General features: G+C 34.0%; 2 protein-coding genes across 2 annotated transcripts; one reads left to right on the top strand and one right to left on the bottom strand.

Moving 5' to 3' along the window:
• Nucleotides 1-33,963: 33,963 nt before the first annotated feature.
• On the top strand, nt 33,964-35,112 carry LOC137835006 (nicotianamine synthase-like). Its single transcript, XM_068643300.1, has one exon. It carries the CDS (start codon nt 34,067-34,069, stop codon nt 34,919-34,921), a length of 855 nt encoding a protein of 284 aa, XP_068499401.1. The 5' UTR covers nt 33,964-34,066; the 3' UTR covers nt 34,922-35,112.
• Nucleotides 35,113-42,834: 7,722 nt separating this feature from the next.
• Nucleotides 42,835-54,878, bottom strand: LOC137835005 (ubiquitin carboxyl-terminal hydrolase 25). The gene is given in 11 exon segments (XM_068643299.1): nt 42,835-43,016; nt 43,101-43,219; nt 43,994-44,039; nt 44,042-44,136; nt 48,054-48,179; nt 49,192-49,967; nt 50,071-50,157; nt 53,272-53,364; nt 53,462-53,537; nt 53,838-54,306; nt 54,403-54,878. Coding segments are annotated over 11 exon segments (2,229 nt in total). The 5' UTR covers nt 54,578-54,878; the 3' UTR covers nt 42,835-42,849.
• Nucleotides 54,879-72,089: the final 17,211 nt, after the last annotated feature.

Here is a 72,089-nt window from a genome sequence, read left to right as displayed (position 1 = left end):
AAAAACACTTTTCTTTTAAAAAGAATGAGAATGCCTATGCTTTGGATTCAATCAAGAGTGGATTACATAACTAATCAACCCCAGATCCTATCAACCAAGCCTTCGACATCCTTCAAAGGGTTTGGATTCTTCAAAGCTTGAACACCACTTGGTTTAACAATCATAGTCAACACAACCACTGTTAACACACTATTTATTGTTCTATATTATATTTAACGAGTATTGTACTTGATAATTCAATTGTTCCTTATGTGATCGATATCCGTCGTTAGGAACAAATTATTACTTCTGACAACGCGGTGCATTTGCCGTAAAAACACATATTTTTATTTCTTCTTTGGATGGAAGATGAAGAAGAGTTGAGGAGTGGAAGCATTCTTAGAAACTCAAGAGGAGTTTCAATTGTTTAAAGCATAGTTAAGAATTTGTGAAAGTGACAAATGAGATCAACTCACTAGGAAATAGTTTATGTTAAGTCTTGAGGCCAACCTAGGAAAAACTTATGAACAAGTAGAATGGTAAAAAATGGACAACATTTCATTACTAATTCCAAGTTGAAAATTACAAGAGAGGTGCACTACTATTTATAGGAGACTTGTCCTAAAAACTCTCCATTAGTAAGATGACACGTGACAACACATATTCCATGCTCATGATCCTCACAAATGAGAGGGTTGACAAATGTCTTTCTCTCATTTGAGAATCTCAAATGAGAGGTTAACAAATGTCACCTCTTAATTGGTGCAAATCATCTCCATTAAGGAAGAGTCATGTGGACATTCATGTTTCTCATGTCATGCCCATACTTCTCATGCCAAGTGATGAGTCACTTTACAATACACATCCAGTCTATTACTATACGCACCCACTCTTTTATTAGTCCAAATACAAGGCCTAAAATTAAACCAAGGCCCAACACATGGCCCAAATAAACTTATAAACTACTTTATACAATTATTTAAACTAAGGTCTGGTCCAAAAAGATATTGACTTGGTCTTGTTGAAGCCAATTGAGTTCTAGTCTTCTTGTAGTCCTCTAATTAAGGCTCGGGTTATGGTTGGATGGGTTTTCATCATGGTAAATTTCTTTGACATACAAAGAGTTAAATTAGTCTACAGTGAAGTTATTTCCATTAACATTTCATTTAGCATTTGCATATAGAACATTGAAAAAGGAATTTTAAAAATGCATGCAAGGAAATTGAGTTTACGCAAAAGGAGAATTTGAATATTTCTAATAAAAATGCAGAACATGTAAAATCTAATCAAAGATTAAGTAAAGGGAACCAAGATCTGAAAAAGAGTCTTGAAACTCAAAATACTGATCTATAGGAAAGATGAACAAAGATTTATGTTTAGTCAAAGAAAAATTATGGAAAAGACCCATTGAACCATCTAATAATCAATATTAGACATTTTAATAGAAGATAATACTGCTCTTAGGAAGATCTTATCAAACTCGAATGAAAATGAGAAATCTCTAAACATGTTGATAAAAAACATTCCAGGAGTTCTCATGATAGGACATTATTAAGATATGAAAACAAAAATCCTAAAATTAAATGCAAATTTATTGCTTCTTCTATACTATTTATAGGTAAAGTCTCTAATGGTGCCCTAAAGATGAAACCATGGAGAAAAATTAACTAGAAAGGGTCCAAACAAATATGGGTACCAAAAGATAACATTCTTTCTCTTTTAGATACTCTAAACCCTATTCTGTTTCAAAGTATGTAAAAATGACAACTTAAGACAATTTATACTCAACTAACAAGCTCAATCCGCTAAGCAAATCTCAAACCACTGAACGGATTGCTCAAAATTACATTGCCATCGCCTTAAATCCCTTAGGCACAACCAAAGTGCGTTGAGCATATTCATTCCCGAAAGAAAGGTTAGGAAAAGAGTATTCATCAGGAAGATTTAGCTAAACATGACCCTTGTACATTAAGCAAATTTGGTGCAGTGCTGAAAAATTCGTTGAACCAAATTGAAAATGGTTTAGCCAAGCAGGCCTGAGCTTAGCGAATTTGGATTGAAAATGACTGAGCGAATTTGGAAATGATTGAACGAAATTTTGCAAAAAAAACTTTCAAAAATCTGTTCTACATTTTTTTACCGATAATAAAATATATAATATATGAAAGTAGTTATGAGTTCAACTCATACAAAAAGAAAACTGTACTGGTACGATCGGACGACTCAGTGATTCGGCCAGCACTCAGCCCATGCCGCCACCCAAGTAATGAAGAGACGGCCGCGTTGCACATGTGGCCGACCGATCCACAACGTTCAAGTCAAAGGTTGACCAGATTAGTAAGGCTAATCCATGGTTAAGGGTGGCTTAACACAACCTTAAATGCAAACCAACTCCCTTAACCTGGTCCAACAGTGAAGGCCCATTAAGGTAATATAAATAACACACATTTCAATAGAAAGGTACGTCATTATCTACAGTGCTCTGACAACCGAATACCAACACCCTAACTGACTTGAGCGTTGGAATGCCTTCTGCAGGTACCATCCCGCTTGTGGAGCAGGACGACCGAGAGGAAGGAAGCACATCAAGAAGCGCGAATGTATTGAGGAATCTCGAGAGTACTAGACCAACCGAGTATAGGAATAGGAGCAATAGTTCTCTAGGTCCCCAAACCCGTTCGAGAACATAAACTTAAAAAAGTATAAAGAAAACCAAAATCTACTCTAAAACCCCTAGCGATCAACCATATACAAATCCTCACCAAAATGCTCAACTTCCCTCTACAAAAGATGAAGCTCTGAGCATGAATTCACCGAGAGATAGATATAGTCTCCATTATATAATAGTATTAGCATTTGTCCCTTGCATGGAGTTAAAATCTCATCCCAGCCAGCAACAAAGTGATACTAATGGTGCATGAGTAGAGGAAAGTCCTATAGTCTTCTACATAAATTTGTTTTCTTTATCGGCACATAATTTCGTTTAGTGGAGTTGAATCCATGCTGAACATATTTTCGTTGAGTGGAGTCGAATCCACGCTGAGCATATTCTTTTCTAGTCTAAAACTATGTCTAAAAACCTAATATCCTAAACTAAAGGTTGGCTGTTAGAATTTTCTTCCCTTGAGTCTCCATCTTCCATGGTCCAAGCAAAGTTGGGTTAATTTGAGGTGGTGCACTTTTATGATTTGAGCTGCTATGGGAAATTTATGTGGTTGAGAAATTGTGTTTTGGTTTACTGCTATAAAGTTCATTTGTAATATTACTACTTGCAGCAATTATTGCATGAGACAACAACGTCCTAAATATATTACAATCCTCAGTATTTAAGCAACAAAATCCCTCAGTATGTATGCACCAAAACCCTAGTTTTTTTTGTTACACTGTGAATCTTATTAGTTAGATATATATTCCATTATTATTAATTGGAGCTGCACAAGTGCCTCGAGAACACGCAACAACATTTAAAAAAAATATTATTTTAACAACTACAAATTAAAACATCTAAAATATAATTTTAAAATTATTTCATTTAAAAAAAATATTTTTTTTCTACTCATAATCTAGTGGACGATTATAAACATATCAACCATCAACATTTAATAGCTCTACATAGACAAGTTCTCATCATTTAGCTTGACCTCGTAACCTGATTGTTATCACACTCACGCACAATCTTGAATGAGAATTTGAAAAATGTGATAAAAAAAAAAACGATGACGAGCTAAACTTCACTACACTACACCACATGTGAAACCATGCTTTCGTCCTGCAGGAACCAAACAACCAATTTCACTATGCTGCCAACGCCGTGCTACTTCGGTTAGGGTTTCAAACCACATTCTCCATGGTCCCTCATAACATGCCAGAATGTTGCTGTAGATACCCACTTTTTTGTAATCAATGCGAACAAGGCAGAAGACAAAAACTGCTATTAATACTAAGCAACTTGCACCACAATCACCCCTTTTGTATATATACCGTACCTAACAGCACAGCCAAGACCCTATTGGTGAAGCATGTGAATATGACGTTTCCCGAATAGGATATCAAAATCTTGACGTATGGAAATTTCATTTTTAGGCCTCACTCTTGTCTTTATGCATAGGTGACATTGTACTATTGATTTTGCTCATTTTACAATTAAGATAGGTCTGTTAAGTTTGTCTCATGCATCAGATGAACGCATCATATCTATATGCTTTAAGTTAACAATGAACTAATTGGGAAGGACAAAAATAAATCAATACACATTACAAAAGATATTTAAGAATGATTCCATTGGTTATACGTCAATGCCATACACAAATTCTACCTAAGTGGGTTCAAAACTTCTATTGGATAAATGGATTTGGCGGTTGGAATCAAACGAGGGTGGTTTATGGAAGAAGGTTTTAAAGTCTAAATACGAAGATTGGAAAAAGTTGAAAGAGGACAAATTAAACAACAAAGATTTTTTTTGGTGTAGAGATTTGGAAGATGGAGAACTGAGGTAGGAGCTTCGAAGACTACTTTAAGTGAGAAGTTGGTAATGAGAAGTCTATTAAATTTTGGGAGGACAAGTGGGTGAGAGATATTTTAAAGAATAAATTTCCAAGGCTTTTCTCTCTTTGTGTTGACAAAGATGTGTTGTTGGAGCATTGCGGGCCTTGGGTAAGTAGTGTTTAGGCGTGGAATTGGTTTCGAGAAGGAGTTTCTTTGATTGGGAGAAGAATCAGGTTAGTCAACTTCTTGAGGTAGTACACGACTCGTGTCCTGCTTTGGAAAAAGTTGATAGTTGGGTTTGAAAAGAGGACGAGTTTCTAGTGTTTTCAGTTAAATTTGCTTACGGTATTCTAAGAGGAGATACTGAAAGGGAATTTTTGAGGTTGTTACGATCTTTTGGATGATTAAGGCTTTGCCTTCAACTCACATTACCACTTAGAGGATGTTGGGAAATAAGGTTGCCACTAAGGATAATTTGGTTAGACTTGGGGTCGCGGTTGAAAGTAACATTTGTTGCTTCTGCGGGATAAAAGAGGAGAATTAAAATCATTTTGTTTTTTGGTTGCAAAATGGCCTCGTTAGTGTGGTTAGGACTGCTATTGGTTGATCCCCACAACTCTTATTCACATTTTTTGCAGTTCAGTTTGTGTTTTGCACCTGAATCTATCAACTTAGTTTTGAAGAACGTTTGTATTGCGGTGTAAGTGAGATTTGGTTTCATAAGAATAAGATCATTTTTAATTGTGGAATAACGAATCATTCAAAGATTTTCTCTTTGTCTCAATTGAAGATTTGGTCTTGAATTATTAAGAGTTTAGGGTTTAATCTATTAAAAATTTATTTATCTAAGTCTGATTTTTACTTTAATTCCTATTTTATAGTTTTCCATATCAGACTTTCTTTTATTTATACAGATTTAAAAAATTGAAAAATCCAAATCTTCAATTCAAATTTTATTTCTTAGTTGAACTAACCAGGTTGTTGTTTATCTCTGGGCTCCCGATTACTTTTTTTCACTCAGATTCTATGGCAACAAAGTGTCTCTTTATTCTTCTTTTCCACACACACATATACATACATACATATATATATATATATATATATATATATATATATATATATATATATATATATGCTTTTCCTTTGAACATCACAGTGCCATTTCTGTTGTTACATGCTTTTATTTATTTAATATGTCTGCACATGTATACAAGGCAATTACAATTACAACCTATTAAGTTTTTACACATAATTTCAAAAGTCAATATTGCAAGTTTCGTTAACTAAAGAGAAGCAATTCAACTCAAAAAATTTGTTAAAAAAAATTCATTAATCAAATTTAAATGAACATTTAAAATTTCTAATTTTTTTCATAAATAAATCCAAAATTAATTAAAGTATTATAGGTAGATATATTTTGAATATTAAGAATTTATGTATTATGTTATCTATAAATTTTGGTAATATTAAATTATAATTTTATCATATTTCTTTAATATTTTTATAATATTAACCTTTTTTACATATAATTATATTAATATTATGTTAATTTTTTTAAGAAAATATAAATTTGAATTTTAAATCTAATTTAACTTTTTTTATAAAAATATGGATTTGAATTTAAAATTCAATATTTGGATTTATAAATTTCAAATTATTTTTATTAAAATATATGGATTTGGATTTAAATCTCATCCAAATATTTGTAATAGGAATTTTTTGTTGGTTTTAAGTAGGTTATAATTATGAGATTTTGCCTTATTTTTAATTTTGGTTTTTGCATAAAGTATAGATAGAATTTCTATTATTATTGTAGATTTTATTTGTTTCAATTGTTAATGTAATTACAAATAAACCTAAGGGCGGACTAGATTTATTTGTGAATTTAATGGTCATATATTCCTTAAATTTTAATTTCTTTCTTTCATCCATAAGTTCTAATATATTTTTTCCTGCTTAAATTTTTAATTTCTATAGTTTGGCAGATGTGTAAATTTGAATATGTATCAAATTTTAATTGCAATTTTGGTTTTCTATTTTTTTTAAGTTAAGAATTTTAGTCTGCAGTTATAAATAATTTTATTGTTAAGAAAAGTGTTAGAGTAACACGTATAAAAGTTTATGTCAAACTTCCTCATTAATATTCAAATGAATATGAACTCTTACCAGGTATAAAAGTTTATTATAAAAATTTATTCATAAGTAGAAAAATACACATTTAGTGTCGGTCAATTGATGTTAGTATGTAAAATTTGACACTAAAACTATGGATATTTATCAATTAAAAGTTGATTAAGCCAACAATAATTTGTCGTTTTTAAAATTTATTTTTAATTAAAATAGTTTAATATTAATGTTAATGTATTTTTTATTTTAAAATTTATTTAATTTAATATTTATAAATTTGATGATTAATAAAATATATTTTAATATAAAAAATATTATATTAATATTGACCTAATGTATGTTAACTTAAATTTATTAAAAAAATTGATTAAATTGATATTAACTTAAATAAATATAAATACGTAGTAAGCATCATTTTAGAGCTAACGATAATCTAAAACTAAATGTTTTATATTCTTAAAATTTAAGAACACAATGTCTCTTTAACCAAAATGGACATTTTTTTATACAAAATAATTTTTCTCTTAAAAGAATTTAATGCTAATTTTATTAATACAAATATTTTTATTTATTAGAAATAAGTAATGTTGACTTAAAGTTGATTAAGTCAACCATAATACTAAGCAAACTCTATTACTTGATGGTTAATTTGTCATATTCTTGTGATTATTAGTATCTCAATTCAATAATCACTAAAGAAAATAATAAGTTAACTTTCAAATAATTATACACTATTAGAATTAGTCTCAAATTATATGTTATTAGAGTAGATTTAGTTAATTTTAAAAAACAAATAATATAAACTTATTGTTATTGAGTTAAAAAACATAAAGTTATTACAAAATTTATTTATTTTTATTATGTAAAGATTTTGTATCGGTTTAACCAACATTATTTATAAAAAATAAAATAAAAAATTTAGAGTTAACTTAACCCACTCTAAATTATATTTAGAATAAAAAATTAATAACAGTAAATAAGTTTGAGTTACTTCAATCTAACTAATTAACTTCAATCTTATTTAATATTAGCATTTATATATTTATTTAAGTTGGTATTTATTTAGTTGATATTAGTATATTTTTAATATTTATTGAAGTTATTTAATTTATTTTTAGATTTATTTAAGTTAGTATGGAGCTAACCAAATTAATGTAATATATTTATTTAAATTAAGATAAGCTTAATTATAAATTTATTTTTAGATTTATTTAAATTAGTATCGACTTAATTAATGATAATGTAATATATTTATTTAAGTTAGAATAAGCTTAATTAATGTTAATATAATATAATTTTTTAAATTTATTTAAGTCAACGTTAATGATACTATTTTTATTATTTATTTTAATTTGTGTCAACCTTACCATTTGTATCTTGTAAGTTAAAATATTTAATATGGTGATAAATGACCTGTTTATTAAAAGATAGAAGAACGGAAACATTAATTTTAAATGATACCTCCAATTTATTTTGGGTATACATATGTATATATTAATCACCATAGGCAAAAGCAAATGTCAAGAAGAAATACAACAATGCGTTTCCTTTGCTCTTGCTGCAATCTCTGGTTTTATCATCGAAGATTTATGCCTTAGTCCCTAAAGCTTATTCTATTGTTCTTAATAATGACATAGAAAAGGTTTTGATTTCGAGTTGTGTTGATTCTTTTACTTGTAGTTTGTTTTCTTAGTTTAGTGATGATGGTGGTGGAGAAACTATCATTGTTATTGGATGTTTTCAATACGAGACACATTTTCAGATTTCAACATCTTTTTTATAAATGGACAAATCAATATACATTTTTGTTACATGACATAGATTATATGTTTTATTATTGAGAATTTTAATGACATGGCTACATAGCATCAATTTGACCGATGCAACACAGATTCGACATAGCGTGAGGCGCTTGTTTTTCTTTTTTTGATGGGTGTCTTGAGCCAATGATCTGTATAAGACCTGTTATATTTTCTAGGAACTCCTCCTTCGAGCGGAGGAGTTAGTCTGTTTGTGTATAAGGTAGGTTTCTGTATACGGGTTGATATATTCCTGAAATATCTTTTTTTATTCATTCTTTTTTGCTGATAAAAAAAAAATATAGATTCTCAAAATTATAGAATTAACCAGCAAGCTTATCAGAATTACAACCCATGAAATTTTTTCCTATTTGAAATTTTGATATATTATTTTGTAACTGTTGACCATTATGTTCTATGTTTCTATTCCGATGGTCATAATATAATTTGATGAAAAATTAGATTCTTTAGGAATTTCTTATCTCTTGTAACTTTATACACGGACTTTCTGATTAAAAAAAATTATAATACAAATATCTCTACTTTTACTTTTATTTTACAAAATATTCAGAAATAGCTTATAAGGCGTGCAGTTAAGAAAGTATGAGCAGCCCGAAAAGAAGGGCATTGTTGTCACAAAAGCTAATGCCCTTGGTCCAGCCTGTGCCCTTGGTCTTTTTCTATTAGATGTGTATATCATCGGAATGAAAAGTTAAGGGTTACCCCATATACATATATAGCCCCACAATGTGACCGACTATTTGAAACCATTATCTATTACAGCACCACAACGATGCGCCACACCAATTACTCAACCTTATAAATGCAACTCATCTCTTCAATTTCACCACCATCTATACCCACCTCTCCCTTTTCTCTACTCTATCTTCATTTCTTCATCATTCCATTTTCACTGTCTCATGGCCAAGTTGCCAAGTGCAAGGGTCACCACCGAGGTTGCTCCACCAAGATTCGTGTCGGTGACGAGGTGCCGCGGGAAGAAAATGCTTGACACCATTATGGAGGAAGAGAATGATTTTGTTGCTGACAAACGCTTCTCTTCACCATCTTGTGGCTCCTCCTCTAGAAGCCTTATAGAGAGGCCAATTTTGTTGAACAAATTCTAGCTTCTAAGCTCTTATACATGCACAAATTATTCCATGGTTTGGAATCATTACTTGCTTCGTCTTTCAGTTAATTTTCACGTGATACACAGTCAAGTTTTATCAACCATATCACGTAAATATTGATTGAGATATGAATACGTAATAGTTTTTTTACCATGTAATAGTTTCTGTGTTACTTTTTTTGTGTGGTTGTGAGAAGAAGAATAAGCATAGCATACAGTGCTCTTCGGCTGAATCAAAATAACAGGCAGGGAAATGAACACCACTTGGATTATGACATTAACGTGCTGTTTCTCTGAGGGGATTAACACCACTTACGTTATGATGACATTGTGCTGTTTTTTTTCTTCCTTTTTGTCTTTTAGAATTCTTGCATTTATTTAATTTGCTCGAGGTCGTTGGGATTTTTCACCCAGTTTTTGGACTGTGATTTCCCCTCTTGTGGCCGTTCTTATACTTGTTTGTGGCTTTTATGTAACATAGGCACAGATGAATCCCCAGGATAGTATCCATGATGATGATGTAAACTACTTTATGTGTATAGCCATGGACATGGAGTAAGAAGGTCTTAAATAAAGGTTCTATTTTGCTATGTCTGCGTGCTTATCAGTGGACAACTTATTTAACGGTGATAGACTTCATTCGAAGCTACATTTCATTCCTTTTATATATTTAATTTAATTCTTTTAGCTACATAGGATACAATAAAAATTTGGATTTCAGATTCCTCGTGGCAAATCAGGTGGTTTTATTTTATGTGATCTCATGATTGTGCACAACTTAGTATATATAAATATGAAAATCTTTTATCTGACACCATAAATACTAAAACACACACTTCACAACTTTTTATAATAATATTTTAAATTAAAAATGAAATAAAAATATTAATATTTTAGGTGTATGTATTTATGGTGTCACCACTTTATAAATATACTGGAATAAAAGATTAAAAATAATGTTTTTTGATTTTAAGAGTTTTTACAAGTAATGGGATAATGTGTACGATATTATACCTAATTATATGCAATTAATTTAATAATGAGATTCCTACTTAATTAGATTGTAATTTGGAGACAAAAACTCCCTACACTAGTATATATTTCCTACACATGAAGTGATGTAAATATACACACAAGAGAATAAAAACATCTTTTTCCCATCTTCTTACATACAATTTTCTTATATGGTATCAGAGCACCGATCTTGGTGCTCTGACAGCCTTTCGATTTTTATCCCCTAAATAAGAAATCATGTCTGGCAAAGAAGGCACCAGTAACGAGTCCGATAGAAACCTCGTACAAGGTTCACCGCCCCGCCGAGGAAATTCAGCAATTGACAAAGGCTATTTACTCGCTCAACAATAACGGTAAAAATGACACGTTTGTTAGCGTTGCAGGTCTGCTTTCCCATAACTTGTCTATTAATTCTGCTTTTACGAAACCATGGATTTTGGATAGCAGAGCAATCAATCATTTTGCATCTGATTCACAATATTTTTACACACACTTCATCATCGTTTATTCTAAATGTTAATCTATCCACAGACTCAACTGCGCCCATATCATTTATGGGCACAATTAAATTCAATGACAATAAATTGTTCCTTCTTTTAATTTAAATCTCATGTCTGTTAGTAAGATAACCAGTTCACTAAATTGTTGTGTCATTTTTACTTCACATGGTTGCGTTTTGCAGGACTTGGCTACGGGGAGGATGATTGGCTCGGGTAAACAACACGTAGGCTTATACTACATGTCCTCTCTTCCAAACCAAGCTCACGCATCTCAAATTTCAACCGACCCTGATTTATGACACAAGCGCCTCGGACATCCTTCTCCGGCGTGTCTACAACTTGCATCTTCCTTACTACCTATCAGTAAAAATCTCATTCTCATTCATAATAATTGTAGTATTTGTCCCAAAGCTAAACAGAAAAGGCTACCCTTTCCTTTAAGCACAATAAAATCTCATTCTCCATTTAATCTATTGCATTGTGACATTTGGGGTCCTCATAAAACCCCAACTCATTTTGGAAAACGTTTTTTTCTCACTATAGTCGATGGCTATACTAGATGTACTTGGTTATTTCTTATGAATCATAAGTCTGAAACCCAACATCTCTTAGAATCATTCATTACTTTTGCACAAAATCAATTTCAGGCATCTATTAAAACCATCCGCGTTGACAACAGATTGAAATTTATTTCTATGCGTAATTTTTTTCTCAAAAAAGGTATTCAATGTCAACGCACTTGTGTCTACACTCCTCAACAAAATGGAGTAGTAGAACGCAAACATAGACACATTTTAAACACAACACGAACCCTCCTATTTCAGTCCCATTTACCATTAGAATTTTGGGGAGAATGCGTTTTAATCGCCACATATATCATTAATCGCTTGCCAACACCTTTACTCAAAAATAAATCTCACCTTTTGAGATGCTATATAATCGCCCACCTTCACTTTCTCACTTAAAAACTTTTAGTTGCCTCTGTTATGCAACTGTTGATTCACCTAAGCAAAAATTTGATCCGCGCGCTCGATAGTGCATTTTCATTAGTTATCCTCTCAATAAAAAATCATACAAATTATTTGATATAGATGCATGCACTTTTTTTACAAGTCGGGATGTCATCTTCCATGAAAGTGTTTTCCTATTCTGCCAACAGTCCCAGACGCAATCCTCACCTCCATTACAAGGTATTTTTCCCACTATTAACATTGTCTTACCCATTCCTGTCCAACATTCACTCGATCAACCTTCTTCTCCTACTCATCACAATGCACTTGAACCTCCATCAAACCAACCTTTTTCTCCTACTCGTTACAATCCACCTGAACCTCCATCAAACCAACCTTCTTCTCCTACTCATCATAATGCACCTGAACCTCCAGCAGACCAACCTTCATGTTCGACGATTCAATCGCACATCAACCCCACCTTCCTGGCTTCAAGACTACGTAACGTGATCCCAAGCCAATCATTCGACCACTGCCAAAGACCGACCGAATGGAACCAGGTATCCAATGCATCATTTTCTTTCTAATTCACAATTTTCTTCTACACATAGTGCATATCTTGCTAACATCACAACCACTAAAGAACCTCACACTTATGCTCAAGCTATTCATGATCCAAATTGGAAAAAAGCAATGGACGAAGAGATTTTCACCTTGCAGCTAAATCAAACGTGGACCTTGACACTGTTACCCGCTGGGCAGAAACCCATCGGATGCAAATGGGTCTATAAAATAAAGTATAACTCAGATGGCAGCGTCGACATATATAAGGCGCGCCTTGTCGTAAAGGGGTACACTCAGATTGAAGGTGTCGACTATTCTGAAACTTTTTCACCAACAACAAAATTAACAACTTTGAGGTGTCTCCTCACCATTGCAGCAGCCAGAAATTGGTTTACTCACCAGCTAGATGTGCAAAATGCCTTCTTACATGGCACATTGCATTAAATTATTTACATGGACTTGTCACCCGGACATCATCAACAGGGGGAGAACATTGTATGTCGACTCAACAAATCCCTTTATGGTCTCAAACAAGCATCCCGGACATGGTTTTCAACATATTCTCATGTGATTAAATCTGTAGGATTTCAACCGTCCAAGACCGACTACTCTCTATTCACAAGACAAAATAACTCATCATTTACTTCCCTTTTGATTTATGTGGATGATATTCTTTTGACAGGAAATGATTTGACAGAAATTCAGCGTGTTAAAGTCTGTCTATTACAACAATTTCGCATTAAAGATATTGGAGACTTAAAATATTTTCTATGGTTTGAATTTTCCTGTTCTAAAGCTGGTATTTGCAGGACACAGGACTCACAGGTGCTCGTCCAGACAAATTTCCAATGGAGCAATGCCTAAAACTCACACCAGACAATGGAAAGTTATTAAAGGATCCAGTCAAATACAGGCGACTCATGGGACGACTGATATACCTCACGGTTACTCCGCCTGACATAGCATTTTCGGTTCGGACCCTAAGTCAATATATACAGACTCCATGACAACCTCATCGGGATGCCGCAATTCGAGTCCTAAAGTACATCAAAGGATCACCGAGACAAGGATTGTTATTGCCATCCGAGAACAATCTGACATTGACAACTTATTGCGACTCAGACTAGGGAGGTTGTTAGACAACTCGGAGATCAGTATCTGGGTATTGCATTTTTCTTGGTTCTTCTATTATATCATGGAAGTGAAAAAAGCAGACAAACGTATCAAGATCATTAGCGGAAGCAGAATACCGTGCAATGGCCAATACTTGTTTGAAGATAGTTTGGTTGCGATATTTGTTGCAGGATTTAAAGGTGCCATGTAACTTGCTAGCTCAACTTTTCTGTGACAATCAAGCGGCATTACATATAGCAGCAAACCCAGTATTTCATGAACGCACAAAACAAATTGAGATAGACTGCCACATTGTGCGAGAAAAATTACAAGCCGGGATAATCAATCCTTCATATGTACCGACACAGTATCAGCTTGCAGATATTTTTACGAAGGCACTGGGCAAGGAACAGTTTTTGACGCTACGACAAGTTGGGGTTCATGATCTTCACTTACCAACTTGAGGGGGAGTATTAAGGAAATAATAATTATCAAATTATACGCAATTATTGTATGCAATATTGTATGATATTGTACCCAATTATATGCAATTAATTTAATAATGATAAAATCCCATGATAGTGGATCCCTACCTAGATTGTAATTTGGAGACAGAAACTCCCTACACCAGTATATATTTCCTATACATGAAGTGATGTAAATATACACACAAGAGAATAAAAACATCTTCTTTCCATCTTCTTACATACAATTTTCTTACACTCTTAACACTCGTCCGTAGTTTGGAGATTGCGAACTCCAAGAATCATTCTCAAAAGGTTCAAACCTATTGAATGAAAACAATTTTGTAAACATAATGCAATTTGATCTTCTGAAAAACTCAATTAATTTTAAGTCTTGTAACTTCCATTACTGATAGTATCTTTGATGTATCTTATAATCTTTGTTGTCTTCATCATATTGCGTGAATTTTGATAAAAAGCTTTTTGAAAATAGATGTTAAGCCTTGTACCCAATCAAAGCTCCTAAAATCAACTTCATTTGTACCATCCTGATCCCTAATGAATTTCTCCTTCCAATTCATAAGAATGTTCATTATTTTTGCATTCATCAAGTTGATTTTTGTTCTCGTGTGGGGGTTAGGGTCTAGAGAACTATTGAGAGGATTTTTCTATCTCCTTCTATCGGTCAGTCGTACTGTCCTCAAGCTCCCTTCCTTCACTTTTCCTTCCTAGCCTCGACTCTCGGTCTTCTCGTAATCCAGACTCGGAGGATACCTGTAGAAGACACTCCGACGCTCAAGTCAGGAAAGACGTTCGGTACTCGGTTCTCAGAGCACTGTATATGATAACGTACCTGATACTTGGAATATGTGCTATTTATATTACCTTTTCTGGGCTTTCCCTATTGGGCCAGGTTAAGGAGTTGAATCGTGTTTAGGACTGCATTACCTAACTCTTAATCACGAATTAGCTTCGCTGACCTTGGTTGAGCGTAATTGGACTTGAGTTATCGGTCGACCCAACGAACGTGTGTCTTGGCTAACTTCGGTTGGCCCAATGATGGGAACCGAGGCGTGACATCAGTCGTATGACCCTTACTGGTACACTTGCTCCCCAGGCTCGAGGATGGTTAATTTGAAGAGTCTTTTGAGAGTGATTTTTGGTCGGGCTTCTTAACTTGGTGTGACGATTGGGGTTCTCGATGTCTGACGTGACGTTAGGCGACGCGTGACGTGACTCGCATTGATGAGGGGTTTTTTTGGGCGAGAGCTGACGAAGATCGTTGGATTGAAAAGTTCTAACGGTTAAGATGGTTGCGACGTTTCGCCTCTCGATACCCTTGGGGGCTATAAATAGTGGTCCAATAGTGTCGAAACACCACACTATTACTCAGACATTTGCTCCAAGACCCGAATGGTTCTCATCCTCCTAAGTTGTTGTGTTTCGACTTTCATAAGGTTAGTCATGTCTTCTCTGTCTCGACCTACCTCGACCGGGATCATGGCTTCGGTCCCATACGTTAGGTTGTATGGTGTCTCTTGGATGGACGTCTGAGGGAGCAACAATATGCCCACATGACTTCTAACAGTTCTTCAGCCCATCGGCCTTTTGCTTTTCCGAGTCGCTTCTTCAGTTCGTTCAAGATGATCTTATTGGCAGCCTCGGTTTATCCATTGGTCTGGGGGTGCTCGACCAAGGATGTTATGGACTTGATACTGAGGTCATCGTAGAAGGATTGAAGTCCTTGGTCGATGAATTGTCGGCTGTTGTCAGTTATTATTGTGTGTGGCACGCCAAACCAACACACGATACTTCGCCACACAAAGTTTTGCATGTTCTTGGCGGAGTTTGATGCGAGTGGCTCGGCCTCGATCTATTTGGTGAAATAATCGAATCCGACTAGGAGGAATTTTGTATGTCCTTTCCTAGAGCAAAGGGACCGATGATGTCCATCCCCCAGATGGCGAATGACCATGGGGATGTCATGCTGTGTAACACTTATGGCTTCAGGTGGTGCAGGGGACCGAACTCCTGACACTTGTCGCATTTCTTCACATATTCTGTGCAGTCTCCTTGGATATTCAACCAATAGTAACCGACCCTGAGGACTTTGGCAGCCATCATCCGGGCGCCCGAGTGACTGCCACATACCCCCTTGTGGATTCCCTTGAGGACATACTTGGCCTGGTCCTTGGTGACGCACTTCAGCAACGGGGTCGAGTAGCCCCTCGGTATAGATCTTAGTTGATTATGTTGTACCTTGAACACTACTGCTTCATGGCTTTCTCCTCTTCGGGCTTGCATGTGCCGTGTTCAAGATATTGAACGATCGGGGTCCTCTAAGTCTCGGTCTCGGTGTTGGTGACCGCTAGGCATTCAGCCTCTACCACGCTAGGTTGTCTTAGCCAGATTTGCATGACTGGCCTATGGTGGCTCTTCTTCTTGGTTGTTAATAGCCGAGACAGCACATCAACACGTTTGTTCTCTTGTTGGCGAATATGCTCTAGTGTTGCCTTTTGGAACCGAGTGATGTTTTTGCAAACCGTGTGATAATACCTTTGGAGAAAAGGCTCCTTCACTTCAAATTCCCCAGTGATCTGACCGATCATAACTTGAGAGTCACTCAAGTTACCTCGCGAGCACTCATGTCATACGCTAGGTTCAACCCAGCAAGGAGAGTTTCGTACTCGGCCTGGTTATTGGTGGCCCTAAACCCAGACTTGAGAGCTTGCTCTAAGAGGAGATCACCAGGTCCCTCTAGAACGACTCCTGCTCCACATGCGGTCTTGTTTAAGGAGTCGTCCACGTACAACGTCCATCCGGCCGAGAGGTCCGACAGAGGTGTGAGCTCAGCGGAGAAATCTCCTCGCCATGGTTTCTCTTCTTTCGCGCGACCGGGAGCGCTTCCTTGAACACTAAAAGCTTGTGCATCATGATATCTAGACTTACCCCCGACATATCGGATGTCGTCCATGAAAAAAGGTCTACGTTCTGCTTTAGTGTGGCATGCATCAACTTGACCTCGACCTCGACAGCTACTATGGTTTTGCCGACAAATATATTGTGTTCTTCGTCTAGAAGAGGCACTCGGCGCAACTCTTCTCTGGCCTCCAGCCTATCCTAGAGAGACTGTATGCTTCATTGGCATAGGTTGGTCTTCTCTACGAGGAGATTTCTATTCTCGAGAGGATTTGCGCTTAGAGGACCAGTCACTGCACAACGGCTCCACCCTAAGGCTCTCGACATAACATTCTCGTGCAACCCTTTGATCCACGTGCACCGTGAGAATGTCCCCTGAAGATCAAGAGAACTTCATTGCCAGATGGGGTGTTGAGACGATCTCCATCAGCCAGTTGATGGACGGTCGTCCGAGGAGGATGTTATACGAGGTGTTACCGTCAATCACCAAGTATCTGATCTTGATGGTCTTGTTGTTCTTCCCCTTGTCAAAGGTGGTGTAAAGCTCAATGTAGCCTTTTGTACCGACCTTCTCACCTGCGATCCCTATTTAAGCCTTTCCACTTGTTCAGCAGTGGTACCCCGATGATAGAATCGGTAAACGGGTGTCGGCGCACGATATCCATGGTACAGGTCGTGCAGACCGACTTGTTACGACAGGACTCTCCATCCATCTCCTGTGTGGGGGCCTTGTCCTTGGTCTCCTAAACCTTTCTCGGGTTAGAAGGGGAGGTAAACGACCTACCAACAAGATTAGTCGGCACAACGGATGATCCTCCCTCAATCAGCTTCCTTTTCATATCCTCGTTCTCCCTACGAAGAGCTTGGATCTGCTGCTCGTTCTTTCTGCTCACTTCTTCATTCCTTCTTCTCAGCTCGTCCATCTCTCTATACAAAGACAACAACAACATGGTCTAGTCAACTTCGGTCATCCTCTCGCTTGTCATGCTTCAAGTTGATACCATCTACTAGTGTCTAAAACTCGATTTCTCTCGGCCCCACAGTGGGCGCCAACTGTTCTCGTGTGAGGGTTAGGGCCTAGAGAACTATTGAGAGGATTATTCTATCTCCTTTTATCGATCGGATGTACTATTCTCAAGATCCCTTCCTCCATTTTTCCTTCGTAGCCTCGGCTCTCGGTCTTCTCGTAATCCAGACTCGGAGGGTACCTACAGAAGGCACTTCGACGCTCAAGTAAGTAAAGACGTTCGGTACTTAGTTCTCAGAGCACTGTATATGATGACGTACCTGATTCTTAGAATATGTGTTATTTATATTACCTTTGTGGGCTTTCCCTATTGGGTCAGGTTAAGGAGTTGGATCGTGTTTAGGACTGCATTACCTAGCTCCTAATAACGGATTAGCTTCGCTGACCTTGGTTGAGCGTAATTGGACTTGAGTTATCGGTCGGCCCAACGAATGTGGGCCTTGGCTAACTTCAGTCGGCCCAATGATGGGAACCGAGGCATGACATCAGTCATACGACCCTTACCGCTGGTACACATTTTTTATAAACAAAGATCTCGGTATTCTTTCGGGTGATCTCCATCCCCAAAAAATAAATCATAAGATGAAGATCAAATGTCTCAAATACATCTTTCATTTATTGCTTAAAGTCTTGAAGTAGGGCTACATTACGTACAAAACAATGATTAAGATTTCAGCACCAACATGCTTAACCTAAAACGTAGTTTCAGATAGGCTCTTTTTGAAACCCAAGTACAACAGTGATAATTTATTCTATTATACCACTTTTTTTTTGGGTTTCCTTTAAGTTACGCAATGGTTTTTTAGCATTTAGCTAGGGATATTAGCTTCGTAATATTTGCATTGACAAGAGTAGGATGTGAATTTCGTCGGTCAAACCCACAAAAAATCGACGCAAAGAAGATGTTGCATAGATCAACTGACGCATGAAGGACGTGAAAAGAAAGTGAATAATAATAATAATGTTGTGTTACCTAGACCGACGCATGGGGTCGATGCGAAGTGTGTTTCCATGTTTTCGTCCTTTTACGTTAGACTTGACTGACACAAAGTCTTTAATATATAGCGAAATTTCGTTGTCTTGTGTTCAATTTGTTGGGTCTATTAGTGTCTAAGTTCAAGAGGGGATGGGTGAATTGAGCTTATAAAATTTTCGCAAGAACACACAATTTTCAGTATACCAGAGGCAAAAAGAACAGATTGTTTTTATATGAAACAGATTGATTCTTCAGAGCAATCTAGCACAATTTGAACTTATTCAATATAACATTGTGATCAACAGAGGATTATAACAAAGTCAGATCAGCTGAATATTATGAGGATGAAGGATACAACGATGCTTAGAAATCAAACAAATTTACTCAACACAAGGTTCTAAGGAGAATGATTCTTTTTCAGATTTTAATTAATAGACTGTTTGTTCACAGATCACTTAAACCATCATATACAACTGCCTTGTTTGTGATTAGAAAGCTTTAACAAATCAGGAAGAACAGTTTTTACTTAAACCCAGAATTAACATATTCAATTTCAAAAGAACAGATTTAGTTCTTGACAGAATTAAGCAAAACCAGAAATGAGTGCAGGGATGAGAAGAAAAGACACACAAGTTTTTATACTGGTTCACTCATACAGAGCTACGTCCAGTCTCACCTTACCCCAAGGTGGAATCCACTAAAAAAAGTACCAAACACTTACAAACACAGCAGTTCTTGAACACTACAAGAACAACACAACCAAAGCTGAAAAACCCTATTTCAGCACACCTTGCACTCCAAGAAACCCTATCAAGGAGTGACTAACACTTACACCTTTACAAACCAGAATAAAGGAAAGATTACACCTGAAAAGAAGATGCAAGAACTCAAAACCAGTAGTTCAATTTGCTGCAGAACTGCACCAGCACCTTCACCAAGATCAAAGGTTTCCTAGAACAAGCACACTTGAAAATCTCTTTGGAAAACCTTTCAAAAAATCTTTCAATCCTTCTTCTCACATTGAAAATGTTTGATCTCTGTCAAAATCGTAGTTGCTCAGCCCTTTTCATGTGAGAGAGACTTTTCTTTATATAGAAAACAGTTTCTAACTTCTTTTCAAAAAACAATTGAAAAGAAGTTATGAAAACAACAGATTCATTTTTGAACTTAACAGATTTATTTTGTGAAAACCGCCAACTCAGCTAACTGAAATAACAGTTTGAGTTGTACCTTTGGTGCCCTAACTAACTTGTGAAAAACCTTTCAGCTGACCAAAGAATAAACCTGTTCTTTCACAGTGAAACAGATTAAAATATAGCAAACAGGCCAGCTCAGCTTTAACTGAAATAACTGACTAAGCTTTACCTGTGGTGCCCTAACAGAATTTTAGAAAAGCCTTTTAACAGAGAAGAAATAAACCGATTCTTTCTCCATAAAACAGATTTATTTTTTGTACTGATTTAAAACTTTTAAGAGCACTTTTAAAAGCTTTTCAAAAACCATTTTACCACATCATGTGCTTGATCTAGACTTGGTTAGGCATCTAGGATGGGTCATACAGCAAAAGGCAACCTTACACAATTACAAGCCTACATACAAGATCATCTAAACCTATTACAAACTTCAAAGCAAACTAGCTATTTTTCTACATCAAACACACACAACACTAGGTAGAGAAGAGACTTCATCCATCTTCAACAATCTCCCCCTGTTTGATGGAGACAAATCCCCTTTGCACAGCATAGTTTGATGATCACAATCTGTATTAGACTAGCTGCCAAAACCTGCACAAAATTTTTAGACATAAAACCATAATAGAGCAGTTGTGAGTTTTGTGCTACCTTCATGTACCATGTAGCTTTCTGTGGCTGTTCTTCTCCCCCTTTGGATTCATCAAACAGAATAAAGCATGGGATAAAACATACAAGCCATTCATAGCAGTTTAAACTATAACTCCAGTATTAAGTTCTATTACAAACCTCAATGAAATTAACTAAAAACCAGTGCAGAATAAAGACAAACAGATTAATTCCAAAATGTTCAACATATGAAAGCTAAAGACTTAGATATAGGATCACTTGTCATTGTAGTAGAGCTCAACTAGCTGCACTTGAACTCCTTCAAGTTGGTCATCCAAGTGTTGAAACCTGGCGTAAGTCATTTCATAGTGTGCCTTCTGCTCATATGTGAGTGTGTCCAGCCTGCTTAGCACTTGTCTTTCAAACATAGACAGAGGTTCACCTCTGTACTCAGGTGCCTCATATGCAACCATTGCATTTTGGCTTGTAGCAGCAACATCTTAATGTCCAGCAGAGTGCACTGGTGATGCATCCATGTTCTGCACTCCATCAGCATTTTCTTCTTCATTTTCTGGATCAGCTGCTTCATTTTCAGCTCTGTTTGCAGCAGTCCTTCTAAATACCCAGATGTCATCTTCCTTTTGAAAGCCCATCTTCAAGAGAGTGGAGTTGTCTATTTCACTTGCTGCCTTACTTGAGTTGGTTCATGATACAGTACAGCAGAATCAAATCTTCTTCATGGAGAGTTGCATGATTACTTCCTCTTGGAGTAAGCTGCCAAGCAATGATGTAGGCAAGGAGTCTGGGAATGATTGTGAGATTTTCAGCATGGAATCTAGCCACTGGTTCAGCAGGGTTTCTCACACAACTTCTGTAAAACTGCATCTTGTTGAATCCCTGAATTCCAGCAGTGTTACCTTTGCTTACCTTCATTCCAGAGTACTTGATTCCTTTGATTCCTCCCACATTACTCCATATTTCTCTTGTAATCTTCAGCTTCACACCTTTCACATGGGAGACCAAATTTTTTCCATCTTGAACCAAGTTGTTGTAGAAGACTTTCACCAAGTCTGGATAGACATTTCCAGTCATTTCTAGGAAGTTCTTCAGCTTTTGATGCTTGAGCAAGGTTTTTGCTTCAGTCAGATTTTCTTCTCTCAACCAAGAAAATTCCAGCACTTTGGGCGCATTGACTTGCTTTCTGCTTGTCTCATGGATGAACCTTGTCATTGCTTCAGAGTCTCCAACAAACCATTTCTCCATAATACCTTGGTTGCTGCTGGATTGCTCCTTGGATTTCTTCTTTCTGTGTGATGAGGATGCCATGCTCAATCTGTTTTTACCTGCACCAGTTTATTAATATACAATTCCAGCTAGAGAAAAAAAAATTGCAGTTCAGATTAACACTCAGAACAGAAACGAAACCTGTGGTGAAGCAAGTGTGAACCTGGACAGCTTATAGCACAAATGAGAAAGTGTGAGGAAAAGAAATTGATTTGTGCTAGGTTTATATAGCATCTTTAAATTAAATTTTGAAAATCATAAATTTTAAAGAAGAACGATTTGATCAGATTTTAGGAATTATGGGTTTTGAAGAAAAATCAAATCCATCAGATATGCTTCAGATTTTATTCCTATGGTGCAGCACGTTCAGGTGTTGATTCAGTAAGAATATCTTGGAACCTGATTTTGGCAAACCAAATCTGTTGCACCTACACAATATCCAATCAATTAGGATACCCACACACTAATTGCCATAGGCTTGCTGGTTAATAACCGAAAAAGCAGTCAAAGATAAAGTGAGAGAGAGAAAAGTAAATCTTTCTCTTTCCTAGTCACAGCTGTAATTCTGAAACAGGGAACAAAACATGTTAAACAATAAAACAACAGATTGAAATCTTACTGCAGAGGACAATTTAAGCTAATGATTCCCAATTCATTTAGAAGAAAATAAAACCTGTCTTTAGCAAGAGGTTTAATGAATAGATCAGCCAATTGAAATTCAGTGCCAATGAATTTTATATCACAAGTTCCATTAGCTATATGTTCTCTTAGAAAGTGATGTCTAATTTCAATATGTTTAGTCCTTGAGTGCATGACAGGATTCTTAGACAGATTTATGGCACTAGTATTATCACAATTTATAGGTATCTTTTTTAACAAAATTCCAAAATCACTTAGCTGTTGCCTTAACCATAAGGTTTGAGCACAACAACTTCCAGCAGCTATGTATTCTGCCTCTGCTGTGGAGAGAGCAACACAAGCTTGTTTCTTGCAATGCCAAGAGATTAGACTTGATCCAAGCATGTGACAAGTTCCACTTGGGTTTTTCTATCCACCTTACAACCTGCAAAGTCAAAATCTGAAAAACCAGTTAAATTTAAAGATACCTTGTTAGGATACCATAATCCAACATCCTTAGATCCTTGCAAATATTTCAGAATTCTCTTTGCTGCATTGTAGTGTGATTCCTTTGGATCAGATTGATATCTAGCACATAAACACACAACAAACATAATGTCAGGCTTGCTAGCAGTTAAGTATAATAAGGAACCAATTAAACCCCTATACTTGGTTTGATCCACTGATTTTCCTGCAAAATCTTGATCCAGCTGGCAGCTTGTTGAAATAGGAGTGATGATTGCTTTGCATTGATCCATATCAAACCTCTTACGCAGTTCCTTGCAGTATTTTTCTTGGCTTATGAAAATTCCATCCTTGAGTTGCTTAACTTGTAGTCCAAGGAAGAAATTCATTTCTCCTAACATTGACATCTCAAACTCACTTTTCATGGTTTTCACAAAGTCTTCACACATCTCTTCATTTGTGGATCCAAAGATAATATCATCTACATAGACTTGCACAAGTATAATGTCTTCTCTTTTTTTCTTTATAAAGAGAGTTTTATCAGAATTGCCACGGCTATATCCTTGAGAGAGCAGAAATTCGCTTAGCCTTTCATACCATTGCCTAGGTGCTTGCTTCAATCCATATAAGGCCTTCTTAAGCATGTACACATGTTCTGGTTTTTTGTGATCTTCAAACCCTGGAGGCTGAGATACAAACACCTCTTCATTGATTTAGCCATTTAGAAATGCACTCTTGACATCCATTTGAAACAGCTTGAAACCTTGTATGCTAGAAAATGCTAGAAGTAATCTGACAGCTTCAAGACGTGCTACTGGTGCATAGGTTTCACCAAAATCAATACCTTCTTCTTGGTTATAACCTTTAGCAACCAGCCTTGCTTTATTTCTAGTGATAGCTCCATGTTCATCCATCTTGTTCCTGTACACCCACTTGGTTCCTGTGATGTTCATCTCATGCTTTCTTGGAACCAAAGTCCACACTTCATTGTATTCAAACTGGTTCAGCTCTTCCTGCATTGCTGTTATCCAATTGCTGTCTTGCAGTGCTTCTTCCAGGCTTTTAGGCTCAATCTGTGACACAAAAGCCACTGTTATGCAGAAATTGTTGAGTGAATTCCTTGTTGAGACTCCTTTCTCAATTTTACCAATTACATTGTCAAGAGTGAGATCCATTGGAGTATTCCATTCTTTAGGCAGTCCTGCATTCACAGTAGATTCTTTGATAGAATTTAAATTAGTTGCATCAAGCTCACTATATTGATTCTGTTGCATAATGGTTCTTAAATCATCCATACCAGGTTCATCCAGAACAGATTTGGGCACAGAAAAATCTGTTTCATCAAATACAACATGTATAGATTCTTCAACTGCAAGCAATCTTTTGTTATACACTTTATAAGCATGACCATTTATAGCATATCCAATATGTATTCCTTCATCTGATTTAGGATCAAATTTCCCCAGATTATCTTTACCATTATTTAAAAAAAGCATTTGCAGCCAAACACCCTAAGATGACTAATGCTAGGCTTCCTACCTTTAGCTAATTCATAGGGAGTTTTCTTAAGAATTGGTCTAATCAATTTTCTGTTAAGCACATAAGAAGCAGTGTATACAGCATCAGCCCAAAAGTATTTAGGTAAACCAGATTCATTTAGCATAGTTCTAGCTAACTCTTCTAGTGATCTATTCTTTCTTTCAACAACACCATTTTGTTGGGGTGTCCTAGGAGCAGAATAACTATGTATGATCCCATGTTTTTCACAATATTTATCAAACTTTGCATTTTGAAATTCTCCCCCATGATCACTACGAATCTGTTTTATCCTATTTTCATTTTCATTATGCAAAACCTTAGCTAGTTTCTTAAAGGCTTTATATGCATCATTTTTAGAAGCAAGAAACAAGGTCCATGTATATCTTGAAAAGTCATCAACAATCACCAAAGCATAGTAATTTCCAGCTAAGCTAGCAGTCCTAGATGGTCCAAACAAGTCCATATGCAAAACATCCAAAACTTTATTTGAAGAAACCATATCTTTTGATTTAAAGGTAGTTCTAATCTGTTTTCCCTTTACACAAGCATCACACAATCTGTTATTTTGAAATTTTATGTTTGGTAAACCAGAAACAAGTTCCTTAGACTTTAGCTTATTCAAATGATTTGTGTGAATATGAGCTAGCCTCCTATGCCACAGCCATGAATCATCATTTTTAGACAACAAACACTCATTTTCAGAACAACTCTTTATAATGTCTAAGAGATAGATGTTGTTTACCCTTTTTCAAGTGAACAACACCTTACCAGAAATTTCATTTGAAATTGTACAAGTGTTGGCTTCGAAATTGACCTTGTATCCCTTGTCACACAGTTGGCTAATGCTTAGAAGACTATGTTTTAGCCCTTCAACATACAATACATTCTCAATAGTGGTTGAGTCTTTAGTACCAACATCTCCTCCTCCAAGAATTTTTCCTCTATTGTTATCCCCATATGTGACATGCCCTTCAGCTTTGAGTTTTAGATTTATGAACTGAGTCACATCACCAGTCATGTGCTTTGACCAGCCACTGTCAAGGTACCACTGGTTTTTCCTGCTGTTTTTCTGCAACAAAACAGATTTAGCACATATGGTACCCCTTTAGTTTAGGGTCCAGCATGATTAATACCTTTCCTTAGGAAGCCATTTGGCCAATCCTTTAGGAACAAGGTACCTCCTAGCTTTACATGTTCTAGATACATGACCAGACTTCATACAATAAAAACATGTTGCAGTATGCATTGTTTTTGAATAACTAAGAGAGGAAAAACCTGTTTTGGAAGGAACAAAAAAACTAGACAGCTTTTTCACATTACTTTTCATTCCAGGATTATATCCTAGACCATTTTTATTGAAAACAGCATTCTGTGAACCTAATAAGGTTTCAAGATTTTCTCTTCCTTTAGTGAAATTTGAAAGAGTTTTTAACAAATATTCAACCTGTTTTTCCAGTTTTCTTACAATTATCACAGGATTTAATTGATGCATGCAAACATGTTAATTCAAGGCTAACCAATTCAGTTTTAGCTTTGTGCAGTTCTTCTTCAAGAGCTTTGACCTAGGTTCAAGTACCCTATTTATTCTATTCAATCTGTTGCACATTATAGCCAACCTGTTTGCTTCATCATGTGTTTCCTTAAAAGCTATTAACAACTGATCATAGTTTTCAGAATCAGTGGAAAAATTACTTACTGAGTCAGAGTTGGATTCTTTATCATTCACCATGAAGCACAGATTTGCTTCTTCACTTTCAGTTGAGGAATTACTGGATGAGGATACATCATTTTCTTCCCATGAGATGTATGCTCTTCTACCTTTGCCTTTGTCACTCTTCTTGCTTGCTGATTTTTCTTTATTTTGATTGTTTGGACAATCACCTTTTATATGACTTGGTTTACCACATCCAAAGCACGTGTAATTGGAAGAATTTGAATCATTAGGTTGTTTGGAGTACCTCTTTCTTTGTTGAGTTCTGTCACGGTTTTTCTTTCTAAGAAACCTGCTGAATTTTCTGGTGAGCAGACTCACGGTCTCATCATGTTCAGGATCAACTTCTTCCTCACTTGTATCATGTTCCATGGTAGTTTTCAGAGCAATTCCTTTGGCCTTCTTCTCCACAGTTTCTTGTTCTTTCAATCTTTTCAGCTCTATTTCATGCTCTATCAGCTTTCCAAAAAGTGCAGCAGTGGACATCTTGGATAAATCTCTGGATTCTAAGATTGCTGTTACCTTAGGCTGCCAGCTCCTATCAAGACATTTTAGCACCTTTATGTTAAGCTCTTCCTTGTCAAAGACTTTACCAAGGACAGTGAGGTGATTTACAATGTGTGTAAATCGTTTCTGCACATCTGCAATACTTTCTTCTGATTGCATTCTGAACAGCTCGTACTCCTGAATTAGTGAGTGCTTCCTTGCCCGTTTCACATCATCAGTTCCTTCATGAGTCACCTCTAGTACATCCCACATCTCCTTTGCTGAGTTACATTGAGAGACTCTAAAGAACTCATCTATATTCAGTGCAGAGGTGATGATATTCTTGGATAAGGAGTCATATTGGGTCTTCTTCTTCTCGGTTTCACTCCATTTAGACCAAGGCTTCTTTATTGTTTCATCTTTGACAACCTGCATAGGTATAAAAGGTCCACTGACCACTGCATCCCAGATTCCCATGTCAATAGACTCCATAAAGATCTTCATCCAGATTTTCCAGAAAGCATAGTTAAAACCACCAAACATAGGAGGTCTATTAATAGACGCACCTTCAGCAAAAGGCATTTTCAACTCAGACATCATGCATACACTTGAGCAAAATACAATCCCTAGCTCTTGATACCAATTGTTGGGTCTATTAGTGTCTAAGTTCAAGAGGGGAGGGGTGAATTGAGCTTATAAAATTTTCGCAAGAACACACAATTTTCAGTATACCAGAGGCAAAAAGAACAGATTGTTTTTACATGAAACAGATTGATTCTTCAGAGCAGTCTAACACAATTTGAACTTGTTCAATATAACATTGTGATCAACAGAGGATTATAACAGAGTCAGATCAGCTGAATATTATGAGGATGAAGGATACAGCTATGCTTAGAAATCAAACAAATTTACTCAACACACGATTCTAAGGAGAATGATTCTTTCTCAGATTTTAATGAATAGACTGTTTGTTCACAGATCACTTAAACCATCATATACAACTGCCTTGTTTGTGATTAGAAAGCTTTAACAAATCAGGAAGAACAGTTTTTACTTAAACCCAGAATTAACAGATTCAATTTCAAAAGAACAGATTTAGTTCTTGACAGAATTAAGCAAAACCAGAAATGAGTGTAGGGATGAGAAGAAAAGACACACAAGTTTTTATACTGGTTCACTCATACAGAGCTACGTCCAGTCTCACCTTACCCCAAGGTGGAATCCACTAAAAAAAGTACCAAACACTTACAAACACAGCAGTTCTTGAACACTACAAGAACAACACAACCAAAGCTGAAAAACCCTATTTCAGCACACCTTGCACTCCAAGAAACCCTATCAAGGAGTGACTAACACTTACACCTTTACAAACCAGAATAAAGGAAAGATTACACCTGAAAAGAAGATGCAAGAACTCAAAACCAGTAGTTCAATTTGCTGCAGAACTGTACCAACACCTTCACCAAGATCAAAGGTTTCCTAGAACAAGCACACTTGAAAATCTCTTTGGAAAACCTTTCAAAAAATCTTTCAATCCTTCTTCTCACATTGAAAATGTTTGATCTCTGTCAAAAACGTAGTTGCTCAGCCCTTTTCATGTGAGAGAGACTTTTCTTTATATAGAAAACAGTTTCTAACTTCTTTTCAAAAAACAATTGAAAAGCAGTTATGAAAACAACAGATTCATTTTTGAACTTAACAGATTTATTTTGTGAAAACCGCCAACTCAGCTAACTGAAATAATTGTCTGAGTTGTACCTTTGGTGCCCTAACTAACTTGTGAAAAACCTTGCAGCTGACCAAAGAATAAACCTGTTCTTTCACAGTGAAACAGATTAAAATATAGCAAACAGGCCAGCTCAGCTTTAACTGAAATAACTGACTAAGCTTTACCTGTGGTGCCCTAACAGAATTTTAGAAAAGCCTTTTAACAGAGAAGAAATAAACCGATTCTTTCTCCATAAAACAGATTTATTTTTTGTACTGATTTAAAACTTTTAAGAGCACTTTTAAAAGCTTTTCAAAAACCATTTTACCACATCATGTGCTTGATCTAGACTTGGTTAGGCATCTAGGATGGGTCATACAACAAAAGGCAACCTCACACAATTACAAGCCTACATACAAGATCATCTAAACCTATTACAAACTTCAAAGCAAACTAGCTATTTTTCTACATCAAACACACACAACACTAGGTAGAGAAGAGACTTCATCCATCTTTAACACAATTCCCCCAAATTAAAAACCTAACTTAATTTTGGTCTCTTCTCTCTCTTTACTCTCGAAGTTTCCTCCGCCCCCAAGTCCCACCCCCGCACTACCTTCCCCGCAGTCTCGCCAGTTACTCCGTTGATATTTCCTCCACCGCTACCGCTGGTCCACCAGCTCCAACTCCAACTTTGTTGTCCATCTTAATTGGCGAAAGGTAAATTTGAGAAATTTCAAACTTTAGTTTAAGATTTTGAGTTTTTTTTTTTTTATGTTTGTTTGTTAACGTTGTCGTTTATGTTTATGATTTTATCTTAATGGTTTGTTTTGATTTAGTTTACTGTTTATAACTGTTTTGTTTTATGTTTTTGTTTTATTGTTTGTGGGAGAAAAAGGAAATACAAAATTAGGTATAAAATAATAGGTTTGGCAAATTAATTAATTTCAAATTGTTTTTATGAATAATGTTTTAGGTTTTTAATAATTTTTAACAGCATTTGAAATTTGAAAATCTAATTTTGATAATTATTAAAGTAAAATTTCAAATATTTATAAGGTTTGATTATATAGTCTTTATTTTTCTACCACATGCAAATTATTAATAATCTTTATTTTTTTACTTCCTTTTTTGTGTGGACTAGGCCATGCTAGTTTTGTTTTTTCAATTGTTTTCTAGCTTCCATTCTAATTTCACTTTGTTTTTATTTCTTTTGCATCGTCTTGACCGACGCATAATGGTGTTTCTGATACACCTGGGTTAGTTTGACCGACGATATTTTGTCCATGTTTAAGTCTGCTAGGTCAACGATATCCATGTCTGTCTCAAGTCAGTTTGACCCACGCAATGTTAGTTGCTCTCCCTGCCCAACATAAAATAAACTTTGCTTCTGCTCTTTTCTTGTCAGCTTCTTGGCCAACGCATAACCAACGTTTTTTTCATCAATTTTCGTTGGTTTGTGTCACGTTTTGGCCGACAAAAACTCTCATCCATATTAACTCGAATTAAAAGCGTGTCTAGTTGTTTAAAGTAATCATCCACACTTAGCGCGCCTTCATGAAACCGTTGGAGTTTCAACATAAGGTCTTTCCTAAAGTGTGGGGGTACGAATCTAGCGCGTAAACATGCTTTCAAATCGTTCCAAGAGACCACGGGCGGCCTCTTGTGAAGGTCAATGTCCATGAGGTATTGATGCCACCATTGCATGGCATAGTCCAAAAATTCTAAAGAAGCTAACTTAACCCTATGCTCATCCCTAACCCCATTTACATCAAAAATTTGTTCAACCTTAGCCTCCCATCCTAAGTATACATTGGGATCACTTTCACCACTAAAACTAGGAAGTTTTACATTAGGAGAACAAGGGCCAGCCACATGTTGGCGCCTCTCTTCATGGTGATGATGTCTTGGCCTTGGATTGTCTTCATAATAACCATGAGAAGAATGGGAGTGCCTTGAAGAATGCCGAATAGGAGGAGGAGTTCTTCTCTGACGGTTTTGATGCATTTCTTCTCGGTTTAACTCCAAACTTTGGAGCCGTGCTTCCATCTTCCTTATCACCTCAAGATAGTGAACATTGGATTGCTTGGCATTCTTTAAGTCTTCATAAAGGGCTGCCTTTGGTGGTGAGCACGGTTTGGAGGACTCTCCACTAGAGAAATGAGCCATGAGCAGAAAATACACAAAAACAGAAAACAAAACAGTGAAAGAAACTTGTTAGACAATTAAAAACAGTGAGATATAGGTTGCTGGAAAATGCCCAAGAAAGCACTCAAACCACTCCAAGAAAATATTCTGTCCTCAACCAAGCCTTGCTTGTGGAATGGAGTAGCTTCAAGTGAAATATGTCACAGCAAACCAACTTACTTAAGAACAAGTCTCCACACAACTTTAAGAAGAACAAAAAGACAAGCAAGAAAAGGTGTAAACAATAAAAGCTAAACCAAAAAAAACAGAGAGCAATGTATGACAAACTAGAAAGAATATGAATGAAAGACAATCAAGAATATTCCTTCACTCTAACTTTTAATTTAGTTGGGTCTTCGCACCATTGATCTCCGACCTTAATGTTTAAGTTGTATTTTGAAAAATTATATGCGACCTCTCTTGAATTTATAGTGAAGTAGATAGTTTGATGGGGTATTAATTATATATTAAGAATGCTAAATTATATATATGTATATAACTTTTAAATTAAAAATATTATGACAAAAAAATAACATAACAAGTTTAAAAAATTTAATAATTTTTTTTATTAATAGTAATATAATGATAAATGTTATATATTGTATCTAGTAAGAGCCTCGTCTTGGAGACTGAGAACAAATGGGTTTGGAAGGGTTGCAAGTTGGTAGAGTTTCCTATCAAATCTACTTACGGCTTATTAAGGGGAGAGAAAGCATAGGAACATTCGTGGATGTACAACTTTTTCTGGAGGATTAAGGCTCTTCCTTCAGCTCATGTCACTACTTGGAGGGTGATTGGAAACAAGATTGCTACTAAGGTCAACCTGGAAAGACAAGGAGTTCAAGTTGAGAGCAATCTTTTTTGTTTGTGCAGGGTCTCAGAAGAGTCGACAAGTTATCTGTTCTTTGGATGCAAAGTCGCTTGGCTAGTTTGGAATCTATGTTACGCTCGGTTAGGAGTGAGCTCGGTAAATCTTCTCTCTCCCACATTTTGAGCAGTTTAAAATTCTTGATGCGACCACTTCAGTTAATCTTATTTTGGGTAATGTTTAAATTGCATTGGTAAGCGAGATTTAGAGACGTAGGAATAAATGTTTATTTAATAGAGGAGTCTTATTCTGAAGTCTTTTCCTTGCCACAAGTTTAGGTTTGGTCTTGGATCTGGTTAAAGGTACCATCAACGAGTTTCTCATTCTTTGAATGGTGTCTTGAACCTCTGGTATGTATGTATTCAATAAAAAATTGTTGATAGAGCGACATGGTTAGTCCTTAAAATTTAAGTCATTTTTAGCTAGTTTTAGCAAGGTGGGCAGTTGAGGTTATTTTTGAGTTCTATGTCTCTTTTGCTTTATATTTCTCATACTTGGTATAAAGTATAGGTATAGACTATAATGAGGCATACTATTTATAATTAATTTCATTTAAAATTAACACTAAAATTATGTATGACATAGATTAAATAGATTTATAACTACATATATTACATGTGTTTGTCATTAAAAATTATAATTTTTTAGTGAATCAAATAAATAAAAGATAAAAAAAACTTACAAAAAGTAGAAGAAGTGTGTGGCATGAAAATGATCAGAAAAATAGTAAAGAAATTTGAGATGTATTCAGCAATTACTACAACCTGTTCAGATAACCATAACCATACTGAAAAATGTTCATAAGATTACTGATCAGAACACATTATTTAATATATTTTTTTAAATCTTCACAAGAGCTAGAAATATTCTCAAAAAAACATAGTTTATATCTATTAATATATAGCATAGCATGTGATCAAACAATAGTTTTATACATTTATCAGATTATTTTATGTTATATATTCCTAAGTTTATTTTATTAAAAGAACTTTCAAAGATTTCCAATTGTTGACTTGCATGCTCCATGCTGCAGAGGAATATGTAGACTAATATTCATCTTTTAGTGTTAGTGACTTGGTGTGAACACATTGCAGGCTTCGGATATGCTTCAACATTCTCATTCTACACAGAATGTGAAAAGAACCAAATAGAACTTAAGATTCCATCTCTATTCATTTTCCTCAATTTATTATTAATGAGACTAGCAACTTCCACACGCTTGATGATTCACTACCAAAAATTGACAATTTTTTATTCAATGATGTCACAATATTTTTTTGTATACATGCACAGTATTATGGTTATAGGTTTAGTTATGTCCATGAAATTGTACTAAACGGTTATGGCCACAAATTTTTTCTATCATAGTGCATATATAATAGAAACAGATGCTGGTCTTAAACAAGAAAAAACCATTATAATATTTAAAACAAAATTCTTACTCTAACCAAAATAAAAGTATACATAAATTAATATATGTAAACTTATATATACAGCTTTTAAAAGACTAATACAATATCAAAATATTTTATTAAAAAACAAATAATAATAAGAATTCAATCCATATTTTCTTGCACTATCAAACACATGAAAAGGAATCCCATGTGAATTTTTAAGTAGTTATTATTAAAGATTTATTATATATAACTGTATGTAATTGAATAGGAGAAGACTTTTATTATGTATATATACTAATATATTAACTATAAGGAAAATGTTATAATCGGTATCACGCATTAAAGAATAAAAAACTATTAAAAATATTATTCTAAACCCAAATTCAATGTATTACTAACATAATTTCTAGTAAAAAATTTCAATTTATTAATTTCTTAATAATATACCCACAATAAAAACGTAATTAATAATAACAATAATAATATTTAAATTAAAGGACTTACTAAATTAAAAAACCACTTAGCTAACCTAATATTTCAAATTAAATAAATTTTTAAAAAGAATTTACCCAATTCAAATAAATAGTAAATACATTGCTAGCTTAGGCAAGAAATAAGCCAAGTTAGACATATTTTGAGTCTTTATTTGTGATGCATAAAATTTTGTATCATTCCAAATATTCAGATTATTATTAGACAACACCTATCTTTCACCATCATGTATTCAGGTGTTTACATGGTTAATTTGAAGGCATGAAACACCCTTTTGTAGTTGACTAGTTATGGATTTCAGAACAACATAGTTAAATAATTGTCCAACAAATGGTTGTACCTTTCAATCCATGCCCATGAAGCTATAAATAGTTTAAGCTTTCTCACTTTTTTCCACAAGGCAAACAGAAAACCTCAGTGTTGTGATTAATTTAGTCCAGTTCATCTTTCAAATCATTTCAACCCAATGGCTTCTTTCCAAAACATCAACATTGAGACTCAAATACCAGAAGAGATTCTCATAGCTCAGATTATGCAACTTCATGAAAGCATCTCCAAACTTGAATCCCTTAGGCCTTGCAAGCAAGTGAATAGCCTTTTCACTCGTCTTGTGAAACTTTGCACTCTCCCTTCATCCATTGACATTGAGGCCTTGCCTCAAGAGGTGAAAGAGATGCGTGACAGCCTCATTAACCTTAGTGGCCATGCCGAGGGACTCTTAGAGTTTGAGTTCTCAACCTTCATAAGCCTAACACCCGAGCCCTTCAAGAATGTGACCCTTTTCCCTTACTATGGGAACTATGTGAAACTAGCACACATGGAGAACAAAATCCTCAAAGAAAATGGGATGGTTAATGCAAAGAAAGTGGCCTTTGTAGGGTCAGGTCCAATGCCACTCACTTCCATCATAATGGCCACTCACCACATGGAGTCCACACACTTTGACAACTTTGACATTGATGAGAAGGCAAACGAGGTGGCTCGAAAGATTGTTGCTTCTGATGCAGCACTTGAGAAGAGGATGAAGTTTGTGACACAAGACATCATGGAAGTTAGAGAGAGGTTGGGGCAATATGATTGCATCTTTTTGGCAGCACTTGTGGGCATGAATAGGGAAGCAAAAGTGAAGATTTTGGGACACATAAGGAAGTATATGAAGGAGGGAGGGATCTTGCTTGTGAGAAGTGCAAAAGGGTCAAGAGCTTTCTTGTACCCTATTCTTGAGGAACCTGACATGGTGAATTTTGAGGTTCTTACCATCTTTCACCCCACAAATGATGTGATCAATTCGGTAGTTCTTCTTCGCAAGCCTAAAGCTTAGTTTCACCACCACCACCCCAACTTGTAGTTCTATCTACTTGAAGAAGATAAGTGCTATGTAGTTTCTATGTGTGTGTTTGTTGTTGTGTTACTTTATTCTATGCAAATTAAAAGAGTTGTATTAGTAAGAATTATAAACGTGCTAATAAATATGCTATTGTTCACAAACAAAGAGTATTTCCACTCAATAAACAGCTCATGAAGCACAAATTTTATTTATTTATTTATTTTTGGAAAAGAATAATTGTACTACTACCCTATAATATATATGGAGTTGAGATTACCTATTTCTAAATCACTACAAGAAAATCATTAACTAAAAAACTAATTTTAGAGATGAAATAATTAGTTATTATATTGATTAAATTAGAGACTAAAAAATTATTGGTATCTAATTAAAGTAGTTTCTAAATTTAAAAACTAGTTTATAAATTGGTATCTAATTCGCTATCAATTTTAGAATCTAAATAGTTGATAGCTAAGACCTTAATAGCTAATTAGATACCAATTTAGAAAATAATTTATAAATTTAGAAACTACTTTAGATACCAATAATTTTTTTAGTCTCTAAAATAACATCTTTAATTTAGTCGATATAGTAACTAATTATATTTTTATCTCTAAAATTAGTTTTTATTTAATGATTTTCTAGTAGTGAATGGTCCATACAATATATACGAAGTTGGAAGAGGATAATTGTACCACCTAATATACATATAAAACCAACTACGAAACCAAACAATATGAATTGACTTGAAAAACTGATGGTGTTATAATAGATTGAATGGTAACAACTCATATTTGGATATTAACATAGACCCAAAAATTTATTAATGTAGTTGATTCTCTAAGAAGTACGTACTTAATCTATCTTTTATTTACTCGATAAATATTTCTAAAACACTTTTTTACCTCTTACTAACTTGAGTGTTAGAGAATCTTTTGCAAGTGGACCATCATTTGGTAATTCTAAAAGAAGATCAGCTACCATCCTTCAGAGGATTCAACTCAATCAACGCTCGACTTCCTCAAAACCTCTTTAAACCCACCAAGGACGATTCTCGCCCAATCTTAGTAAGAACATTTGGTGCCCACTGTTGAGTTTGGGTAAAACTATTTTCAAACCACAACTCTTATGGTACTCACTAGAAGTCAGACTATAACATCAACATCATCATATCGTGAGATGAACTCGTCTTCCATTGATGCCTTAAAATCATATATGGAGTCTATTCTCTAGAAGAATGAAAAAAATGTTTAGAACGTCGTCATTATCATGCATAACAAGTTTGACAAAGACTTGAAACTTCTATGGAATAAACATCAAAGCGAGTTGTAGGCTATCCAATAATAGCTCACTATAATACACCAAGATTGGATCACACCATGATTCGAGCAAAATTTGAAAGAAAAAAACTCAAGACACAGAGTAGGTCGCTGAGTCTAGTCCATTGTTTCGATAAACCTATTAAGAATACAAGTCGACCAGTACAAGGTACTTGACCGCAAAAGGTACCTACGAACTCACTCACAAAAAAAAATCATACCAAGAATCAATCCCAAGTTATTGGCCTAATCCAAGGTTCTTCCACAAAAAGAAATCATGATGTGATAAGCATATGTCTTTCAAAGTTGTGTTGAATGCAGATATGCGTGGCAACCTAGCTGGTTTTCACCCCTTCACAACAGAAGTCATTAAGGCTCGACTTCTTAACAAATGGAAGTTGTCATGTCTTGGAAAGTACGATAGCTCCTTTATTCCAGAGGCATATGTTAAGGCCTATCTCACCCAAACCAGTCTTTTTTCGAAAGATTTAGGAGTGGCACTACAAGAAATGATTGCTTTATCGAAGGAAAATTATCGACAATTTTTACTGACAAATGTAAATATCGATGAATTTATTTTCGTCGATAATTACTGATGAATTTTACTAACAAATCTGAAAATTCAACAAAAATGAGTGAAAATCAAAATTCGTCTATAATTGAGCGTGAAACATTATCTTTCAGTACTATTTGTCGATAACTTGGCGCCAATACTATTCAATAATAATTACAATACTATTAATATTAATAATAATAATAATATTCAAAATGTTCATAATAATTATACTGTTAATATTAATAATACTAGTTATAATTAAAATAATATTAATAATAATCTATACCTATATATAAAGAGGATTCCTCTTCAAAACTGTTTTTGGTGTACACAATTTTTTTCTTAAAGGGAAGAATTAACCACTCATGTTGGCCATTACAAGGATGGAAAGAAAGAAAAGAAGATCCAGAATTTGTCTCCTTGACAGTTGACTCCTTTATAATTTTCTATCTCTCTCTATTCTCCCAATGATGTCTAGGGTTATGTCTCACGCCTTCTATTTAACCTAATTGGGCTTGAGCTAAGTGACATCTCACTTAAGCGAGTTTGACGAGAAAAAACTCAACTTCACAGGAGTGAACTCGCTTGGGCGAGTTTCTCTAAAGCGATCTTGCTTGGGCAAGTTTTGAGCGAGTTTCCAATGTTCCAACTTTCCCTCCTCGTCTTGTTCATTCTCCTTTAGCCCTTTCATATTCGTTTATCCTAGAATCCTAAAATTAACCCAAATTTGGGAATAAATCGTTCTCATTCATCTTATAATCATAAAATATGTAAAAAAAATTAAATTTTTAAATTAGGGGTTGAATCATAACTATTTTATCAATAAAAATTCATAAGTGTCTATCTTTTAATATGAAATATTACTAAAATATAACACTTATCATTTCCTCATCAAGCATTGCAGATTTTTGCTCAATTGGTGTCAACTTTTTCACTTGGACTTATAGTCTAATTTTTTTCTATTTTTTTTAACACTAATTTTTCCTTTTTGCTCATTTTCCATTCTTTTAAAAATAACCAACTGTTGTGATTCACTTCCCTGATTTGGTATACATACGGTTAGTTCTCTTTCTATCAGTGAGGAAGGTAGGATTTCAGTATTTGGTTCAAGGTAAGTGTATTAGCAGTTAAGGTTCAATGATAAATTTTTCATGTGAGTTTTTTGGTTGGTCGTTTGGCTATCAGGTTCAAAACATTTTTAAGAAAAAAAAATTCCTTGATCCTTTCCATGCATCATATGTTTACTTTGGATCTTAAATTCAACACAAAACCATATGAGAATATACTTTTAGTCACTTACCCGATCTTACTATTTGTACCTTACCAAGTAGAGCCTCTCCTTGAGTTGTTTTTGTGTGTTATGTGAATTCCTGCCTATGTGATCTGTATTTTTGTAACAATAATGCACTAACTATCTTGGTTGTAGCCTCTAACATTCATTCTCCTATTTTCTCAATTTCTATTGACTCTACTTCATCTATGTTTTCAAAAGAATGAATTCTACTTAATATTTTCACAACAAATTAATATTCATAATTTTTTTTTATCAGCAAATATTCATAATTACTATGTCATAATATTCAAATGAAAATATTTAACAATCAACAAGACAAATATCTAACCAAGGTTTAAAATACAAAATTCAACATAAAGTTCTAACTATGTTACACACACAAAATGTTGAATATTTCATATTTGTTATTTAGAGCACTCACAATTGATCTCATTGTGTGAAGATTTAGAGCACTCACAATTGATCTCAATTGATCTCTTTTCGAGAGTATTTTTATCACTTGTTGAGAGGTCTTGGTCTCAGGGGGAGATTAAGACTCGTTGCTTGGAAAGGTGTTCAATACTTGATGCTTGGAGGGATGTTTAATACTTGTGTATTAATACTTGTGTACCTGGGGAGGTGGAGAATATTTGTGTACCTTGAGAGCTAAAGAATACTTATTACCTGGAGAGGTTTATAATACTTAAGGCTCTTAAGCGAAAAGCTTAACGGGACTAGATGTAACCCTAGTGTTTGAGGTGACTAGTATAAATATGTGTATAATTTTCTATCCCTTATCTCTTATAATTTGTTTTTTATAGTGACTAATAAAAAGTTTAATTGAGTTCAAACTCCATTCAACCCCATTCTGAAGACAATTGTACCTACATAAGATCAGCTACCATCCTTCAAAGAATTCAACTTGATGTATACTTGACTTCCTCAAAATCTCTCCCAATCCATCTCAACTCGCTCCATCTCATTAACAATAACTAAACTTAGCATGCACATCAAAGGGAAAATGCTAATCAGACTCTCCATAATGTTGTATTTGGATTGAGGAGTGGAACTGTGAGGATTTGAGGAATGAGGATTTGAGAGGAAAGTGTGAAGAAGGTAAGTGTATGGATTGAGGTATATTAGAGTGAGTGTGTGAGGAAAGTTTAAAATAATAATAAATCATATAGGTAACTTTTATCCAAACTCATTAAATAAAAACAGTAATTACTTTTAGTTTTTTTTAATTATTACTTGACATATTTCTTTAAATTATAAAAATAAAATATTTTAAAAAATAAAATATTTTAAAAAATAAAATATTTTAAAAAATAAAATATTTTAAAAAATAAAATATTTTAAAAAATATTAAAAGAAAAATATAATTACCTATTTGGTCCCTACATTTAGGATCAATATTCAATTTACTATAGTGATTTTAAAAAAATCAATTTGGTCCCAAGAATTTTTAAAAGTATGTTATTTTGTTCCACCAACGACATTAACTATTGGTATGCACTTGTGAACTTAACACTTAGGGACACATGGGACAAATTTTCAATATATCGACATGGAAATTCTGCTTTTGATATGAAATTGGGAAAAGGAGATCAATGGTTTAATTGCAGTCAGTGATTGCAGCCATAAATACCACACAACACTACCTAAAATGTCCACCAACAAACCATTTACCTTTTTAAATGCTCCAAAATGGTCCATAAAAAACATGGAGAGGGACATCGTCCTTCTCGTTGGCGGTTAATGTTGATTCCTCTCCACCCTCTTTGATGGCAACGTTTGGAGGTGGAGAGGGACGAATTTATTTTTTTCAAATCGAGGGAATCTTTGTTTTCTTTCGAAGTGTCTTCGAAACTTGTGGGTTCCCAAGCCAAAGAATGATGGCAGGTGAAATGGCAACAAATTGTGGTCGTCAAAGATGAAAAGGGAGGGTTGAGGTCGAAAAGAATAGAAGCATCAGTAAAAGATTCCGTTGAAGTATCAGCGATAGCAAGACAATGTTGGAAGGGCGATGTGTTGTCATTTTGGTCGTATAGGTCATTTGAGCCTAGAAACGATGACTCCATCGAAGATTAAATGATGGAATATTAAACTTGAGGGGTTGGTTCATTTTGAAGCCATTAAATTCAAAATCAACAAATTACTAATTGCAATTGAATCATTAATTTCCTTTTCCCAAATTCAATTTGTTTAAGACTAAATCATCAAACATAGAATTTTCGTGTCAGATAATGACATATTAAAAATTTGTCCCATGTGTCCCTAATCATACTCCACCTTTGAATAACAGTGACACTTTATATGTCACATCATCAGAAGTTAATGTTGTTTGTGGAAATTTAACAGAAAGGACCAAATTGCATACTTTTTTTAAAACTTTGGGACCTGATTGCATACAGAAAGGACCTGATTGATTTTTTTAAAATCACTGTAATAAATTGAATATTAACCTTAAATGTAAAGATCAAAAAGATAATTATAAAAAAATAAAATAATAATTAAAGCAAGATATAATTAGATATAAAACACTATATTATAGAAAAATAAAATAACAAGAAAAATATAAACTAAAAATAGGACCAGTGTATAACTAGAGAAATTAAATTACTTAAATATAAATAAATAAATAATAAACAGGACCAATGTGTATCTGAAAATAAATTAAATGACATAAACATAAATAAATAATATGTAATATGACTAGTGAATAATTGAAGATAAAATAAATAACATAAATGTAAATAAATAGGACCAATACATAACTAAAGATAAAAATAAATATGAGTAGTGTGTAACTTAAAATAAATTAAATGACATTAAGGAATGGAAAATAAGTCATTCCCAATGTGTATTGTTTGAATTGTTCTTGATGAGAAAGTTCTTGCATTAAGAGAGTATTGGTGTGAATATAGATAATATTCAATTTTTTAGATTGGATAAGGGAATAGGGATGGGTATGAACATATCTTCTCCATCCTCGTCTCCATTTCATCCCTATTCGTCTTTACATTTGTTCCATTTTAAAGTTATTAAAACACTCATAGTTTATTAACCTAAAAAAGTATATCTTCACTATTGTCTTTGGTCCTTAGTTTTATTTCATTTGAAAAACCTTTCTTTATTTTTTTTTACAAAATTTCCATTCTCTCTCTCTTTTAATTGTTCGGTTTGTTCAATATCTACAAAGTTCACTTGAATCTCTAATGTATTTTTTCTCTTATAACAATTTTGACTACACATTTTTTTTTGTGAGAGTTTCATTTAAATTGTGTATTTCATTTCAAGAAACACACACCTCAATAACATTTAATTAAATAATTTATAAAACTATTATTTCTACTTCTTTTTAATTTTTTTATTAGTTTATTTTTTTCACATGAAAATGTTTGATTCTAATTTTAAGTCTTGAATCAAGTAAACATTTTCATACTTTGATTTCATATATGTAATTATTATTTTTTCCTTATAAATAAATAAAAATGTGTATACTTTTGACATTTAATCTTAAAAATATCATTTTTCATTTTTTTTATTGTAAAAAATTTAATTAATATTTAAAAGAGTAATTGATATACTCAATGAGCATAGTGATCATACCAAAGTTTCATGCTTGTTATTTTTTACGGTTTCTCCTTGCACCTCCATATCTTTTTCTGTCACCTCCATACAAAACATGAAAATACATTTTTATCTTTCTCATACCACCTCCATACAGTAGCTTACAGATTATATAATCCAAAAATACATTTGAAAAAAGACATCCAGATTACATAATCCAGAAACTAAAAAAAACTTCCAGATTATATAATTCGAAAAGTAATCATGCATATGAAAAAAGGCTTCTAGATTATGTAATCCGGAAGCTAATTACAAATTTGAAAAATGATTTCCAGATTAATCCAGAATATTACAGAGGAACATTTTTGAAAATACGAAAATTTATGGAGGTGAGAGAAGAAGGTATGGAGGTGCAGGAAGGAATAAACAGTCGGAATTTCTACTGTGAAAATTTCTCACACTTACCCATTCACATCCCTATATCTAATTCTATAGAAAGTTTGTCCCATATATCATAATCTAATTTATTTTTAAAATTATTAACTAAATACATATTTTATAAAATATGAAAGACTTCAACAAGTTTCCGTTCTAAATATTACTTTTTAGAAAATATATAGTTGTAAAAATACTTTTGATTTAAAACTGATTTTGAAAATAATTTAATTTTAAAACCCATATAAAATAAATTTATAAATACTTAAAAATATCTTCATTTTGAAAATATGAATTTTAATTTAAAATCCAATCAAATTGTTTAACAAATTATTTTTATTTTTAAATATAGATGAAATCATGGATGATATAATAACCAACCAGCTTTTTAAGAGGATGACCAATAACACAGGACTACTGAATTAGGATCTGCCATTCCTCAAAAGGATTATCAGGACACAGTGAATAGAACCTTTACATCAAGTGTTTTCTATATTTTGTATTTCTTTAGAGTAAGGTTTGAATGTAATAAATTGGACTTCCTTGTGGCCTAAAGTAGGAGGCAGAACTCTAGCTTCTAGAAACCTTATTGAGCGGCATACTTAAAGTCACACTTCTCATATTTAAGGACATTTAAAATTATACTCTAGATCTATGATTAGTGACATAAGATTAGAGAGTTAACCATGCTTAGTTTAAATTTGAATTTCCTTTCCTTAATCTAATCACACGATACTCAATTAATAGGTGTCGTCCCTCTTATATTTCAGACATTATATTTTAGTAAAGAAACTTTGTTTGATTGATTGATATCTGATTGCCGCAAAAGTTCTCTCTGACTAGAATGGCAGTGTAAGTGCAGTGGAGGTACAAAAGAGAAAAAGAAAACACAGTAACAACAATGTTTGTAATTGTAATCATGAAGACAGCATGCTGCAAGAAAGAAAGATATTTTAGTTTTTCTGTTAACATGGAGGTGCACCTAGTAATCATGAGTACAGAAAGAAAGAGCCTTACATATTTTACAGAAATGTCGCTTTTTTGGACAACAAACGTCACCATGATTGCTTACCTTTTTATCTTCATTTTCTTCAGCCACACTTGCATCATTTAGCCGCACAACTTCTTGCAAAACTCTAAATTTCAAGAACAATGAATGCAGACAAATTTTAGTTAGTCTAGAGGTTTTGAAATGAACGAGTAGTTTGAAGACTCATTTTGAGTGGATGAGTTTGAAGATTTGAGTGGAGACTCATTTTGTCGACCAAAATATTGACATTTTTTAACCAAGTTACTTAGTTGCTGTTGTTCATCAAAACTGAATCATAAATCTCACAATTTGAGGAAGTTATGGTTTTTAAGTATATACAGTTTTGGATGGCGCATGTATCACTAGTCATGCACAGCCAAATTTTCGGTGCAAAATTTGTTGAGCAATTTTATAGAAAATTAAGATTCTGCTCCAGTACACATGACAAAAATAGATTGTACATAATGAATATAATTCCTGGTATGCTCTCCTCAAGATTCAATACAACTTCACAGCCTATATAGAGAAAGAAAACTTATGGCAAGACATGAAATCTGAACTTCTAGCTCAAATATGCATGAAAGAACTAGAAGCATAACAAAGCCAAGCTTCGGTGATAACAAGTCTCCATATTCTCCTGCTCCTATCGCCAGAACTAGCTCAAAGAGTTAGTATGTCACAAACCCAAACTAGTATCCCAGTAAGGGTACCACCATCACTACAATAATTAGTAATACAGTGTGTACACAACACGCCTCACTATCAAGACAAGATCAACATGCTGCAATATTTTCACAATGATAAAGAAACTATCAAATCACTAACTGATTTAAAGACTTACAGAACAGAAAAATTGCATAAGCATAAACAAATAGTTCACCTCGTACGCATGCTCAGATCAAGGTCCTTAAAACTGTATTGTTTTCTTGGATAAAGGATTGGATTCGTTCAATCATATCCTTTCGCAATGACTCAGGAATCTTTGATTTGAAAGCTACCTGCGCATCTCTAATTAACGACTTCCTGCATTGCTCGTAGTGCACATCCAAGGATTAAAACCAGCGAGTCAAATCACAATTATCATTGTACATATGTTAAGAAATGATAAAGGGAACTTCCAATTCTTAGTTGCCAAATTAATTATTAAAGAACAAAGTCTCGAAAGAAGTTCTCCTTGAATGAGTATTGTATCAGACTAAAATGAGTATTATGCGATTTCGTTCATAGATGTATTGCATTTCAGGAAATGCAATCTGCAATTTCAATGAATAAAATTGTTCTAAAGCACATATTTGATGATTTAGTTTTTCTATAATTATTTGACTTTTATTCAATTATTATTATTTGGTACTCTGATTTCATATTTATACAATTCTAATTTCTTTCTTAATAGTTATCCAATTATAAAAAAAATTATATTTGACATTGAAGGTGTTCTAAAGCTTTTTATATCTTTTTTACCTGAATCATTGATAATATTGTGTTTCCTTTGCTGTGATATGATTTATTTATTTTTGTGAAAGATCATTAATATTTGGACCAATACAGAGGCATGTACAACTCTTTATTTAGGCATATATAACTCTTTATTTTCAACTGGAGAAGGTGTTCTCTTAATGAGAAAAGAGGCACTTAGGATAACATCACCCCAATAATGTACAGGCATATTTGAACCAAGCAATAAGGTATAAAACAAAGAGATGTTGCCATAAATATGATCGTATGCACCTAGGTCAATTATTCATGAATTTTGACTCAATTCAAGTTGTTGACAAAATAGGAGTTGTAGATGATTAGACTAGGTTATTGGATTTCAACCTTAAATATTCTTGATATACTTCATTAGAGAACTTTGGCTCAAAACCTTTTGATTTGGAAATATCGGATGCCTCGTCAAGAAAGTCTATGTAAAGAGTAACAATTCTCTTGAGGGTGGCCCATTCTTTTACAACGTGCATTGAGGACATCATCTACCACCACACACTCTTTTAGTGCCACGACTTCCTTTTCCACAAGTAGAAATCATGGCAGAAGAGTGAGCGGATTCTTGAAAATTTTTACTCTTTTAAGAGTTGGAACACGAAGGAGTCGTGTTGTGAAGTTTTCCATAGAAGGAACTTCTTGACCAGTTAAAATGTGATCTCTAACATGATCAAAATCTGGATTCAATGCACAAAGAATCATAACCATATTAAACGTATCCAACTTCTTTGTTGTCTCATCTAATGAGTCAATTTCCAAGAACATCTTCAATTGCTCAACAATTGACTAAGCTTCAACAATAGAAGACAGCATGCCATCATCAAACTACTAGAAAAGCCAATCGATTAGCCAAATTGTAAAGATGTTCTCATTCACAAAAACATTTTGGACCTTTTTATAAAAAGAGTTACATGTTTTAAATGGCCTAAGAGTGGTCAAAATATTAGGTCCTACGGATTGCAAAAGAGCACAAAGCTGAAAATTAGTTCTCTTCCACTGTTGAATTTGATATGGAGGTATTGAACTCCCATGTTCTAAATGATCATGGAAACCTACGCCAAGGAACCAAAGTTCAACTAAGACAGACCAAGATAGGTAATTTTTTCCATTTAATTTCTTAAAAGTTATCCTGGATAAAGAGCAGATAGTTCCTAAAGACATGTTGAACAAGGTAAAGGCAAGGTTTAGTCCAGCAATGCAAAAGAGAAAGAACATAATACAACCTAAGGCTTAAAGTGAGAGAAATTGTGATCAACACTAGAAGACTCGCATCGGTACCGAAACAAAAGATGGAAATGGGCTCAGAATGCTCCAACAAGTTGAACGGTGGTGAGTCAGAAAGATTCCAACCTCTAGAAGGCAGCACATGAGACGCATGAACCTAGATTGGTAGAGAAGGTGACGGCGTGTCAGTTAGAGTTTGGATGCATGACCACTGAGATTGGGTAATGCTTCTCAAGGAACACCGAACCCAAGCATCAGAGGACAAAACTTCAGCGACAAACGAGCACAGATAGTGATCGGATGACAATTCCTTTAACGGACAGAGACAAACAGAGTGGGATCAACCCGCTCAGTACAAACAAATTAGAAATGAATTTGAGAAAGTGAATTTCCCTCTCTTGGATCTCATATTTATAATAACTTTTGATATATCAAATACAATGTAATGTATGAGAGAGAGGAGAAAAGAATATGGATAGATATATCTAGGAAATAGGTACAGTACAAAGTACACAACACATTTACAATAAATTCTATTAAAAGTTATTTTTTCTAACAACCTCAAATATGTCTCTTTCACATTGTAAACCCCTCCTTGAGTGGAAGCTTACGGTTTTTCAAAAATATTATATGGATTGTAAATAGCAAATTACTAGGACAAAAAATATTCTCAATATCACCAAAGTAATTAAAAAATATATATCTTCAGAATCTTCCTATTCATTTCAACACATTTTTATTTCCTTTTTTTAAAGATTTTAATTATTGCAAACAGAGATCAAGAGAATATAATTGGTGTAATTTTTATCAATAAAATAATTCTTTATTTTCTTACATGGTTCAAGTTGATATTAGAGTCTATTATAGTAAGGTTTGTTGGGTATATAATATTACGTCACCAAATATTGAGTCGTTGTCGGACCACCTACAAATAGTTAGTCTCACACTCAAGATGTCTAGTCCTTGGCGTGAGGTATGTTGAAGCTCCTACATCGACTAAAGATAGGGTCAAATGACAGTATATAAGTTAAACATAGAACCTCAAGAGTTCCTATTGAACGTAATCATAGAATTGGAAGTAAAGAGAGCTCTCCTATACTAGGAAAACTTATTTATTTATCACACAAGACCAAACACTGCTTAAGTAGTTATTGTGACATGTCAATTTATGCAAGATCTAAGAAAAAGACACATGTACGTAGCTAACAAAGGATTATTCTTTAGGAAATAATACATTTGACCGTGAAAGTCTACTGACGTGGAGAAGCCAAAAACGTGATAAAGTATCTCTTTCTAGTGTAAAAGCTGAATTTTGAGCCCTTACTCAAGTGTGTGAATCATGGAATAAGATCATACTTGATAACCTTAATATAAAGGTGGACATTCCTATGTAATTGTTCTGTGATAACAAGTCATCCATGATAATTGTCCATAATGTAGTCCAGTCCAACATGATAGGACCAAACATATATATTGCTCAACTTGTCCATTTCAATGCAATATAGAACTATAACACACTTGAGCTCCAATAATTGCAAGGTGAATAATATCCTATAGAATTTTATTTTATTTTATTTTGTTTATGGAACCCAATGGTATCATGTGATTCTCCTACATTCCTTCCCTTAAACCAAAGAATTAATTCTTTCAAACCAACAAGAACCAAAAAGAGGGGAAAATTGTAAAGAAAGAATGACTATGTATTTAGTAACAAAAAGAAATCTTCACAATCACTTAACCACAAATGCCAACCCCACCCCACATCACCCCAACCAAAAAGAATCATAGTTTTAACTTTCTCAACATTACCAACTAATTTATAACTAAAACTCCTCAAACTATAATGCATATCTCTATATTTCTAAAATTAATACACCCAACATTAATTCCATAGAAATCTTATATGAAGGTTACAACAAATTGATTCAAAAGTAGAATCCCGGGTTATACATGAAGTCCTCCCTTATGGTTATAAACAATTCTTTACTCTACCATCTCATGGTCAATCATACTTTTCTAATGCTTCATCACAACAAATAAGCTTCATTTTTAGAACACTACATCCCTTCCCCGAGCCTCTATAGTCACAATTGGAAACCAGTCTCTTATGTAATTAAAAGGTAATTTGTTAAAATGGTGAGTGTTATTATTCACAAAAATTCTGCAACAGCCACGTTTGTGGGTAATATCAATGGTTCAATGAATAAAGAAATCTAGAATATGATCAACTGTACCTTGTTTCATCTCCATTCTCTAAATTTCCATCTTGTACACGTAACTTCTTTATAGAACGCATAAATTCATAGACCACATTTGTCCAGCCGCATGATATCAAATATGACTTCACCTCTTTCCCAAGACTGAGTAATGTTTTGAAAACATGGTATCAGAATAAGGCATGTAATGAATATTTTAGAAAGAAAACAGCATGACTTGCACATAAAATATAATTCAGAATGGAAAGCTGTATAACTGATTGTTACAGGAAATATGTACATAAATGTTAACTGATTGTCACAGGAAATAGGCATATTTTGCTAACTTGTAAGTCATCGAGTTTGGGTGTGACCAATCACAAGCATGAAGATTTCAGTACAGTATAAATCTATTAACCATAAACAGATCAACATACTTTTAGCATGTCAGATATTGAAGATAGAAGGAAAGAGAGATAAACTATGCTATGAAAAAACTTTGAAGAACATCTATTGACATTAGTAATTGCAAAATGTTTCCTACAAATTGGAATGCTATAAGACTTGGATACCAAAATATAAGCGACAAGACCACTAAGCTAAAGGTGTTAGGAGACAAAAGAGAGGTATCACACTTTATCATAATAAGGAAGGAGAATTGGGGGCCTAACTAATCGATGACTTGGCATTACTGGTGTGGGGTGTGTGCACAAGTAGTAAGAGAGAGAGAAAGTATAGGAGGATGTAGGGAAACGGGAGGAGGCTGACATTGTATTGGACTTGGGGGAGAATTGGACACTTTATAAATTGCCCTATATCATTTTTGTTATTCTGCTATTGCTAATTGTATTCCCAGTTCAGAATCTCATTGGTTCTAGCTGAAACATCTCTTATTAATACAATTAGAGTAGGTTGTTCTATCATATTTTCCTGGTTCTTATCAGTATGATTCAAAATTTGGTATTCTCTTCCCCACCAACAAGATTATTGAAACAAAGCCTCAGTAAAAGTAAGATATCATAAATAAAAAGTCTCAATCCAAGATATGAAACGCAGACAAAAAAGTATTAAGATGCAATATTTACATAAATATCAGAATCATAAAGCATAGCAAGGAATCATCTAAAAAATCAGTGAACTATAATCTAAAAAAAAGAGTTGAAAATAACTGTCTTACTTGTCCTTCAGTTCTTGAACTCTTGCTTGAGACTGACCATCATGTGCAAGTAAAATGCATGGGTCCTCATGTACCTTTCTCTTATTCCCCAATATTTTGGGTTTATTGCTGAGGCCATTTTTTCCTAGCTTAAAGTTGTCAGAACCTTTCCCTGCTATTACCCTGTTTTTATCAGTATCTTCCCTGGGATCCGATTTTACAGAATGAATATCAACCATCTGATTATCACCGTGACCATTTGTAAGTGATGACTCCTTTCTTTTGAATTTGTCAATATCAACTTTATTTTTGTCAATACCATTCCTGGTGGGTAATGGTGAAGGATCTTTCTTACCATTTTCCAAAAAAACTGAATCTTTAACATGTCCATTTATTAATAAAGGCTGATTCCTAGAAACATCAACTTTCCCATTCACATTTACAGGAGCAGGACTTCTTTTGGAAGTAGAACTTCCATTAATGTCAAACTTCACTCGTGAGCTGGAAGGTACTTTAGCATTCTTAGCTACACTTGGCATATCCTTCCATGGAGATAGCTCAAAACTTGACTTTGCATACACAGCTTTCAGTGGTACACCAACCTTTGGGAATTCAGATGCTTGGTTCCCATTGGAATGAGGTTTTACACCGTTTGAAGCAAGAGAAATACTATTTGACACTGGCCTTTGATTAGTTCGAGAGAAAAAAAGAATGTAAACCTTTTCTGACAAAACTTCTTGCAGGGTTGCAACTGTTACACTAGAATCATCACAGCAATACCACCGACCCATTGCATCCTATGAACAAAAAGGGAAATAAGATTGGCACAATGAAAAGTTATTTAGGAATCGATGTAATAGCTACATAATTTGTGTACAGATAAACTAAAAATTAACAAACCTTTATATAAGCATAGTAGTGACCAGATTCGGGGGAGTAGCCTGAATGCACAATAGTGCCAAAGAGCTTATATTCTGGCTGTGGATCCTACATAATGATGCCCATTACAAAAGAAGCTAAAAATAATATTAAAACTGTGAGTGTGGGTGAGGGAAATATTAGAAATGTTACAAATTAGCAATGTTACAACATTTATTCTTAAAGATGCCAACCTGGGTTGGAATGTTCAACCTTTATTGGCCTTCACCAAGCAATTTATGTCTTTTTTACTGTAAGTGGCACACTAATAATTAGTAATTTAGCCTCTTTGATGTTTCGCCATTTAGTTCAACGTCCTAAATTAGCCACACCTTTTGCAATTAAATATTACCACAATGTATGTATGAGTTTTATATTCAAAGGATAATGGATTGTTCGTGTCCCACTGTCAGAAAACAGGTCAAAGCTTTTATATCTCACAAGCAAATAGACCTTGTGTATGCCATATCTTCCATATGAAATATAACTGAGTAAAGAAGCAATTTAGTGGGAAGAGAGACATTGAGTTGATACCGTGTGTTTCTGAGACAACACATACTTTATTTATATTGAGAAAATGGATCAAAAAAATAAAGAAAGAAATTTGATATGAATGATAATAAAGATATGATAAGGAATAAGTAAAAGCATTCCTACTAATACATACACAATCTATACATTCTTGATTATATAGAATTTGCTCCTTATTCCTTTAAGTAGTACACTCCTCCATAAGTTATAACTTATAATATGTATGTGTCCAGCTTGCTACAAATATGATCAATTCTCAGTCCTCTTAGAGAATTGATGAATATGTCAACCAATAGTTCACTAAAGTTCACAAATCTAGTGGTGATATTTCCAGACTCCAGTTTTTTGCTTATGAAATAGCATTGTATCTCGATATGTTTTGTACTCTCATGAAAGACATGATTAAAGATAATGTGTAATGTTGTTCTATTGTAACATATAAGGTGCATTTCAGAACTTTCTTAAAATTTAAGATATTTGGGTAGTTGTTTTAGTCATATGAGCCAACACGTGACTTTTGTCATTGCCCTATATTCTGTTTTTCCACTTGACCTTATCCCAACATTTTGTTTCTTACTTTTCCACGATATTAAATTACGTCCAACAAGAACATAGTAACCTGAAGTGGAGTGTCTATCGCTTCGTAACCCTACCAAGTTAACATCAAAATACCCAACAATTTGAGTATTTTCTTATCTTCATAAATGATGTCTTTTCCTAGAGAATTCTTAATATACTTTATAACTAATATGACTGCATCCCAATGGTCATGACAAGGAGAATTTAAAAATTGACTTACTACGTTCACGACAAAGGTGATGCTAGGATGAGTCACAATGAGGTAATTTAGCTTACCAACTAACCTTTTATTCCTCTCGAAATAAAATGCGATTCTCCTTGATTAGGTACTAGTTTTACACTCAAATCCATTGGTGTGTCTATAGGCTTATTAGTATTTAACATCCTTGTTTCTTCTAGAATGTTCAGTGCATGTTTTCTTTGAGATAGGATCAAATCATCCTTGGACTATGCAACTTCTATACCAAGGAAATACCCTCAAGTGTCCAATACTCTCTTTACCACTGCTTGTGATAACAATGTTGTCCAAATATACAATGAGATAGACACATCATTGGGGAGAATGACAATAAAATAGAAAATTATCAACATCATTTTGTATCATTCCAAGCTATTGGATGACAGTCCAAAACCGTTGAAACCATGCACAAAGTGATTTCTTAAGGCCACATAAGGACTTGCATGGGCAACATACCATAATACTGTAAAAAAAATTCTTATTGTACTAAAAACAAAATATATCAATAATTATTGTACTAAATGAACTATTTACCCATAATTGTTTATTATTTTTGTACCCTTTTGAATATTTCTAGCTTACAAGTAAGAGTCATAGGTTGTAGCCTTTTCCTAGTCTCATTCTCATTTTTTCATTATATATACATATGTATATATATAATACATAAGTGGAGGTATACTCAGTGGTTTTTGGTCATTCTCTAAATTCAAGTAGTCAACCTTCCAAGGTAGCCCTCTCCAGCCTATGAGTGGTAGCAACTCAGGTGGCTTTCCAAACGCACTCCCCCTCTCACGCCCAGAGCTATAAGTCTAGAGCACAGCAACTACCAATTCAAATGACCCTACAATAGATCTATGATTGGCTTTGATACCATCTTAAAAATTAGGACAAAGACTCCAACTCTAAACCATAAAATTGGTTTGAATGTTGATATTTCCCAAGCTTTATAACTTTTATTAAGACATCTCTAGCTATTGCTGCCATGACTGCGAACACTAGACACACCCCATTCAATGTTACAATAAGGCAGTCCAAAGAAGTCACAACTAGGATGAACCAAGGGTTTTTCACAATTAAAGCAGCTCTCCAACACTCCAACCTAAATCATGGCAAATGTAGGTAGCTCAACAATGGCTCTAGGATAGGCTCCTATACCATATTATAATTTTGGTTTAAGTCTCACTCAACCTCAAAAACTAACTCTCAAGGTTGCCCACACTATTTTGGCTTATTGCCTGTATCACTAGTCCATGTGGCTCTTCCCTATGATAGAAACGTTTACTCTCTAGCATAAGTAAACATAGCAAATCATTGGAAGACTTCGGTTGAAAAAATTTCCCGTCCAATATTGTGGCCATTTTGGTTGAGTGAGAAAACAAATTTTGGGAGACCATTACAATGGATTACACACTTTGTATAATGTCCTAGAAAGCATGGAACAACATGACAGGCTCACACAAGACTATACAGTAAATCTTAAAAATTATAAATACAACTCAACTATAAATACAACTACACTATAAACAACGTACAAAAGCAATAAAAAACAAAAATTAAATTAAAAAGGAAAACAAATGTTTTCTGGTGAGAATGAGACATTGCAGACAAAATAAAATGCTATTATTCGCCTAATTATTGTCATATTTCCATCTATATTAGTGAAGAAGTATAAAATATATTTCTGATTATTGTCCAAAGCAAATGCTGGTATGATAAAGACACGACTACTATTAAAGTGACTACACTTCCTAAATGATGCCAACGAGTGCTTCCACATGAAAAAACTAACACACCCTTTTGTAGTGGTAACTAGTTCAAAACAAAACCAAACATACCTGGCTTGCTTTGCACATGAAGCTAGAAAGGACCAAAACCTCTTCAAATGCAACAGCCTTGTCAATCTTGCCACCCAATATGCCCTCAAATCTCTACAATCCAAATTTCATCAACACACTATCCTTCAAAATCCCAGGCCACCACCGATCTTAACAACCAAAAAAAACTAAATATATACATATAACTAACCTTTAGTTGTATCACAAGGATGTTGGGTGCTTGAAGTACGGACATTTGCTTCTTAGCCGCCACCAATTTCTTACAACTGAACATCAATCATTCACAGTATCATCCTTTCAACAATTAAAACCCACAAACGCATACAAAACAAATAGGACAAAACTCACATCCAATTCGATAGTTGTTTTCCAATCAGAACTATAGTTCTATCTCATGTCACATAATAAAGGTTTGCATTAAAGAATTATGCCTATTGTTGAAGTGAAACTGCAATTCTCATTGGAGAACAAAACACGCAAGACCTAAGGAACTATAAGTTTTTGTCCAAACATATATTTAAAAATCAAAAAATATACTCACGCACTTGTACCACCCGGTAACTTACCTATCACACTTGTACTTATTGTTGCCATCTAAAACCTCAGGCTGAAAGAACTTTTGCATGGAGTCTTTAAGAGAGTTACTATGGAAAACATCAAGACTAATATCCATTATCTCATCAACCTTATTCGACTCGTATCCACAGCACAGACACTTCACCTGGCTCTGCAAGGCGCCACCGAAAATCTCCTTCACAACCGTACTCCCGCCACCGTCTCCACCGCCGCCGCCATTAGCGTCTCCGCCTTTGCGGCGGAGCTTCTTGAGGCGGAGGCAGGTATTGTGGCAGGCGTCGATTACGTAGCGGAGGAACTCGTGCGCGTCCTCCTGGCGGCCACAACGGAAGTGCTCCGCGAAGATCCGGATACAGCTCTGGATCTTAGAAGGCGCGTCGTGCGAGAGATCCAATTTCAGTGAACGCGCAATCTGCTTCTCCAGTATACAGAACGGACACGAGGACGCAGAGAAATCACCTGAATTCAAAATTCGAAACGGAACGCAAGAATTAGGTCAAGGCGCAGAAATTAAACTAAAAATGAAAGAATAACGAGAATTGAATAGCCGGTTACAGAGAGAAGAGTGTTGGAGAGTGAGGCAGAAATTGGCGAGGGGAGGAGTGTAGGTAAGGCACTGGAGGACGCTGTTGAGGTAGCACGAGTTGCCTAGGTTACGAAGCCCTATAGGAGGACCGGTTTTGCGTTTCTGACTCAGGAGACTCGGCTGCCAAGTCATCTGCAGGGCCATCAACGCCGCCGTCCGCCGTCACAACGAACCGCTGCATTGGCCGTCGATTGGGGACTCAACAACCCTGACCACCGCCGCCGCCACCGCAATCGCATATCTCTCTCTCTTCGCGGGGTTCGGTTCAGTTTTCGTTTCCCTCTCTTCGGTTGTTAGCTGTTTTATTTCTCTTTTTTCTTTAATTCTTCTAGCGACTTCTTTGGTACCGAGCGAGAAGGAAATAATATTGCGGAAAAGAAAATAGTGTTCGCGAGTGAATAGTGAGAACTAAGCCATGCTTGCTGGTTGTATTCAAGTAGTACACAAGAAATGAATGAATGGGAAATTCTTGAGTTTCATTTTTTTTTAAGTTGCTTCAAGTTTCATTTTTCATATATTTCAAACTTATAGGTAATTTTTTAATATAGTTATATTAAAAGTTAATAAACTTATCACAGTGTTTGGAATTATTCTCTGTCCTTAAATATAAAATAGTAATACTAATTTACTCTTTTTTACTAAAAGAAATTGGTTAATGAAGCAGTGCTAATTTTTCTGCAATAGTGATAAATAATTTTAAAATTATCCTTAAATAATTAATGTATAAAGAGAATAATAGTAGTGATTTTAAATTTAAATGTAAAAATAATAACTAAAACATAATAATATAATTTTTTGTTAGAAATAATATATGTTTATGAGGTTAAAGAGAAAGAAAAAAAAAAGGATAAAATTTAAGAGAGAAGTGTGAAGTAAATATTAATTGAGACTCGTCTTCGTTTACAATTAGATGTCTCCAAGATTTAAACTTTGATTAAAATACAAAAAAAAAAAATCTAAGTTAAAAAAAAATTGATTTCATATGATAAATCAAAATTTTAAATTAAAAAAAGGTAGACATTAAAATTACGATATATTATTTAAAATGAATAAATAATTCAAAATAAAATACACAACACGCATTAATAAAGATGAACATTTTCATTAATAGTGAATATTAAAAGTTATAATATAATGTAAAAATAAATTTTGAATCTCTTTAACTTGACTCTTGAATGTACTTATTAAAAAAAAAATTGAATTGTTAGAATGGCATTAAAAATCATAAAAAATTTATCGTTATACTTTTTAATTAACTTTTCATTTTTTTATATTCTAGTTCACTAATAATATTTTTTAGCACTTTCATTAATTTTGAGTAAAACTTGTATTGTTTTTCTCACCAAATGAGTAACATCCTACCAAGTGCCCTACAGCAATGGGGCATGCCTCTTCTCACTTGTCTTTCTGTGAAATTTTAGTGACATGGCACTGTTTTTTCTTTTTAATAGCACACTTTGGACTATATTTATTGGGGTAGCACGGTTTTGGATGGAGGTTAGAATTTGGTTTTTGGATAGCTGAATTCTGACCTGTGATTAGCGCATATTTGGTCGGAATACCACCTGGTTTTGAGGTAGCTTGTTATTTCTTTTACTTTTTCAATTTAAAATAATGGGAAGGGGAACATTATACAAAAAAAATATATATATATAAAGAATAATGAATTGAAAAGAAATATTTAGGGGGGAAATTGTAATTTATTTTAAAAAATTGAAGAAATTAATTATATTTAATAAGTGTGTAGGATTTAATTATTTAGACAGGTAAAAATTAGATAAAAAAATATATAGAAATAGATATGATTTAAACAATTATAAATTAGAAAAAAACTTAAACAAGAAAAAAATTGAAAAAAAGGAAATAAAATATTGTAAAAAAGGAATGCAATGTATGTGATATAATTGAATTAATTGAGTTGTAAAACTGTTAATTTTAAAAAATAAGTTTATGTAATATATTATTTTAAAGGACGAAAATATTTGAAGAAATAATTATTTTAAAATACATCTAGCTTAAGGAGAGAAAAATTTAAAGAAATATAAAATAAGGGAAATTTATGAAAAAGAATAGGAGAAAAAGAATTGTAAAAAGATGTAATGGTTTGAAATGAAATAATTTGAGAAAAAAATTTGGACTAAAAGTGTATATTATAAAAATTATTTTAAAATAATAATGAGAAAGGTAATTATATTTAATAATACTATTATGAAAAAAAAAAGTAAGGGGTAGAAATTTATATAAGTTAATTTAGCAAGAATGAATAAATTAGAGATAAGGTAAAATAATAATAATAGTTTTAAAAAAGTGTTGTGATGTACATTTTTTAAAGAAGTGTCAATGTAACGCATTGAATAACAAAGTTATCATGGTGGCATGTTTAATTAAAAATAATAATAATAATTTTCTTAATAATTTAAATAGTTTGTAATTAAATAAGAAATAATATTTAAGTAGAAGTGAGTGGATAATTTTGGAATTATATTAATGAGACGTGCATAATAAAATGACTTATTTATTCATTGATATGTTAGAAAACTATAACATAATTAATTGGGGGAAGTTTATCTCTTATATTAGGGTTGTTGGGACAATGATTTCTTGTGTGCTCTAGAATGTGATCATAGGAGCATAACTTTCGTCAACCTTCTTCATTGATATCCATTCAGTCTTAATTCTTAATTATTTTAGATTACCTTTGGAACTTTCTCGTATTGTTTAATTAGAATTGAGGGCCTTTGTCCAATAATATTTGCATCTAAACTCCTAAACAAATTGTAATACACTTTGTTCACTTCATCCAAACTATAGAGATGATTGATGTATTGGTCAAAATCATGGTGGACATGTTTGCACTTTACAAGCACGTGAGAACACAAGTAATGAAGTTTTTGGAACTTCCCACAATCACACAACTGTTCATTAAGTCTAAGGACAAATTTTCCAGCTAGTCGAACTTTTCTTGGGTTCACCATCTCCTTCATAAAAAAAATCATGTGCTACTTTTATCAAATTCAAGCACCATGTGAGTGTTTAATTTTGAATGAGCATTTTCTAGTACCTTTGATGCAACTTCTGAATAATTATGGTCAACATTAATCATTGCAGTGATTTTCCTCCCTCTTTCAATGAAAATTTTGTTTCACCTTATGTATATGGCTATGATAATAAAGGAAATTGGAGATTCCTTGTTTTTTTTAGGATTGAATTTATGGACTCAGTTAAGTTGGTCATCAAGTAACTTCATCTTCTTCCTTTGTCCCATGCAAGTGCCCATTTGTGTCTAAGAATTTTGTCAATCCAGTTTGCTACTTCAAGATTGGCTTCCCTTATTATGTTTTAGTAGTAATTTACTTAAGGCTCAATCATTGTGTGTGATGCATATGGAAGTAAAGAAGTTAAGATATAATGGACAACATGGCAGATAAAAACTAATGCTTTCAAAATAAAAATGCTTAACCATATTTACATGTCCTTTTTTGTAGTGGCATTCTTGAATAGTCTCATGAAATTTTGTATAATATGTTAAAATACAGCACACATGCATATATAGACCTTCAATCTATTCACCCCAAATTCTTACGTACGTGACATGAATGGGTTTGCGGTGATACGAAATTAAGCACAGGTCATCTAGAGGTGTCACGTACATGCTTAGGTTTTTTAAGAAGAAAAACAAGCATATGTAGTTTCACCTTCAACGATAGTAATAGGTTGGGCAATTTGTTGAATGATTCTTCCCAATTGTTGCATACATTTTCAAGGACACGTTTTACCAACCAAGTTTTTTGCATGTGACAGTTTATCCAATTGAGGACTTGATATGAACATTAATAGTGGCAATTGGGGTAGATGGGAACGCTTCCACAATTTCACAAATATGTTGTGAAATTATGCGAAACCCCAACATATTTTAATCCTGTGAAATTAAAGGTGTAACACAAGTGTGGACTCCTTCTGAGTTTGGGATCTCCTAATATTGTTCTCTGATGTGCAAGATTTTCTGACACTTCCAATTATAATGGTTGTGAACACATTGGACTCTTAATCTAGTGGGATTAGAATGTGCGGTTGTGTATGTACATTGGTCCATTATGTGAAACCTATTAGGAGCATTAATTACTCGATTTTGTCATAATTTTCTAAGTTAACTTTATTCCTTTATGGTTTCTTTTGCTTTTATTTTCTATTTTTAGTTCATATTTTTATTTTCTTATAAGATTACAGTTGTTGCAAAAACATCATAAAAATTGTACTTTACAACTTATATTTTGTTTGAAGCGTCTAACGAGTGTTTTGATCAATTGTATGAACATATTCTAAATTGGACTTTGACCTTAGAAGTATGAAGATATTGATTCCATGAAGATTGGGAAAAGTGACTTAAAAATAAAATAAAAAATAAGAAGAAAACAAACAATAATCAATCAACTAGCAATAGACGATCAATGTTGCACTTAAAGAAGAAGCTGAAACTAGTTTAGTTAGTTTTGTGAGCCCGATTTTTGTTGGGACCAAAGCCCATTCCTTTGAAAAGAAAAGAACCTCTATAAATAGAGATTATCTGAAAAGAAACCTACGTGCAAATTACATAAAAGTAGATTAGACACAAAGCTTAATTAGATAGTTAGACAGTGAAGTAATTTAGTTTAGTTTTATGTTTTATGTTATCTGTTTTCGATGTTTCCAATTCTATAAAAAAAAAAAAAATTCTTCATTTTCTTCTGCATTTTTCTCCATCAATTATTCTTTTCTTTGTTGAACCAAGTGGTGTTCAATCTTTGAAGAATCCAAACCCTTTGAAGGATGTTGAAGCCTTGGTTGTGCTTGTTGTTGCTGTGCTGTCTTAGTTAGGATCTGGGGTAGTTTGAGTATTTTAATCCACCCCTTGATTGAATCCAAAGCATAGGCATTCTCAATCTTTGTAAAAGAAAAGTGTTTTTCAAACTAAGTGAAAAACAATCGATTGTTTTGTCGAAACAACCGATTGTTTATACTTAGATGTTTTTAGAAAATATTGAAAACTGTTTTTCAAATGGTTGAACTGTTAGAACCAAAACAACCGATTGATTCGAGGAAACAACCGATTGTTTGTTTTGGTACCATAACAGAAAAACTGTTTTAACTTTGACTGAGCTTTAAATGATTTAACTGCTTACGCTCCAGTCTTTAAATGCTTTGATCAATCCTTTAAATGCAATTAAAAGTTTGTTAAGATTTGATAACAAACAACATCTTTGAATATATTCAGAAAAACAGATTTCAGTTTCAAGAAGAAGAATACAGATTTTGAGTTTTTCAAAGAGTTGAGATTGCTTAGAGTTTGTGATTAATCAAAGTGTGTGGAATAGGATTTCGGCTTGTATTGATTTCAGATTATCTTCTGTAACAAGTGTAATCCTTGTACTCTGTTGAACAAGTTTCGTTTGTGTGTTTGCTGATATTTGTTGTGTGTTCTTGAGGGGATCAAGATCAGCAATCTTAGTGTTGGTGTGTTGGCCAAGAGAAGTGTGTGTCTTGAGGGGATCAAGGTCACTTTCTTGGTTGTGGTGTAAGTGATCAAGGTGTGATTGCTTAGTGGAATTCCTCAGTGGTTTCTGAGAAGACTGGATGTAGCTCTGGGTTTATAGTGAACCAGTATAAACATCTGTGTGCATTCTCTCTATCCTTAATCTCTTTAATTTCAGTTTTGATATTTGTTTGCTGCCATAAACAATCGATTGTTTCTGCGAAACAACCGATTGTTTTTCTAGTGCTGCTGTTTTTGCTTATTGATTTGGCAAACTAGATTTCTTATCAATTGTTTCTTGAGAGAATTTCATTATTGACTTAAAAGTTTGCGAAAACTCTCTTTAAACAATTCCCCCCCCCCCTCTAGTTTAAAGCCATCCATTCTAACAATTGGCTTCAAGAGCTTGGTTCTTGAAAGTTATTCAAGTTGATCCTAAAACTGTTTTTAAATGGCTGATAGACTCCTTTTGGGGAAGGTGCTTCAATCAACAGACCACCTCTGTTTTGTGGTTTGAACTACCAATTTTGGAAAGTAAGAATGAAAATCTTTATGGAATCACTTGACAGAGGAATTTGGGATGCAATTGAAAATGGTCCTTTTGTCCCAAAGTTTGAAAAAGATGGATCTGTCATTGAAAAGCCATGGTCTCAATGGACTGATTCAGAAAGAAAAAAGGCCAAATTCGATTGCATTGCCAAAAATATAATAACCTATGCTTTAAATTCTGATGAGTTTTTCAGGGTCTCTCAATGCAAATCATCAAAAGAAATGTGGGACACCTTGGAAGTCACTCATGAAGGTACAAATGAGGTAAAGAGAGCTAGGAAGCATACTCTAATCCAAGAGTATGAGATGTTCAGAATGCTTAAAGGTGAAACAATTGCTGAGGTGCAGAAAATATTCACTCACATCATCAATCATCTCATGAGCCTTGACAAGATCTTTGAAAAGGAAGAACTGAACATCAAGATCTTGAAATGTCTTGATAGAGCATGGCAACCAAAGGTAACTGCTATTTCCGAATCTAAAGATCTAACATCATTAAGTATGGCTTCTTTGTTTGGTAAGCTTAGGGAACATGAGTTAGAGATGAATAGACTCAATGTTCAAGAAAGCGAAGACAAGCACATAAGGAGCATAGCCTTAAAAGCTTCCAAGCACAAAGGAAAACAAGAATCCAGTGATGATAGTGATGAGGAAAACCTTAGCTTGTTGTCAAGAAAGTTCAGCAAATTCTTGAAGAGAAACCGCAACAAGGACAACAACAAAGATAGGTATGGACACAAGAAATCCAATGATTTTAATTCTAATAACTATACTTGTTTTGGTTGTGGTGAGCAAGGTCATATAAAGGCAGATTGTCCAAACAAGAGTAAGGAGAAAAAGCCTAGCTACAAGGAAAAGAAAGGGAATACAAAGAGAGCCTACATAGCTTGGGATGAAAATGAGGTATCATCATCAAGCTCTTCATCAAGTGAAGATGAGAAAGCAAACATCAGCTTGATTGCTGAAGATGATGATGAATCTTGCAGCTCAAGTGAGGTTAGTTCATGTGCTTCTTTAAATGAACAAAATTATAGTGAATTGCTTGAAGCTTTTCAAGAAACTCATGATGAAGCTAATCGATTGATTCTTTCAAACAACCGATTGAAAGAACTTAACAGCTGGCTGGAAAAGAGAGTGAAATCACTTGAAGATGAGATTGAAAAATCTAAAAATGATTTCAAAAATCTGGAAAATCATTTCAAAAATTCTTCTTGCAAGTGTGACACTCTCATTTGCAAAAATTGTGAAAATCTTGAGAAAAAGGTTCATTATCTTGTTGAAACTGTGGACAAGCTTTCAAAGGGGAAATATAACTTTGAGAATGTCTTGGCATCTCAAAGCTGTGTTTTTGGAAAGGTTGGTTTAGGTTTCAATCCACAGAACCAACAAGATAAGTTTTCAAAAAAAAATTCAAGAAAGCTAGTAAAACAACTTATTGTTAAATTGAAACAACCGGTTGTTACATGCTTTTATTGCATGAAAAAGGGCCATTCGGTTAGATTCTGCAAAATAAGAAAATTCTCTGTTCCTAGAGGCTACATGAAATGGATTCATAAAGGATGTGAGGTTCCAAACGAGAAAAAGAAATCAATTGGACCCACATTTGTGAAGGGACCAAATCTTGTTGCTTGAACTCATGCTTGTGCAGGAATTCTAAAGAAATGTGAAGGACTAAGTGATGTTATCAAGTTCTTGGAAGAAAAAGACCATCATTGAAGCTGAATCAATGCTTTGCATCTGTCCAAAGGCCCTCAACAGTGAAAAAAGGCTTCTTGATCATAAAGCACATGACTCATTGAAGAAATAACATAAAGGATAAGATCTTCCTTTCTCTGTTCTTAATTTCTATTTTAAAGTTCTTTCACATGGTTAAACATCTTTATTAATATGCTTAACTTCATCTGCTTTGAACTTTTTCTGCTCATGGTTAAAATTCAAAATTAGTTTTAACTGCTGCAGAAAAACAACCGATTGTTTTGAGTCTGACAGCACTGATAAGAAATCAATTTAATTTCTATTTTGAATTTCTATCCGTTGCAGATCTTTTTAAAGAGAGAATCCTTGGTCAAAGAACCTATGTTGAAAGCTGATCACGTTCAGAGAGAATTTACAACAGTCATAAAGGAATATATTCCAAAATCTTGGAAATTCAAGAGTCTTAATGACTAGTCAAAGATCACATGTGAAGACCATGTGATTTTCAGCTTTTTCTGACATTTTCTGTGTAGGGCAGGGTCAAGTCCTCTCTCTCTAAAATCTGGTACCCACTCATATCATTGAATGCTTTTGATTCTTTTACTGCTATAAAATCTGTTGCAGTTGATCTCTTCCTCAAGAACAACCAATTGCAACATCTCTTGCAAAATCTGTGAAGTGAGCTTTTCTCTATTTTCTTTTCTACCATCATGGAATCAACTCCTCCCACCTCAAAGAGAGTCAAAACCAGAGCTGTAAGGTCTGGAGGAAGGCTAGAAGGCTGGTTTTCTGGAGACAATGATTTAATTGAGAGGTATAGGTATGAAACAAGTATCAAAAAGATAAACAACCCCAAGGTTGTGTGCTTTGATTGGCTGAAAAGTCAAAAGCTGGACAATGTAAGGAGGCTGCTCAAAGATCAATCTCTCAAAAAGTTCCTGGAAATGAAAGGAAACATCTACCCAGATTTGATAAGGGTGTTCTACACAAATCTCAAGTTTGAGGGAAACAATCTAGTTTCTCATGTAAAAGGTGTAGACATGGAGATAACCCATGAGGTATGGGTTGCTGTTGCTGGTCTCAAGTATTCTGGCCTTAGAATCAACAAGGGAAACCTTGCAGTAGTGGAGGATTTCAACAAAATCCAATACTACAAGAGTTGCTTGAAGAATCAACATGCTCAAGTTAGAACATGCTCGGTTGGAGGTCTAAAGCTTGAAGAAAGGTTGCTAGCCCTCATTGTGACTTGGATTCTAACTCTAAGAGGAAGCAATCATTATGTTCTTACTGAGAAGGATCTGGTGTATATCTTCTGCATCATGAAGAAGATCAAAATCAATTGGATCCACATCATCAAAGAGCACATGCAAAAGGCTATGAGGTTAAGTGACTATCACTATCCATATGTTGTTTTGGTATCTAAATGTCTACTCTATTTTGAAGTGAACCTTGAAGATGAAACATCTGAGTTGATCAAGTCAACTCAAGAGTTGAACAATGGATCACTCAGCAAAATGGGTTTTACCAAAGTAGGTGGCAAATGGATTAGCAAAGATGGTGACCTTGGTGCCTCATCTAGTGCTGCTGCTGATCTTGAACAAGATGAACCTGCTGATAGGGATGTTCAACATGAAGATCCACCTGAAGATTATCAAGATGCTGGACCCAGTGCTGGTGCTGAAAATCAAGAAGAAAGGATGCAAACCATGTCTCCTTTTGAGAGACTCATGGTAAATAGGCTTGATAGCTTTGCGGAGAATCAAAGGAACCTCCATGATCTCTGTGTCAGCAATTTCCAGAGGATTGATAACAGGTTTGACAGCATGGAAGCACGTTTCATGACTCTAGATGAACAGATCGAAGCTGTACAAAACCAAATCTTTGATCTTCAATATGCTGATGATGATGAATGAAGAAAAACAATCGGTTGATGTATCAAAACAACCGATTGTTTTTGGTGGTTGTATCAATTTTTTTTGCTGCTTTTTCTGTTTAATTCTGATGTATTCCAAACAATTATCTTGTTTTATCTCTTCTCTTTGTCTATTTGTGAAGACAAATAGGGGGAGATATATGCTATGTTTAATTTTCTGTTTTTAATTGCTTTCTGCAAAACAATTTGGATGAGTGAAACCTTAAAGGTTTTTGCTCTTATATTTGTTTGCTGAATACTCTGATATTTTGCTCTGAATTTCTGTATTTGTTTCTGTGCTAACCAAATATTAGGAGTTTTATGCTCTGCTTAAAATTGTATCTTGCAAGAACGGCTTCAGATTCAATCAGGTACAACACAAGCATCAGGGATTTGTCTTCATCAAATAGGGGGAGATTGTTGAACCAAGTGGTGTTCAAGCTTTGAAGAATCCAAACCCTTTGAAGGATGTTGAAGCCTTGGCTGTGCTTGTTGTTGCTGTGCTATCTTAGTTAGGATCTGGGGTAGTTTGAGTATTGTAATCCACCCCTTGATTGAATCCAAAGCATAGGCATTCTCAATCTTTTTAAAAGAAAAAGTGTTTTTCAAACTAAGTGAAAAACAACCGATTGTTTTGTTGAAACAACCGATTGTTTATACTTAGATGTTTAAAGAAAAGATTGAAAACTATTTTTCAAATGGTTGAACTGTTAGAACCAAAACAACCGATTGATTCGAGGAAACAACCAATTGTTTGTTTTGGTACCATAACAGAAAAACTGTTTTAACTTTGATTGAGCTTTAAATGATTTAACTGCTTACGCTCAAGTCTTTAAATGCTTTGACCAATCCTTTAAATGCAATTAAGAGTTTGTTAAGATTTGATAACAAATAACAACTTTGAATATATTCAGAAAAACAGATTTCAGTTTCAAGAAGAAGAATACAGATTTTGAGTTTTTCAAAGAGTTGAGATTGCTTAGAGTTTGTGATTAATCAAAGTGTGTGGAATAGGATTTCGGCTTGTATTGATTTCAGATTATCTTCTGTAACAAGTGTAATCCTTGTACTCTGTTGAACAAGTTTCGTTTGTGTGTTTGCTGAGATTTGCTGTGTGTTCTTGAGGGGATCAAGATCAACAATCTTAGTGTTGGTGTGTTGGCCAAGAGAAGTGTGTGTCTTGAGGGGATCAAGGTCACTTTCTTGGTTGTGGTGTAAGTGATCAAGGTGTGATTGCTTAGTGGAATTCCTCAGTGGTTTCTGAGAAGACTGGATGTAGCTCTGGGTTTATAGTGAACCAGTATAAACATCTGTGTGCATTCTCTCTATCCTTAATCTCTTTAATTTCAGTTATGATATTTGTTTGCTGGCATAAACAACCGATTGTTTCTGCGAAACAACCGATTGTTTTTCTGGTGCTGCTGTTTTTGCTTATTGATTTGGCAAACTGGATTTCTTATCAATTGTTTCTTGAGAGAATTTCATTCTTGACTTAAAAGTTTGCGAAAACCCTCTTTAAACAATTCACCCCCCTCTAGTTTAAAGCCATCCATTCTAACACTCTTTACTTTCTATTTTCTACAATTATTATTCAAAGTTGAATTTGGTTTTGAAAGAAGAGATCAAGAAAGGCGTTTATCAACACAAATTGGAAAGAACATTGGACATGGTCCGACAAGAAGAAATGTTCACCTTCTACTGATGAGAAATCTTCATATAGACGATCCATTTTCACAACGTTTATGAGATAAGTATCTTTAACTCATGTCTCAATAATATTTATTATTGAGATGGTCTAAAAAAATATTTTTCTGACGATCTAAGAGTTGCATGCGCTAGATGATCCAAAATTCCTTTTCCATCTATATAGATAGTCTAAAACTTGATATATCAGTCCATCTCACTTTATATGCATTAGACGATCTATGTTTTTATTGTCCATTTAAATAGTCTAAAACATGATGTGTTATACGATTTGAATATTTATGCATTAGAAGTTTGTGTCTAGTTAATCATATCTATATGAATTAAACGTTTTTGGAAACCTCATAGGTTTCATGATGCACTTGATTAATTTGGAATTTGTGTTCATATTATGTATTAGAAGGTCTAGGTTGTGCGTGCATTTACATAGTCTTGATGGTAAAAGCGATAGACGTTCAAAATTTGATTTTTTGTAAAGCCAAACTTCATGTATTAGAAAAGACCACAAGTCTCATTGTGCATTTGAATTGAATTTCCTGCATACTTGATTTAAATTAGTGAATATTTTTTTTATTTTTTGAATACCTGATTAAGTTCAGGTTGAATATTTTAATGAAATTTTTTTAACATTTGGTTCAAAACTATTAGCATTTTTTAGGATTTTAGTTTCTCTCATTTTAGAAAGAAAAATATGAGCTGCAATAATTTTAAAATTATTGTTGCCTAATTACTGTATGGAACATTAGTATGCTTTGCAATATATTGATGAAAAAGGTTTTGGAATTTTGTGTGGATCTTGAACACCATATCCAAAGTTTCTTAAATCACAAACCACTTACCCAAAATTGGTCAGGAAATTCAGGAAAAAAATAGGTTGGTACAAGAGAACATCATTGTCTCTATGATTTTGGTTTAAAAAGTGATAATCAATCAGTTGAAAAGAAGTTATATGGTGATAACTTCTTAGAGGAGCCTATTCGTCAAAAGGTTAATTACAGGAATATCTGTTCTAAAGTAAAAATATGGCAACAAATATGTAACAGATGCTTGCTTCCAAAATATGGTTCAAAAAACCATATAACAAAGTGCGGAAGGTTGTTGAAGAAGATAGGAAAAGCAATAGACAACATCCCTTACATAACCTTAGTGAATTGTTTAATCTACTTTCAAAGTATTTGCACAAAGCTCTTTGATGGGTGCCAAACATTCATAATTTTTGTATATATTTAGGCACTAAAACTGAATGAATTATATAGAACATCTTATGAAAAAGAGTGTTTTCCCACTTAGAATGATGATTTGACTTAATTAAAGATGATGGTGTGCATTAAGTTGAATCTTGCGGGAAATTGAGGAAACAAACAACTAAATAAAGAAGTGGAAAAATGACTAAGCTATAAAGCATATGCATGAAGCACTCACAGGATTCATGGTAGAGAATACATGATCATAAAACCTCCATCCGTTGAGCATTGAGCTATACATTGAGCTTATTTGCGCTAGTAAGAATGGGGTCAATTTGTGAAACTGGGCTGAGAAGCGAATATGTGAGAATTTGAGTGAAGAAGAAACCCCCTAAACAAGGAAAGCAGTTTGCTAGGTTAGGCTGGAAGTGGGCTTTGAGTGAAGCTTTCTTCAAGCTGAAGAAAGCTAATTCCCTTAGCGAAATTCCTATTAAGAACAACCCACACCTCAACTCTATAAATAGGGAGGTTAAAACGAAGGTTCAGAGGTAGAAGGGAATAAGCCTCAGTTGGCATGAAACATTCAAGACTCCATGTCTTTAGTTACTAGCTATTCATCTTTGAGTTTTCTTAAAAACATCATCATAAATAGCTAAACTCCTTCTGATGGGATTGAAGAATAATGTAACATTTTTAAGCTTTATTATTTATGAATGCTCATTTGTTTCAGTTCCTTTGATTTGATTGTATGTTTAAGGCCTAATATGTGATAAATCATTGTTCTTGCCTTTAGAACTTGAATGATATTGGAAAACACTTTCATTTTTTAAACTCTTTCAAATCATCCAAACAAGTCAATCTATAGGAATGAAATTGAATTTTTTGCTTGAATTGTTCCAACTTAAGGAATTGTTGGAGATACACATTACTACACATTTATTCTTGGTTGACTATTGTTGGAGATACACGTTTACTACATATAAGTTCAATTCACAATATATAATTTACAAATCGATTTTGTAAAGTGAATTAAACTTAAAGTTCAATTCTTAAAATGATATTAAAGTCATTTAGAATTTATCCTAACCCAAGTTTCTTGGACTTATTGTATCACTCACTATCAGATCGCTATTTTACCACTCATAAATATTTAGTCTCACGCACGAGTTGACAATATCAGCGTGAAGGATGTATTGGAGATCGTACATCGACTAGAGATAAGAACCATTCGTAGTATATAAGTGCATGCAAACCTTATTTTACAAATCAATTTTATAAATTCGATTAAAATATATAATAGTTTTCTTCACAAGTTCAAGACAACAAATCGTGTCATCTTCTACACTAAATTTTTTTAGAAAATCAACCATTCCAAAATTACCCCCAATGCTTACTTCGAAATTTACCTTTGGTTGAATGATTTGGATGCTCTAGAAAACCCTTTAGTGCCTTTTCGTTTTGTATATAGATGAGTGCAGGGAGTTTGCATAAAGCATGTACTAATTTCTGCACACACAAAAATTGTTGCCTCATCCAGGGTGAGTGATTTAGGTTAGACAATTGATTTGTTTTGAAATTGTTTTGGGTGGCATTTGATTTTGTGCATGAAGCAAGCAAGCAAGTCTTGGGTGTAAGAATCCTTTTTCTATTTTTTCAGTTGTCTGGGACATATGGTTGTGACGGTGTTACATTTGTGTACTGTGTATGTTTTTATTAAGCAAAATTGAATTAACCATTCATTGCTCTCTCTTTTACAATCACCTGGAATCACTATCGTACCAATTTTGGTACGTGAATGGAACGATTCAATTTGGAGCATTTAGAGGAGGAGTAGTGATGAGAATCAACTAAAGGTGGCTTTTTATAATGAAGAACAAGATCATTCGCCTTCACATTTAAAGTTTTTCTTGTTAATCTTTGCAAAAGATAAAGCCCAAGCCCAAGAAGGCCAAAGCCCTCAAAAGCCCAAAGACCATCCCATGAAGGGCAAAGCCAAGTTTTAAATAAATATTGTTTAGAAAGGTGCTTAGAGGGAAACATTAGAAACCTCTATTGTTAAAGCATCTTTTAGTCTTTAGTTAAGAGTCTTAGAGGGGGTGTGTTAGTAGATAGGTGTAGGAGTAAATAAGGAGGTGCCAAAGTGAGAGAAGGGATCACACCTTCCTCATGCTTTGTTTTAGGCGCAAATTCTAGAAGCTCTTTAGGAGGGAGTTTTTGAATTTGTGTAGCTTACTTTTCAGCACCTTAGGCTATAAATAGAGGTGCTCTCTTTGTAAAATTCAGATTGGAATTAATCTAAGAAAACTCTACTCAAATTTTGAGTGAACTTTGGAGAGCTTTCAGCCTTCTTCTCTAGTCTTATCTTGATGGATCAATGGAGTCCTCAAGTGGCGGCATCACTCTCATCTAGGAGCATTCCACACTTCTAGTGGCGAGATCATCCATCCTCCTTCCATCTTCATGAGCAATTCTTCTCTCCTTCCTTTCTCCTCTTTCTATTGTTTTTGTTAGCTTGTGTTCTTGAGTTTTGGTTTGGTATTCTTGCTGTTTTTATGAGTTTTGGTTCGGCAATTTTATATTTCAGTCCATTCATCTTGTTCCTTTGCTTTTCTTGCTCTTTTGTTCGGTTCAATTTGACTATAATTGGTTCATCCAAATGAGTTTGGGATTTGGTACTAGTTTTTGGTGAGTTCTTGTCTTAGAACAATGATCCAACTCTAAGAAAAGTGCCTCTATAATGTCCAACTCAAGGTGATTCCTAAGAAGGTCAAGAACCTTTCTCTATATGGCTAGTGGAATCACATCATGTGGTATCATGAGTCTTAGGTTCATTCTTGTTTAATTGTTAAGTTGTGTGCACTTTATTTCATTCTAAAAAACCACACTTGTTTTGCATATTTAATTAAAGGTACCGTTCTCAGAAGGGTGTTGTATGGGTGCTAACACCTTTTCTGCACGTAACCGACTCTCGAATCCTAATTCCAGCTACACATACCATTTTTTTTCGTAGTTTTCCACAATAAACTATGGTGACAACTTCTTCTCTGTTTTTTTATTCAAATTTAATTTTAGTTCATTGTCCGCCTTCATGACCTCGGTTGTGACAAGATTGATAAAAATTGCACACAAAATACAAAAAATAGGTAGAACAATATGCAAAGAATAAGAAAGGGTGTTAAATATTACACAATGATTTATACTAGTTCATATCAAAATAGATCCTACATCTAGTCTTAGTTATTCAACCTTAGAACAATCAAAATCCACTATCGTTATATGTAAATTACAAGCACTCAACACATGGGAAGCATATACTAGATAGCAAACAAGAAAATCAACTTTTGAACAACTCAAGTAGGATATTTTCTACCCTTGGATTACACCAAAAATAATACAACAAACGACTCTTAAAAACCTTTAAGAGGACGACAATTTAACCTTTGAAAAACTTAAGTAGAAATAATGTGAGATTAACCTTTGAAAGCTTTAGATCACACTTTGTAATGTTTGATACAAAATTATCTCAAATTGAATCAAAATTTCAATTTACAGAGTTCTCAAAAAGTTGTTTAAAAAATATTCAGAACATTTATTTGATTATCTTAAGTTATTAATCTATTATTCTCAGAAAAAGGTCAATTTTAGTGAAAATAATCTCTATTTTTATCAGCTATGTTACTAATTAAGCAGTTATTTTGTTTTTCAGTTTTGAATAAAATTTAAGAACAAATTAATAGATTATTAAGTTATTTAATCAATTATCCTTATAGACATGTTAAAAAACCATTTGTTTGTTCTCTATTTTAATCCATTGTTAAAATTGATAATCATTTATTTTGTTAAGGAAACACATCAAGAATAAATTATTCAATTATATAAAAACTTAATCGATTAACTTGAATTTAAAACCTTTTTCAAAACAAGTTTTATGATGTTGTGTACTAAACTAAAGCACTTGTGATTTACCTTTTGTAAAAGACTCGTAATCACATTTGGTAAAAAATATAACTACTAATGCATTTTTAATACCATCTTCTTCAAACATCATCACAAAAGGCAACTTCTCTAAACTTTTCTAGGATGCATGACTTGAATTTATTCTTCAAGTCAAACAATCTTGTGTTTAGTCAGGAGTGGATAAGGTTCAAACAATACTTAGGTTTTTATCCAGGAGCGAATGTGTGTTCAAATAATAATTGTGTTGTTTTACTCAGGAGTGGTTGAAATTCAAATAATACTCACTTTTTTCTTCACAACGTTAGTCTACTTAGTGAAACTCGATCAATTGATAAAAAACTAGACGTAATATGTTTTTTTACAGATGAACCAGTATAAAAATAGCTTAGGTAAAATTTTCTCATCCTTTATCTTCTTAGATTGCATGTTATTAATCTTATGAATTAAGGAGACCATGCTAAAGGTGCGTCTCATGATCTTCATTAGAATATCCTTAAGAAAACTACTTGACTGTTCATCTATCAAGTATAAACTTTGTTTGTTAGCACCTATCAGACGAAGCTTTGTGAAAAGTTTTCAAAACACAATTCAACCCTTATTTCTTATGTTTTGACCTATTTTCACAACCCCTTCTTGGTTATTGTGGCATCAGTCTTGATACAAACCATCTCGACAAGAAGATAACCAAGGATACAAAAGCCACTTCATAATTAGGTCAGTCATCTCAGCATACAAGACCAGGCCCCACCAAACCTGAAGAGAGCCTCAGCAGAAAAAGAATCAGACATAAACCAAAATATCAGATGTTCTTCCTTCTAGTCTTTTCACAAGACAAGTTTATGTAAATAAATTGGCTCACTTTGGGGGTGCAATTAAAAGAATAAAGCTAGAATAGGGTGTACTTAGTATAATATTGGGTTTGTGCCAAACCCACCAAAAACCTAGCTTCTAGAAACCCTTTTCCAAAACTGCCCCTTAATCTAGTTTCTATAAGATTTAGGCTAGCTTGGGAGGCACTCCACTTTGACCTACCTTTTTTAAGGTTTCTCACAAATGACACCCCTACCCCTCTATCTTGCTTTCCAAGACACTCTTTCCTATAAATAGAGTGTTTTGTCTCATGTATTTCACACATTGAATTTTGAA

The sequence above is a fragment of the Phaseolus vulgaris genome, chromosome 5 (assembly GCF_000499845.2).
Source record: "Phaseolus vulgaris cultivar G19833 chromosome 5, P. vulgaris v2.0, whole genome shotgun sequence".
Taxonomy (NCBI): domain Eukaryota; kingdom Viridiplantae; phylum Streptophyta; class Magnoliopsida; order Fabales; family Fabaceae; genus Phaseolus; species Phaseolus vulgaris.
This window is presented reverse-complemented; position numbering and strand designations above follow the sequence as displayed.

Excerpts from the sequence above, each read along its gene's own strand:
- LOC137835006 (XM_068643300.1), top strand. The coding sequence starts at position 34,067 with ATGGCTTCTTTCCAAAACATCAACATTGAGACTCAAATACCAGAAGAG.